Source organism: Podarcis pityusensis, assembly GCF_964106645.2.
Source record: "Podarcis pityusensis genome assembly, chromosome: 15".
Taxonomy (NCBI): Eukaryota; Metazoa; Chordata; class Lepidosauria; order Squamata; family Lacertidae; genus Podarcis; species Podarcis pityusensis.
In genome coordinates this window covers 21,270,840-21,342,928 of record NC_138040.1, presented here as the reverse complement: position 1 = coordinate 21,342,928, position 72,089 = coordinate 21,270,840, and the positions used below count along the sequence as shown (strand labels likewise).

At 42.7% G+C, this 72,089-nt stretch overlaps 1 protein-coding gene across 3 annotated transcripts; it reads left to right on the top strand.

Moving 5' to 3' along the window:
* Window positions 1-35,384: 35,384 nt before the first annotated feature.
* Window positions 35,385-41,258, top strand: LOC308464223 (uncharacterized protein). 3 transcript variants are annotated; one of them, XM_080983343.1, is made up of 2 exons: window positions 35,385-35,474; window positions 40,042-41,258. In XM_080983343.1, the coding sequence occupies exon 2, from the start codon at window positions 40,097-40,099 to the stop codon at window positions 41,075-41,077; it is 981 nt and encodes a 326-aa protein (XP_080839469.1). In that variant the 5' UTR covers window positions 35,385-35,474; window positions 40,042-40,096; the 3' UTR covers window positions 41,078-41,258. The 3 variants fall into 3 exon arrangements, with proteins under 3 accessions (XP_080839469.1, XP_080839468.1, XP_080839467.1); XM_080983342.1 differs by lacking the exon at window positions 35,385-35,474 and adding an exon at window positions 35,547-35,616; XM_080983341.1 differs by lacking the exon at window positions 35,385-35,474 and adding an exon at window positions 36,197-36,287.
* Window positions 41,259-72,089: the final 30,831 nt, after the last annotated feature.

The following is a 72,089-nucleotide window of genomic DNA, read 5'->3' as shown; positions in this document are numbered from 1 at the left end:
CAATGATAAATCTGCACACACTGGACATGAGTTGAGGGACCCTTTCATTCTCTCAAGTCTTGAGTAATCCTGATTTGACATCTTGGGAAGTACCTGTATACATGAACCAGCAATTAGTGTGTGCATTTTCCAAGCAGGAATATAATTTGCTCCTCCTGAATCTTTTCCTTTTGGCATCCCCTAAAAAACATGACACGGGGGTATATTAAAATCCAGGGCCACGGATTGAGCCAAGAGGAATGGAACTGATTTAACAAAATTGCCAAGGGAATGTTTATTCAATCCAATTTGCTAGGAAAGTAATTTGATGACCTTGCTGTTCGTTCGAGAGCCGATTGGCCTGCTTTGGAAGTTGCCAGCTCAAAGCAATATGTCATATGAGCCACAAGACTGTTGCAAACATCAGCGTTGAGCTGGCTTTGTCACCAGAAATCCATTTTTGGGATTGGCTGTTCTGGCAGCAATAGATCTCCCTGCCAATTGAAAAGCTGGACATAAATTCAGCCACGGAAGCAGGCAACCCTGTCAGAGTGGTGTAATCTGCAGAAGTAGGACATATTTATTTGTAAACAAAAGCTTCTTATAGGATTCTGAAAGATGGATGCAAAATCTACTAAGCTGCACTACACTTGAGCTTTTCAAGATCCAGGGATTCTACCCCTAAGGCAAAGAAACTCAAACGACACAGCCTGGCTGACAATCTTGAGTCCCATATAGGTCATTGTATTTCACTCACCTAAGCTGACAAGGAGTGGTGCCATCAGAATAGGACATGAATCCAGGGCCCTGCTCAGCAGGCTGAGCAGAAGCCCCTCTCCCACACCCTGCCAATACAGTGGGGCTGATGTACCACCTTTGGAAGTTAAGATGTAATATTGCCATCTAAAGATAGCCTTTTCCCCACATAAAGACCATTAAACCCAGAGCCCAAAAAGACCTAACTTCATCACAGCTGACAACTCTTCCATTGCCTCTATCAGCATTCACCAATGGGTAGGTCTTGCTCCCTATGGGATTTTTAGCTGCTCCCACTAGTTCTATCAATTTTTAACTAGGGATGAGTATATGTCTTCCATTATATTCTTTTATTGTTGGATGCGTTCACTCAGTCCTGTGCTCTGTGGTGGGGTGGGGGTGAATTTCAATTTGCATTTTAATAAGAAACAACCTAATTTGCACTTCTTCAACTAATGCGCGAACTGAAAGACAACTATCCTTTGAAATTTGCACTTCTCTGCATTTTACAATGCAGTTTCCCCACCAAACAATGTGTTAAAAAAATGCATATTTTACTCAGAAGTGTGCATAAAACAAACACAGCTCATGTCTGATATGCTATGGGAGTGAGATCCACATCTGCAAAACTCTGTGCAAAATTCTGAAATATAATAAAGAAAACATGTCTCTTAATGGAAGAGAATTTCATTTGGTCCACATTTTTAAGTAAGCTGACAAAATTGTGTGTATTTTTTGTCTGCAAGTATCCGTCAGATTTCTCACTTCTCTAAAAATTGCAGAATAGTTCTCATCTTTTTTAAAAAAAATCTCACACATATAAAAAGTGTTAAAATGCACATTTTAGGATAAAATACATTTAGAAATGCTTGCAATGAGATAAAATACAACTTTTGGTGTGTGTGTTTTCCAAATCATAGATTAATGCAGAAACATAACATCATGAACTTCTGGGTGAATACAAATGAAACTGTCTGAACACATGTGAAAGTCATCCTTGTTGCCAGTTCCATTGTGGAACTGAAGAAGATCAGTTAATTCAGAACTTCAAATTCCTTGGAGAAATTCAGCATTTCGGGCAAATCCCTTTAACTGTGTTAGTAAAGAATTAGTAAAGAAAATGACATTAGTAAAGAAAATGACGAAGATATGTCAAAGCTGTAAATACACACATACACACACACACACACTGCATATTTCAATTTTATATTTCTCTTTTAGTTTCATACTTATTATATAAATGAACACACATTGCTCTATAAATGTGAACTTTGGCATTTATTTTAATAGGAAGCCTGGTTGTTCACGAGGAAAGAAATTCATGCAACAATACCAACAGCCCTGTCCTCTGTCTTGTGAAGGGATTGGTCCACAGACATAGAGAAAGTGACCAACCCCTAGCTTATAGAATCACTTAGCCCAAAGATCCCCTCATCATGGCATCAGGGTGGTTACACATGCTCTCACTTTTAATACTGCTTGCACCTGGGAAAGTTTCAGGATGGACACACTGCTATGTTTCCAATCGGTGCATGATCTATAGATTCTTGCCGGAATCCTGTAACTTTCCATACCACAATAGTCATTTCTCTGTGTTTGTGTGTGTCCTGTTTATGCTGCACTGACTATAGCATAAGAGTTGCCCCTCCAGATAGCAATAATGCAGTAACATCGAGGAACCATTGCAGAACAACAAATAAAGCAGAATGACTGTGTGGACAGTCCAGTATAAATCTACCACTCATTCACAATTATTCCATTAATTGCCCATTGTGGAAAATAAATGCAAAAACACAGCAACTCAGTCTGGACTGGCTTATAGGGTTTAAAACTTGATTATTTTGTTCTGTTCACTGTCTAGGATTCCGGCAGAATGATGGGCATATAAACAAACAACCCCCCTCACATTTGTAACCATTGGCTACACTGGATGAGGCTGATAGGATCTGAACCAACAACATCTGAAGGGCTGTCCCTGTCACACAAGTTTTAGGGATAAGCTGCTGACTACCTTTCTCAGGTGCAAGTCTGGGCTAAGCAAAGGATCTCTGCAGGCCTGCAGTATGTTGGCCTGCCAAGTTTATTGCGGCTTCCCACTACTCTGAGCCGTTCATTTATTTCCCGACTTCCAATACACTAAGGACTTTGAGGTTGCGTGTTCAGCTGATTGCTTTCCAAGAGTCAAATGACACTTTCTTAACCATTGCCTGTCATGACAGCTTTTACCTTGAGGTTCTGGTGGTAATTGCCATTAATTGCTACAGGAGATGGAAGAAGCATCAGGGCCACAAATCTCGCTGCATGACGGAGCAAATGCTTCGGCTGCTCGGCGAAGCCTGATATGCTGTGACACGGTAAAGTGCCCCACGGGCTTTTATCCTCTGCTCAACTCAGTCTGCATCCCATCCGTTCCCCAAATTAGATCAGAAAATAACTCTCTCTCCACTGACTGTTTTCTTTCTCCACCGAGCTCGGGTTGATTAACTTGGAACCCTTGAGCGCAGATGCCAAAGTCACGTTGACGGTGCCCACAGATGGACTGCTGGTAGTATTTGGGACACAGACACCAGTAGCTCCTCAGGGGAGCCATGGGACTTACTTGAATGTCAAGGGAGGTAACATCCCTGAGCCAGCTGCATTCTGGTGACCCTGTTTGCTTGTACAAGTTATATTTAAGTCCTCTGTATTGCTTAGATTTGGGGCAGGTGACATCACTGTGCAAGCGGAAAAGAGGCTGGTATTGCTAGACGCTCCCTGCCAAAAAATTATCTGCCTAGATCGAATACATGTGTACAAGTCAGCCCACATTCATTACTAGCTCACAATGTTTTTCTGCCAGATCCATTCCAAACTGGAACTGAGGGATATTATCCACCCTATTTTCTAAATGTTCGAGTTCTGTGCAATGTGAATTTTGGGGAAGCTGCCTGCTCTTATCTGCAAAATTACAGCATCTCATCAGCACTCAGTGTGGATCTCTTGTTTTGGGTCAGCTACTCAGGATGCTCGTGGCATCATACTTATTAAAAGCCTTTCAGACCCAAGGCATATAGTCAGCTTAATCACAGCTCATGGACAGGTGCCACCGTGTAGGCCTGCGTCTTGAATATACCCAGATGTTTGCAAAAAGAAATGCAAGAAGAGAGCTGGTTCCTGGGTCTGGAACTGTACTAATTTATTGGCTTCCACTAACAACTGCCAATTGCCTTGCGAGGGAAGGAAGTAATATCTCAAGGTTATGATGTCGTCAGATGGCCGTATTTTATATCGCACTCTGGCAACAAAGCGGGCAGGGGAAGGAAATGTTTGAAATTACTTCTACTTTCACACAACATATCCTAGAAAGAACGACATGCAGCATGCAAATGAATTAATGCCACCTCGATCATCTGTTCACCACTTTGAATGAACAAAAAGTGCAGAGAAAAGTATTGTTCCATACTCCCCACCTCCCAGAGTGGAAGGCATTTCAAAGGCACCTTGGTTTTTTTCGTTTTTTTCTTTTTTAAAAACAAACCATTGCACCTTGCTTATGGGAAAGGAATGGTAGAAGCTTACAGCATTTTCTGTATTATTGGTTCATCTACAGCATGGCTGGGGAGCCTTAGGCCTTCGGGCTGCATATGACCCTCTCGGCCCCTCTATCAGGCCTTAGGGATTCTTCTCAGGCCACACACCCCTTGGGATTTGTTTCCCCTGTTTTGAAATGCCTCTTGCTTGACTGGATTGAGGATGACGAGAGGTGTGTGACTGTGTGCAGAAATTTGTTGTTGTCGTTTAGTCATTTAGTCGTGTCCGACTCTTCGTGACCCCATGGACCAGAGCATGCCAGGCACTCCTGTCTTCCACTGCCTCCCGCAGTTTGGTCAGACTCATGCTGGTAGCTTCGAGAACACTGTCCAACCATCTCGTCCTCTGTCGTCCCCTTCTCCTTGTGCCCTCCATCTTTCCCAACATCAGGGTCTTTTCCAGGGAGTCTTCTCTTCTCATGAGGTGGCCAAAGTATTGGAGTCTCAGCTTCAGGATCTGTCCTTCCAGTGAGCACTCAGGGCTGATTTCCTTAAGAATGGAGAGGTTTGATCTTCTTGCAGTCCATGGGACTCTCAAGAGTCTCCTCCAACACCATAATTCAAAAGCATCAATTCTTAGGCGATCAGCCTTCTTGATGGTCCAGCTCTCACTTCCGTACATCACTACTGGGAAAACCATAGCTTTAATTATAAGGACCTTTGTTGGCAAGGTGATGTCTCTGCTTTTTAAGATGCTGTCTAGGTTTGTCATTGCTTTTCTCCCAAGGTGCAGAAATTAGCTTATTGTAAAAAGTATAAAAAATTACATTCATTGCTTGGAGGTTCCCCAGCTGGTGGCTCCCACCACTCTTCTGCCTCTAGCCAATCCACGGCATAAGCCTCACATTTCATGTTGCTTCATCAATAGAGGCTGATGAATGAAAGGAGGATTCCATGCCATGTGAATGATTTGTGTGTGCAGAAGTTGGAAATGATAGTCATCCTAGATGCATTGAAATGTATATAACTACACCTGTGGCATCGTGCAAACCCAGACAATTGTCCCATTCCACCCTCTCTCAATTTAGATTCTACACATCAGATATCACATTTGGAGGTTGGCCAACAGCATGGGATCTATTTTTTCCTTCTATTCTCAACTAGGAAGGGATGCCCACTTCTTTATAATTGCATTCTCACATCTAATTATAAACCCCTCCGTTCTGTGATGCCAGCAAAGCACTTGACAATGATTAAGAAACCCTTAGTCTGTAATCTTTTATTTTGGCAATTTTAATGATTGCTTTTCAGTGACCTTTCTTTAATCTGGTCATCAACTGAGATTTTGCTCCAGCAATATCTACATTTCTCACCTGATACCTATTCTTTATTTTCACTCTGGCTAGGACATGTCTTTTGCCAGCTTCCATAAAGAAGGCTTACTTACGACAGACAGGCTCTTGGCCTGCCTCCTGGTGACCCACCAACCAGTGAGAGATTTTGAGGCCATCAGCCAGTCAGGAGATAGAGAGGCAGAGTCTTAAGTTAGAAGCTGACAGTTTAATGGTCAGATAAGGACTTTCTGAACGGACAAGACCCATCTTGTGCTACTCATAATGCTCTTTGGGTGAGTGTTGGTGTACACTATTCTAATCCAAATCTTTATTATGGTCGTAGACCAGCATAAGCTAAAAGCACCTCCATATATAAATGAAACAAGTTAGATAGGCAATAAGGCAACTGCAGAAGTAGAGGATACACATACTCATTCTCTCAATTACAGTAGAGCAGCATAAGATAAAAACACGTAAATCAAACCTTCAGATTTAGACCTGCTGTGTGGCACATACCATCCTCCAACGTATGTCAATCATTGCAGCACAATAGCTGGCAACTGAATATGTTATATCAGGATTTATATCTTGGAGCAGTAAGGTGATATACAATTGCTCTGCGTGTCCTGGAAATTTGTGTATTATTGGCAGGATAAAACTAGCACGTATGTTTGTGTAATACTGGCAGTGGAGAAAATTGTCTCTATGTGCCCAAAGCCACAGGGGCATTTTCTCTCCTCATAAGGTGTTTTCCTGAAATGGCCTTCCTGGATGGCTGAAGGGACAGCCTGGCAATGAGCCAGAGTAAAAGCTCTTTGATGTTTTGATATTTCAAGATTAGTTAAATATGCCATTGGGGAGGTGATGTACCTACTGGTTTCACCGATGATGAAATCTGGGGACCTGGCTAGATCTGACTGATGTTCTATATCAATCATACACTGTTTTATTGTTTCTTTGGCCTGTTTATGCCAAGTAAAAACTGTGGGGTAAGACCTAGAGTTAGCATTTGTCTACCACTGCTCATTTTCATGTCATTTGAAAGTCGTCCTTTATAATTGGGGGAGGAGGACACAAGGTCACATGGGTAAAAGGATAGTCTAAGCCAGAAGTTAAGTGTGACCATCCATGCCCTAGCCATCAATGTACCATGAGAGGTGTGGTGCACACTATTTTAATTCAACTATGCCTAAAAGAAAGGTTGCAACTAAAGCTGAGGTGAAGGAGCCACCGAGACGATCGACTAGATTAGCTGCTAAATCTGCCCCACCCCCAGCCCGCAACCTCAACCAGAGCCGAAGCCCCAAAAAGCAGCACCCAAGGAAGAAAAAGGAGCAATTGGTAAGAAAGAGGAAAGAAAGGTAACAAAAGGATGGAAAGGACTCAAAGGAAAAGATGGAACCAAGCAAGAAGGTGCTAAAGAAGAAATCCACCCTGAGAATGGAGATACCAAAACTAATGAAGCACCATATCCTGAAGTGTCCGACAACCAGAAAGCCAAGTCGAAGTAGCAAATTTAAAAGGAGCTGGGTCATTTATCCCCAGTTATTCTGTACATGGGTGTGATTTTCTTGAAACCCAGGAGAGAGTCCCATTCCTGCCTCTATCGTTCAGGCTCGTTGGACATCACCCACGTAGGATGACCAACAGCAAGGGGCCCACTTTTTCCTCAATTTTCAGCTGAGAAAGGGTAACTGCATCTTGATAATTACATTCTCGCCTCTAATTAAAAAACCCTCCATGCTGTGATGCCAACCATGCACTTGACAGTGATTAAGATACTCTTATTCTATCACCCGTTTTGTTTTGCTAACTGTAATTATTGCCCTGCCATGAGCTTTTGTTTAATCTGACCATCAGCTAAGATATTACTGGGTCAGGGATAGCCACACTACCACATCACTCTGGTGAACCTCTTGTCAATTTCCATAAACAAGACTCTGTTATACACAACATGAGAGTACGTCAGCTCCCTCAGCCTGAAGCAAGATGAGCACCGCACCTCATAGTCGCCTTTTGACTGAACTTAACTGCCCAGGGGTCCTTTACCTTTACCTTCTACCTACTCCATATTCATATAACTTGTATGTCCTGCTTGCCCATTATGGTGCACAAGGGGACATACATGGGATTCCCAGCTGGTCTTCCCTCCAAGCATTGACCACAGCTGCTTATTTTCAGTATGGGCACTGCGTCATGAGCTTGGTTTTATTTTGCCATCCACCATAGGTTGAGATTTTGTCACATAAAACACTGGCTTCCTTCCCAGGGCGCTTCCAAATGGCCTGTTTACTGAGCCTCCATCCATATTTGTTTGTGGGGAGAGTAAACAATGTTGATGGTTTTAATGAGCATTCAGTCCGATTTCTTTGCAGGGAGGGTAGATGATGGTGCAAGTGTTACACAACACTTTCCAGGTCATTCCCCCTCCACTTTCCTTATGTCACTGAAGTAGCATCAGCTTCCCCATGACTCCACCCAAGAAAAGTATGGTGGTTGTATGTGGAGTAAACTTCCCATTGTCTGACTCAGTTTAATATGGCTGCTGTGATGCAGCAGGAAAAAAAGCAATTCTAGACTGCATCAACAGAAGTATAGTGTCCCGGTTAATGGAATTAATAGTACCACTCTATTCTGCCTTGGTCAGACCACACCTGAAGTATTAGGTCCAGTTCTGGGCCCCATAGTTTAGGAAGGATATTGACAAGCTGGTGCAGAGGAGGACAACCAAGATGATAAACAGTCTGGAAGCCAAGCCTTATGAGGAACAGCTGAGGCAGCTGGGTATGTTTAATCTGGGGAAAATAAGACTGACAGGTGATATGATAGCCATCTTCAGCTACCTGAAGGGCTGTCACATGGAAGATAGAGGAAGTTTGTTTTCTGCTGCTCCGAGCGTAAGACCCAAACCAGTGGATTCAAATTACAAGACAGGAGATTCCAACTAAACATTAGGAAGAACTTTCTGACAATAAGAACAGTTTGAGAGTGGCATGAGCTGCCTGGATATGTTGATGGCCACGTGTCATGGATGCTTTAGTTGAGATTCCTGCATTCCATGAGGTTGGACTAGATGACCCTTGACGTCCTTTCCAACTGTTCAGTTCTGTGATGCTATTAAAGGTTCACCTATGCTCACAAAGACAGCCATTAATTCAGGCCATTTGGTCACAAGAATGCAATGGGAGGGGGGCAGAGTCTGTATGCCTTCCCAGTCTTCACAACTGCATTCATTGTGGAGTCCTATGACAAGCCATCTCTACAGCCACTGACAGTCCTGGACCAGATTATCACATGCAAACTGAGAGATCCTGGCCCTTGAAAAGAAAGCTTGGATATCTGCCCTGTTCCAAAGTGTTCATCAGTCCATTGGGCATGAACTTGGACCAATTCAGACAAACAGGCTCAGCTTTTACCCAACAAAGAAAGGGTTGCTGCAACACTAGCCAGGCATTTGCCTGGAATTAATAAACTATATGAGAAAAGCTCCCACAGAAACTATTCAGAACTTTGCTGCTTGAAAATTAAGATGTTAAGAAATATTTAGCCTGGTCGTATGCACATCTATTCAGGAATAAGTTCCTTCCAGGTAAGTAGGTACAGCACAAGCCAAGCAGCGTTATCACCACTCTTGGAAACTTGAAACCAGGTCTGCTATTCTATCTGTTTTTAATGGTGGCATTGTTTTCATGGATATTTTCAATGCTGAAAGTTGCCTCGAGGGCAAAAGGAAATGAATATATGGATGAAATATGAGCTCGAGTGCAGGGAGCTCAATCCCTGTTCAGCCTACTGAAAATAGGAGGTTTGCTTCCAGAGACAGTTATGTGCTACACCATTTTTACTCACCCTGTTGCTTGAACTGAAGCCTGACACAGAGGCAGGCATTCTTCAGGTAAAGCTCTCCCTGTCATAGATAAAAGTGGCAGAGAAAAGTAATCCCACAGGATTTCAGTATCACTGGCTGCTGTTAAAGGGGAAGAAAGAAAGTGGCAATCATTCTGGTGGGCGATGCAGTTTTTCAAATATCTCTCTTAAAAAAAACCTATCCCTCATTCATTCATTCATTCATTCATTTACGTATGTTTGTATGGCCACCTCATGAGAAGAGAAGACTCCCTGGAAAAGACCCTGATGTTGGGAAAGATGGAGGGCACAAGGAGAAGGGGACGGCAGAGGACAAGATGGTTGGACAGTGTTCTCGAAGAAACCAACATGAGTCTGACCAAGCTGCTCTGGTCCATAGGGTCACGAAGAGTCAGACACGACTAAACGACTAAACAACAAATGTATGTATGTATGTATGTATGTACCCAACCCTCTAAACATACACACACACAAAAAGTTTGCAAGAAAATCAAACAAAAAAGAAGCACAGTATATAAAAGTTTATAAACTTCAAAATTCATAAAATAGGATTCCACACACTCAATACCCATGCAGCTCCCACACCCACTAGCAAACCTGCACTTCAGTCAACTTGCAGGTGTACACATTCAGCAATGGTTTACACTCTGAGAAAACAGTTGCAGATCTGGATTAACCACGACCTCAATGGACAGCTCCAGTCCTTTGCATGGAGCTGAAGGCTGATTCTGTAGTATTTATATCTCAGCTCTTAACTCTGCGCATGGAGCATTCAAGGCAGCTCTCATCAGGTCAAAACAATAATAGAAAAGCTCGAAAGAATAAAACAGCAGGAATTGACAAAACTGTACACAGCACAGTGCAAAAATAGCCCCTTTGAGGTCAAACTGAAACTTGAAGGACTTCTCCAGCCTATAGGAGGAGACCAGCAGGAAACAGGGCTAAGTGGATCTTCTAGCTCCACATTCTGGGTGTCTTTACCTGTTGTGGTTTAGCACCATAATGATCCAGAGCAATTCACAACACATAGCAGAATAAACACAGTGCAGGGTTCCAAAAAATAACTCAGAAACAATTAACTTTAACCAGTAATTATTTACTGAAAGCAAATGAGCATAACAGTGACAAATCCAACTCTTCAGGATTGGCATAGTCTCTTAGGAAAATCCCAGTTACAGTAAAAACTTAGCTTAAACTTACAATGACTAAAACCTTAGCACTTAAACATACCATGTACAGATCACCACACAGGAACTAAGTAGAGAGAAACAAGAAAAAAAGAAAGACAGAAAGTAAAAGCCAGGCTCCTCCTGGTCTGTCCTTATAGTCAGCGTGACCTTGAAAGAAAGAGATAATAGTACCAGTATGAACCAGCTTAACTCAGCTTCTCTGAAGGAATAACCCAAACATCAGGAACTTTCTGCTTGTTTCCAGGCAAAATAGAAACTTACTTGTCAGCTAGAAACTTCCAGCTCACACCCACTTGTACCACACAGAGAAAGTTCCAGAACCTTCTTGAATCAAATAGAATAGAGAATATTTAAACCAATACTTACTGTACTCAGAAATGCAAGCCATGACAGTACCAAGCAGGTCCTGTCCTGTGTTCCAACAAAATGTGTTTGATGGAAATAGGAACATAGGAGGAGGTATTGGCAGATGGGCAGTTTGCAGAGGAGGAAATGGTCCTTTCAGTAACCTGCTCCTATCACCTACCAGCTTGTGTTACTGGAGTGGTGCTGTTGCCACTTTTCCATGGCCTTAATTCCAAGGGGCAGTGTGATAATAGGAGGGCTGGGTGGATGGAATAACAACATCATTGGCTGGCTCAGTATAAGGTAGTTGCTTTCCCAGGTGTCCAGCAGTTGTAAAACAACAACAACCCAACCTTAAGATATTTTAAGTTCTGCAATCCCTCCTGCCACTCATCTCTCCTGCTGAAAACATCGTGTACAATGAGAGTGTGCTTTGTATCATTACCAATGCACTTAACCTTGCGTGCAAATAGGTGGAGGAGGGGGAATTTGGAACAAAAGCATGAAAAAGTCAGCAAGCAAACCCCATTGCTGTCACTGAGGTAACCATGCATTGTTAGAAGCATATTTGCATAGGCTGCTCCTTATCTGAGTCCACCAAAAATCCCAGAGAAACAGTCAGCAATTGAAAAGGGTCTGTTGGGAGGTAGGAAAAAGACTGGCTGTGGTGCTGGCTGCTCAGTGATATCTATTCTCTGGCTGGGGGCAGGCGGGGACCAGTAGCTGATTTAAGGTAGTCTGAAGTTCAAGGTATTCAGCTGGCTCCTTCATGTTGACTTGTTCCCTGATTCCTCCTTGAAAAGAGCAAACCCAGTTTGATGCTCAGTGCAAATAATTGCTTCCAGCAAAAACAATCGCCCTGTGTCTGCTCTGCTCATTGGTTGCTGCTGGCTCTGAGATTGAACAACATGCTAAAATTGAGGCGGATATACAAAGGCAGTTTTGTACATATTTGAAGCATCTCTCTACAGAGAAATTCTTTCAGCATTTAACACATCCCTAGCCTTGGTGCATGAGACCAGGTGGAATAAAACTGAAATATATTCACACCACAGAGCCTAAATCTGCTATTCAGTGTGTGGTGGACAGAACAACATTTCAAATATATACTGTGCATGCTTTATTTATATGAATGATTTATATACTGCTTAACTGCTGTAGTCTCTAAACCGCTGACAAGAAACAATGCAAAGAATAAACATTTGTTGGCACTATTAAATCAATCATCAATTAAAATGCCTGCCAGACCAAAAAAAAAGGGGGGGGTAAGTAAGTCCTAGAGTTCAGCAGAGAGGGGGGGAGGTGTCTGACCTCAGCTGGAAGGAACTTCCATAAAATTATCTCACCAGTAAATTACTTTGATTTGATCAGAGGGGCCAGTTTTACAGAGAAATGGGAGACTTACCAACTATACCACTTGAAATGGCAAATGGAGGGATAACATTTTAAAATCCGTGTGTGTGTGTGTGTTTAAACTTATCCATGTGGTAAACTAGGATAAAATGAAGAAAGTTCAGCACAGCTATTGCCTTAAAGTGCTAGTTCTATCCTTTTACATTTCAGTGAGTCTTTGTTGTTTAGGTTTCAAAACACACACGCACACACACACACGAAAAAAAGAGAGAGAGAGAGAGAGAGAGAGAGAGAGAGAGGTGTTCAGAAATAGTAAGTGGTATCCAGCAAAGTAGTTCCATTAGCACAAGGGTTTTTCGCTGTGAAACAGAACTCCCCATCCCTCTCTTCTTCCTGCATGCCCCACTGCCACTTAGTATGCGCTGGAGTTTTCCCCAACCCTCCAGAGCAGATTTGGAGAGGGTGCCAGAGGGGTGTGGGGTGTCTGCAATAACCAGCCTCCTATAATTAACATGTTTAAGACTAATTAATGCATGAAGGAGTTAAGACCATAGAGTAAGCTGTCCTGCCAGGCTTAGCTCACCTTGGGAGCAACTAGGTAACCAAGGCTATTGTTCAACCTCCAGTCTACCTGAGAAGCTCAACTTGTGAAGAAGTTTGAGCCGACTGCTGCAGTTCAGAACACATGGCTCTTACTAAGTCTCTCTTGAGTTCCTGTACCAATAAGTTTGGAACTTTCACCGCCAATAAGTTTGGAACTTTAGCCATGTTTTACTTCCTGCGCAACTTTTTCTGAATGCTGCCTGGAAAAGTGCATGAATCTGACCTTTGGCGAGTTTGTAAGTAATCCATTTTTAAATTACCAAACATGTGGTCTTTTTCTATACTGGGGAAGAGGGAAACTTTGGCTCTCACAAGGACATATTGGAACTCACAAGAGCATATGTTAAAGGTCTAACAGTCTATATTTCCATGCTTTACTTTGCTGCATTGCCCCACCCAAACTTAGAATTTTCATTTTATACCTATTTATTCCTTGAACCAACAGGGAGAAGAGAGGCAAAGTTCTATCTCAGAAGCAGAAATCCTTACGCTACCAGAACTACTTTATTGGATGTTGTCTCCCACCTGCAGTCTGAAGTGGTACAATCCAAAATTCACACCCACCCACATTATTCTTACTCCCTAGTCAGGTTGCAGACATCTGTACTCTTACATGTGAGTAAGGCCTATTTAATACAAAGGGACTTGCTTCCAAGTAAGCATACACTGGGTTAGGTTCTTCATGTGCTTATGCCTTTATAGGGTGTGCAATGTAAGCAAGGGATTGGAACTGCCTTATGATTCAAGCTCACTATTAATTTGTTCAGAACCCAAACCCACATGGAACCCAAACGTGCAGTTTGGGACCAACTTCTTAATTCATATAATTGTAGAGCTGGAAGGACCTTGAGGGTCATCTAGTCCAACCTCCAACACTATATAAGGATCCAGCTAGTGGTGGGAAATGAAATGCTGCTTCTTTGGGGATGTATGTGGTGCAATTTTTGTGCTGGTTGAGTGTCTGTTAAAGAACTGTATTGGGTGGGAAAGGCACTGTTACTGTTCTGGCATTAAGGAGAGAGACAGCACACCTGATAAGCAGCCTAATATGACGGGATAATGATTATATCGCCTTCTCAATATATATTGATTTCAGCTGGCGTAGAGCTATCAAAAGACTTGACTCTTCATAGCTTTATGGTATGTACATTGTATTGTTAACTTGTGCAATCAGTGACAAGTGTTTTATAATACTACTTGTAGACACCCCAAAGTAGCTGTCACCTGAATCGGTGCTGTTGTGTTTGGGCTTGGCCTATGAGGCTGTTGCTGTTAATAGGGTGCAATTAATGCTGATGAAACACCCCAAGCTGGCACACTGTCAAGAGAGGGTGGAATCAACATTTCCTCCCTCTGCATTTCAGTAGATATTCCTTGAGAGAATCCATATTTTTGTCCCACTTGCTGGCAGTGCAAGTCTAAGCTTTTCTACTTGGAAGTAAGTCCAATGGAATTGCACAGGATTGTGATCTTAGAGGTTCTTATCTCTACAGACTCTAGTGTTTTCAGGTATTCATCCTTGCCACAAAGCATTTTTTGCTTAAAAGGAGCGGTGGTGTCGCTTGCATTGCTGGGAAGTGTAGGAAGTCATTGCAAGTCTTGGAATGCATGAATTTGCAGCATAGTCTAAAGCAGATGCAAAAGCAAAGTTCTAAGCCTTGCTGAAAAACTGCCTTCCTCTTCACCAAATCTGAAACGGTGTTGCTGGCAACAAGATTAAGATTCCATGCTAACTGACACAGCTAATGCCAGATTCAAAGCCCTGTACAGGGAGAAAAGTGGGAGGGGAGCAAGAAAATAAGGTGCCTTTGCTGAACCATCAGGTAGACTGGCACAGAAAAAAGGCCTGGAACAGGCCTGTTGTCATGCCCCATTTGAGGGGTTTATGCAGGCTACAGGCAGAGCTTCCCTGCCAGTGGGGGCTGGCAGAAGCAGGCAAGCAGCGTGGAGGGACACCATCTAAACATTCCCCCTTACCACAGTGGATTGGGGGTTTAGACTGTCCTGTAATGCAAGTTATAGTGCAGTCATTTGCTGCCAACTGATGTTGACTTAACCAGAGTTTCAACAAGATTCACTAGACCAAAGCTCAACTCTGAGACCTTTAAAGTAGGGGTTTGCTCTTGCTCTTGGCCAACTAGCCCAGGCACAGCTGACGTTAGAGGACAAAGGCAGAAGGACCTCTGTTGGATGTGAACCTTGATCTTTCCCTCCTTGTAGAATGTGGAGGGCATTTAAGTAGAAGATCTCCATCTTCCATTGTTCTCTTCCTAATGCATGGTAGTAGGAACTATGTGGTCTACTAGCAGTATGGGTATTGGAAGATTTTCTGAGTGAGGCAAGTTAGGCATGGAAACCCAGGGGAAGGCAAAACACTGTTGGTTGGCTACCTAGGCAGTCAAGTTTTTGAAACAAAGAATCTTAACATTCAAGGTTTGGATTGTGTTAAGATTGACCTTGAGTTTCAAAGCATATATATACTCTATGGTTTTTCTTTTTATACCTTGTGAACAACTTGCTGATGTTAACACTGTAACTACATGAAAATTAGGGGGTCACAAAAGGTTCAACAACTTCAAGCACCTAGCTTGAGCATGGTGGTTCATAGGAAGTTGCCTTACACTGAGTCAGGCTATTGGCCCATCTAGTTCTGTATTGTCTACAATGACTAGCAGTGGCTCTCCAGAGTTCCAGGTAAGATTGTCTTCCAGGCCTACCTGGAGATGCTGGGGATTGAACCCAGGACCTTCTGCATGCAAAGCAGAGGCTCTACTACTGAGCTATCACCCTTCTACTGCAGTTAACTCCAATTAGTTCTAACTGAGCATGTTCACACCATCATGTCTCATGTGTTTTGTTTAAACTTTGGTCCTCACTTGGAAGTGTTGAGACTTCAACTTAGTAGAAACTTCTTTTAGCACACCTTTGCTTGGGATGATCTCAAAGGTTTAGTATCTCACTGTAGCATTCTCTTACAGACTACTGCTTTCAAACCAGTTCCTTGGACTGAACTTGATCCTTGTCCTGTTGAGCTCCTGCTGTAACAACGCCAAGATGGGAAGCAAGGGAAGCAAGCAAAAATATACTGTGACTTTGGACAAACCACTTCTACAGAAAGCTAAAGAACTTCCTGAAGCCAGGGCAGAGGGTCCCAAGACCAAAGAAAAGCTAAAGGCTACTACAGAGCTCCCAGGTGAAAACTCAGATCCAGACCCTCAGATATCTGTTGCACAAGAAAGAGGTGAAAGAGCAGGACATCTTGAAGTTCACATGGAAGCACCTCCTGAACCTGAACCAGAAGAACAAGAAATGAGCCCTGAAGAAGAAAACCAACTTCTCCTTTCACCTGCCACTGGTGAAGTTCCTGAACAGGCTGAAGTAGGAACTGAAGAAGAAATTTCCTCAGTTAGTCTTCTGTAGGTGTTGAGGTATGGGGCATGTCATCTGCTAAAGAAAAACTTGAAGTGACCTCCATGCACAATAAAGGATGACATACTGATAGGGAATTCCTCTAAATATCTCCATAATTCAAAAGGACTGATGACTTAGCCAGTGCCACACAACTGATATTCTAGGACTGTAGTGAAATATCATCTAAGCTTGGCCTGCTATGCTAGTGGCGTTGGAGCGTTCCAGAAAACCTACCATTCAAAAGAAGCTTCTTAAATTAATGATGGTCCTATTTTATTAAATAATGAGACTATGTACAATTGGCATAATAATAGGGCTCTTAAGCTTAGTTGATCCATAGCTGTCTTATCATAAATATCCAATAAAAATATATGATAGTGGATATTGTTCTAATGAATGGCTAAGGAAAATTATCCCCATTAAGATCTTTCTTTCTTTCTAATGCGTGCTAGAATGATTTCATTTTTGTCTGGCAAAAATTTTAACACTTACTGTCAATAAAATGTCATTTTATAATTGCAACCCACCAGTATCCTTTTTTTCCTGTTAGCCTTAGGCTGGCACGTTGCGTGAACTGTGAACAATATTTTATTTATTTGAAAATAAGTGAATGCTGCTCCTGGTCAATGAACAACGTGGCCTTACTCAATATTGGAGTGGAGAAAATATAGAATGGGGTGACAAAGCCAAAACAAGAGCACTTTATACTGCAACATTTTTGTTGCAGGTGCCATGGGTACTCACACATTTCTCTGATACCCAATGGCACAAAGAAATGTGCATACTATACGTTTGTTTCTAAGTATAATAGGCTTGAACCTCCTTAACTGCAGTAGAATAGCAACTTTGTATTTCTGAGTTGTTTACCTTGCCAGCACAAGACAATTTGCTGCCTGAGGTGAAGCAGAAATTTCCATCCACAGTCAAGGTGTTTAGTACTCCAGGGCCTGCATGCACAGAATTGACTTGAAATAAGCAGTTCCTTCAGATCCGTAGGTAGGCGAGACATAAGCTATGCTGCTATGCTGCCTGCCTCTTCTTACATGGCCAAAGATATGATCCTCGAAAGCCAGGACCAGAGCTCAATACTTGCTTTAAGGCACAGCATGCCCAATGGGTTTCTGCATGATTTATCTCTCCCTTTTTGCTGCATTTACCTGTGAGGAATTATTTGTGGAGCTTGATCTATCTATGTTGGAAAGGCTCAGGAGAAATGGGGAAGATAGGAGGAGCTCCCATACTTCTCAGCATTGAGGCAACTGGAAAAGAGATGGGGAAGTTGTTTCTGCTCTGCTTCCTTCAGGGTCAGCAGCAGAAGTCCAGGCTATGTATCTGATACCTCCCATCAAAAGCTACAGGGCAGAGCTGCTGCTGACCAATGTCTTTGCCCCCTCTCCTCTACTGAACTTCCAATGGTTATTGAACATTTTTTTTTTATTCCAACAGGCAACTTAATTGAAGTTTGACTATTTTATTTTATTTTATGTTATTTTATTTATTAGATTTATATACCACCATTCATCATATGATCTCAGGGCAGTTCACAGAATAAAAACTTTATAGTTTGAATGGATTTTTATTGTAGTATTGCTATCTTAAGTGGTATAGTAAGTCAGTCAGTTTTATTGCACATAGCCAAAGGCTGCCCCAATGTACACAGAATCATTCAACAATTAAAAGAAAATTCGCTGGATTAATACAAAAAACTTAAAACATTTATATTATCAATGCATTACCTACTCTAAACAGAGCTATAAAAGTACCTTAATATACATTAAGTGGTATATAAATTGTTTAAATAACAACATTTCTTTTTTCTAAATATTGTCAGGAGAATCAGCAGTATGTTCCCTGTAATATTTATAGACTGTGGTTTTGTGAGTGCCTTGAAAGCTAATATGTATCTTAAGACCTAGGACTTGAGATCTTGGCTGTAATGGGGAGTCGTTCTGTAGTGAGCTACAAGACAGATTCCTGTGAAATTAAGGCTACAATAGTATGATTGGCCCACGTTGGGTGTTTGTGCCATAGAACTTGATGTGACTTTCTTGTGAGTAAAGTTGTATAGGACTGGACAGAACATCAAACACATACATTCCAACATTTCAAACAATGAAAAGAGGGGCGTCCTAAGGAAAAGCGGAACGTTCCAGGATTAAATTAGAAACAGGGACGGCTTCTGTAAACCTGGGACTGTCCCTGGAAAATAGGGACACTTGGATGGTCTGCCAACATGGGAGACTGTTTTATACCCAGTCAGAACATTGATCTATCCAGTGCTTTTTTCCCTGGGGGGATTCAGGGGGACGCATACCCCTAAACATTTTGTGAATCTAAGTTTGACCTCATTGAGGAGCAGTATTTCAATACAAGTAGGAAAATGAGAGTACCCCTAAACATTTTTTTTAGAAATAAAGCACTGGATCTGTCTAAATGTCATTGCTTACACCAGGAATAGGAAACCTGTGGTCCTCAAGGGTCTTCCCTAGTCCTATCTAGGGATTGAACCATGGCTCTTCTGCAAACATATCAAATCATGTGCTCTTTCACTGAGATACATTCCTTCTCAAATAATGCCATAATTTGTGTTGGATGGGGGAGGGGCACGCAAGAAATAAACTGTTCTTAATTAGTCAAAAGGGGCTAATTTATAATCAGTGCAGCAGGAAGAGTTATATTCCCCTATCAGATTAAAACCTGTGCAAGTAAGTAATGGTTCATATCACTGCAAACATGTTAGGAATATCGTGAAAAATGTTTGCAATTGCTCTCTAGAGCACCGTTTCCCAAGCAATTACAAGACCATCTCTAGTTATTTCAGAATGCGGCCGCATATGACACAGACCAGCAAAAGACTTGTCAGTTCTTCAGTTGCCAATTACTTGACGCTACAGTTATTTTGAGGGAGGCCACAAAGTCTCCCTCAAGCACTTCTCTGGTTAAGAGATGTAAGCAATGTTTTTTGGGGGTGATGTCACTTCCTCTCTGCTGAATTCTCCACACTCCCAAATCCATGGAGTATTTCACACATAATCAAATCAAGAAGCAAATTAAGTATCATTGGGAGCACAGGGGGAAACAGCCAACAAAATATCTCAGGGCCTATCTCCGTTTACCATTTCCAATTGCTCATTTACATTTCTCAGATGCACTAAAATTAATTCTTCAGGATGAGTTACACAGGAGAAGTCCTGAGCCTGCAATTATGTTGTAAATAGCAAGCAAGCAGCCAGGCAGACAGGAAAGGAATACCCTTGAAATCAACCCACTTTGTCACTGGTGCCTGGAATGTCAAAAACATCCGGTAGAGAAAGAAAGCCTCTATCCTGTGTTCTCAAGACTGACCTTTCATTTTACTTTCAGGTCGAAGCCTGGGGATTTGCACAGGTCCAAGGAGAAGAATTACTAGACCAAATGTGTTATCAGACTTATTGGAAATATTATGTTGAGGGCCCTTGATAGGTAGGAAGGTGAATGTAAGAAATGCCCTGTTGGGTCAGCCCAAAGGTACATCTAGTTCAGAATCCTGCCTTTAAATTTGAACAGAATCAAATTTCTTCCCCATTCCTAGCCATAAATAACATGGAATTCAATGACCCTATTCAGAGTATGACTTAGTCAGATACCACCCAATAATAATTCTGCAACTGCAGGCCCCTTTGGCTGCACAGCTGCCCCTGGAAAGACTACAACCAGGACATGACAGCCACAGTCTTCTACCACTGTTTATTCCCCAGTGCCTGGTCTCTAAAGTTATTTTGCCTCTGCACCCGGAAGTTCTATTTAGCTATCAGGATAAGCCAACACTCTATCCAAGGGTATGCAGTACCAGCACATCTTTTTGTTGTTGTGGCACTTACTGTAACAACTTCTGACAAATTTTCTAGATGACTTCTTTTAAAATAAATTAAACCGATGTGGAAATGTGAAGAACTGAAGATCAGAAAAATGAGGAATGCAGGGAATTTTAAATCCAATCCATATGCCAAGTACAATTCCATTGATTTCAGTAATCAATACATTAATAGCCCATTAAGCAATATACTTGGCACCCAACAGTATAGTCTTATGTATTGTTACTCAAAAGTGAGTCCCACATCATAAATGGGACTTATCCCAGGTAAGTGTGCATAGGAGTGCATCCTATACACACTTACCTGAGAGTAATTCCAGTAGAACTCAGTAGGATTTGCTTCTGAGTAGACATGCCTAGAATTGTGATTTGTGCATAAACCAGTCTTTGCTAACCTGCTGGTGCCCTCCAAATGCTTTGGACTACAATTCCCAGCAACCACAGTCAGCATGGCCAATGGTCAAGAATGATGAGTGTTGGAGTTCAGCAACATATGGAGTCACACCAGCTTAAGGAAAGCTGAGTGTAAACTGGGGATGGGGAACATATTTGATGTCCAGCTTATTTTTTAGTTGTTTTGTTAACAGTGTTACATAGGTGGTAATTGCTTTATTTCTGATTTGTGATTGTTTTACTGATTATTTGTTAAGTATTCTATACGATCTATGTTGCATTCGTGATCTTCCATTATGTTATTTTTATCTTTTGTTTGTAAGCTGCTTTGGGATTTATTTGAATAAAAAGTGGCGTAGAAATAAACAAACATGTGGTCTTTCAGCTGTTAGACTTCAACTCCTATCTTCCTTGACCAATAACCATGCTGGCTAGGACTGATGGAATTTGGAGTCCAACAAAAATCTGGAGGACCATGGGTTTCCCACCCCAAGTGAAACTTGCCTCCACTGCTGCAAAGCATTGTGTTTGAGATAATATTGCTGTGTGATGTCAAAGTTCTGCCCATGGAGTTTGATCAGGGATTACTTTTTGACACATATGTATCACTATCCTCAAACAATGGCATGCCAACTTGCGCCATGCTTTTGTCATGCCATAAATATTAATATGTCATGCCATGTAAACTGGATGGGTGAGTGGACGCATATTTGAGAATATTAAGAAGAGCCCAGCTCAATCAGGCCAGAAGCGCAGCTAGTCTGCCATTCTATTCTCATAGTGTCCACACTATGTGGGAACCCTGAAAGCAGAACTTGAGCATGACAGCCCAATAGGAGAAATGCAAAACAAGTTAAAGCAGCACTCAACAAAACTGTTTATTTCACTTGTACCTTGTTCTTCTTTCTTTTTAATTAATATTTATGGCATGACATATTGAGGTTGATACATATTAAATCACAACATTTTGAAACAAGCCTGTAGAACTTTCTGTAGATGTTTGGCACTGCAGAAATTAATAAAAAGGCATTCCATTATTAATAAATCCATCCAATTTCTCTCCCCCCTTTAATATGAACATAATTAGTTATCTTCATCATTAAGGCACCTTCCCATGTTTTATCTAATCATTCATTACCCATTGATATTTTCATTTGTCTCCAATATTTAGTGTATGAGATTATTACAGTGGTGACCATATAGAAGAAAAATGCCTTATCTCAATCATGTATTTTATTATCAATATATGTCAAAAGAAATAGTAATGGATCCAAGTGTATGCTATATCGTAAAATAATTTCAACTGCAATCCTTCCTCTGGTAATTTCAAGCTAATGAACATTCCCACTGCAAATGATGAAAACCCTCTTTGCCAACACACCAAGAAAAAGACTCAAACACTAGCAATTTGGAGAATCATAGAGACCCCGAGGGTCATCTAGTCCAACCCCCTGCAATGCAGGAATCTCAACAAAAGCATCCATGACAGATGTCCATCCAACCTCTGCTTAAAAAACTCCAGTGAGGGACAGTCCACAACGTCCCAAGGGAGTCCATTCCACTGTGGAACAGCTCTTACTGCCAGAAAGTTCTTCCTGGAGAAAGGTTATATTTATCAAAATATAACAAAACCTAGTCTTGGCTTGTATACTGTGGCACTGCCAGTTCAGCATTCACCCCAGGGTGCGTGTTAAGAATAAGGGCACCTCCAAAGACTGCTGCAGACCAAAGCTTGACAAAGAGTGCCCTTCACCCAACTCTGCCTCTTTCCTGCCTGGACTAACCACCAAGTGAACCAAATAAACAACGCAACACTAAACAAAGCCTCCCAGCAGAATGAAGTCAGTGAAAAAGAAGAATCTAAGGCCAATTGAAAGCGTCCCACCAAAAATCCCTATTTAACTCCTTGGAACAGGCAACTAGTGGTGCCCATACTGCATAGGGAGGGAGGGTCCAGCAGAGAAAACTGCCAACATTTAGGGGGTAGTATGAGCTTAAAAGGCAAGCTTCCCTCCTCTCTTTGATTGTCAGCTGAAGCCACCTGATGAAAAATCCACCACCCCAGGACAAACCACGTCTTTTTCTTGGGGGAACTCCAGACCCTCCAAGTGTCCCTATCTTCCAGGGACAATGCCGGATTTACAGAAGCCATCCCAGTTTCTGATTTGATCCTGGAATGTCCTGCTTTTCCTTAGGATGTCCATATTTCCATTGGAGAAATGTTGGAGGGTATGGAACTCAGGTGTGGCAAACACACTCCTATACTAATCTGGTGGGACTGTCATTCTGGGATTCAGGAAATGCACAAGGGCAGTGGATCTCCAGGGTTTCAAACAGGAGTCTTGACCTGAAGATCAGTGGCGTAGCAAGGTCAGGTGGAACCCAGTGTGGATTTTTTTTGTCACCCCCCCACACACATTGAAATTCCCCCTATCTCCCTCCACCCCACCCCCATCAAAGAAAGCCGCGCAGGCAGCTATCTGATGTAGATCCTGCCTTCACTCCCTTCCTCCCTCTCCCCTGTCAAAGGAAGCCGTGCCCTGCCCTCCTCCAGCAGCACGGGGGGCAATGGTGTGCTGCCCACCCGCAACTCCCAAGCCTCCCTCGAGCTGTCAAAATGAAGGGGGGAGGGGAAAAGGCCACCGGCAAAGCGACACAGCTCCCCCGCCTTCCCCCGACAGCTTGGGGTAGGCTTGGGAGTCGGGGGTGGGTGGCGCGCCGAATGTCACCCCCCTGTGTGTGTGTCCGTGTGGCCACGCTCGAAGCTGTGCTGCTGCTCACAAGGCAAGGCAGGGTCCCCCCAAGGATGGGGCATCAACAGGACGGGCAGGGAGAGCCTGCAGGATCTCTGGGAAGGGGATGCTTCAGGATGCAACTCAACCCTGCTTGATTCCACAGGCAGCGTGGAGTTGCATTTTGTCACCCCCTTCATTGATGGCATCTGGGGTGGTCCGCCCCCACCGCCCCCCTTCCTCTGCCAGTGCTGAAGATGCCAGCATTGAGCCTGGGACTTCCTCCAGGCAAAGCGTTCTCTGCTATTCACCTACCCACCTTTCCATAAACCTATCTGTTCCGTGCCATGGAAATATATCTCCACATTTCACTGAACCATTCTTTAGCAGCTAGGAGTCCTCATTCTCCTCTGAGATGCTCAGAGCAGCTTAAATATGGTTCCTTGGCATTTTTCTAGCCAGGCAGCTTCAGAGGCTTGGATCTGCTAAGCTCTAGCAGTACAACTGCATCACACGCCTCAAATCATTCCTAAGGCTCCCTGCAACCTGACTGCTAGAGGAAAGCCAAGTTCAAGCTTACCCCAAAGGGAACCGGATGCAACAGTGGGTGCTTTTCAGTCAGTAAAGAGGAAACAAAGCTGTAAATCAGACTCCCCCAACCTCATGCCTACCAGATGTTTTCAACAATAGCTCCCAGCAGTCCTAGCCAGCATGGCAGACCCTCCGAGGGTCCCTATTTTCCATGGACAGCCCCAAATTTACAGAAGCTGTCCCTGTTTTTGATTTGATCCCGGAATGTCCCGCTTTTCCCTAGGACGTACCTCTTTTCATCAAAGAAATGTGAGAGTTATCTGGCCCTTGAACCATCTGAAGGCAGCCCTGTATAGGGAAGTTTTTTAATGTTTAATGTTTTATTATGTTTTTATATATGTTGGAAGCTGCCCAGAGTGGCTGGGGTAACTCAGTCAGATGGGTGGGGTATTATTATTATTATTATTATTATTATTATTATTATTCAAGATGTCACTATTTTCATCAAAGAAATGTTGGAGTGTATGGCATGGTTAAGAATTCTGGGAGTTGTAGTCCATAGCACCTGGAGTGCACCTGGTTAGAGAGGGCTGTTGTAACAGAAAACCTATGCAGAGGCACTAATATTCATAAATCTCTGAGGAAGTCTGTAACTACTTGTGTGTATATAACATCATTCCAAGGTGTGACCAGCTAGCGTGCTCTGATAGCTTTTACTAGGTGAGGGGTGGAGGTTGCTGTTGTTATTGTAGTAGCAGTTTATTTCGTGTTTAAATCTGTTTACCTTTGGGTAATGTGTGCTCTTTTAGCGTTGGGTGTAAAGAGGCTATAAGAGCAGTTTTTAGTACAATGGTTTTAGTAGCTGGACTACATTTTGAGCAATGGAATGGATGAGTTGTGTTTTGCTGCACAGGACTAGAAACTTTAAGCATAAATCTGGGCAGTAACAAACCAAATACTGAATTCTGGCTGTTGCTACAGAGCGGCTGATACCAGTTTTCTCTCTTGCTGTTGGTTACTTTCGTAAATCAGTAACCCATAATTTAGACAAGTAGTGAGTCCTAAGGGAAGACCAGTTTATTCACTTGAATTAAAAGTGTTTAGTGTTGAATTCTGGTCTTGCTTCTAAAATAACGACAGCTGTTGAGTCATGGCCATTGACTTGCAACTGAAGAAGTCAAGAGCCCTTAATCAGATTCTCTGCCTTTCAGTTTTCTTCAGCCTCAGATGAATCTTCTGTAAACACGTAAACATATTGAAATGGACACAGTTAACTGGGTGTGCAAATTCATGCAGCACTGCTAGCCCATGTCCAGCATAGTCCTCTAAAATGGGTTTAATTGGAGATGGGGCTGACTCAGCCCTAAATCCTGTGAACTGTATGGGTTGTATCCAATGCTAGTCCTGCTCAGAGTAGACTCATTAAAATTAATAGACATGGCTTACTTAGAATCACAAAATTGTAGGGTTGGAAGTGTCATCTAATCTAACCCCCAGCAGTGCAGGAATCACAGCTAAAGAATCCCTGACAAGTGGCCATCCGACCTCTGTTTAAAAATTTCCAGTGAAGTTGAGTCCACCACCATCTGAGGTAGTCCATTCTACTGTCACACAGCTCTTACCACCCATTAATTTCAATGGGTCTACTCTGAGTAGACATTAGTTGGATATGATCTGTATTATTTGGGCTCTGTTTGGGTCCCTATAAACTATATTCCAGTTTTTCTGGCTGCATCATACCCATTGGAGGGCTTGAGATTATTGTCCTGGTGACCTCAGCATTAATAATGGGGTATGGTAAGCTCAGGTACCAGTGGACACATTTGCCATTTTGAGAAAATGCCATTGATGCCAGAGGCTTGCAAACTCTCTATCTATCCATCTATTTATCTATCTATACCTATCCCCATATCCATATTGGTTCTCTGATGGCCCACTTATAGCACCTGAATTTCCAGTAAGATACATCCAATTGCAGTGTGTGTGTGTGGCCTTTCTAGGCACTTTTGAGTGAGCCTTGCAAAAAGGTAGGTAATAATTTAAAAATGAGAGATCGATGCATAGCAAGGGGGTGACAGTTACACCAAATTGTATCCCTGTTTTTTTGCTATCTGAAGAGTCATGTAAATTACCTGCTGCTCCTCACTTGGTTTAATGCATAGCTATACTTTGCTTCTGATCTGTTGTTCAAGGCCTCCCTCTGCTATTAATTCTAGGCCCTCTCCCCCCTCCCCCTTCTAAGGCACCAGCTAGTTCCCTGGTTAATTGAGGATAGATTTGCAAGGGCATTAATTTAACGGCAAAGATAAGCACCATACAAGCTAGCAGGGTGTCTCCGGCAAGACCAATGGACCCGCCCAGGCTAATGGGGCTCTGGGGTTTATCAAAGTCTGTGTACTGCAATTTGAATTTAAGTGTGCTAGGCTTTAATGGCGGGAACCTGCCAATAAATATATTTTTATGGTTGCTGCAAATAGACAAATGCTTGACAGATCTGTGCATGGGACCCGTTTCTGCCATTAGCAAAGTACATGAAAAACAGACCTCTGGGAAGGTCTGCTGCCACTTTTTATCAAACAGAGATGGGGAAGCAGATCAATAGAATGGCAAGATCAATCATCAGCTGATCGGTTATGTCCCCCCCCCCCCGCTCCGACTTTCTAATTCTTTTCCAACTTCTGAACCATGATTTCTATTGAAATGAATTTTATATGTTGGAGAGAGTAGGCCTAGGTATGTATTCAAACATGGGGAATATTGTGTTAGTTTTCCTTATTCTGATGCTAGTGCTTCTGTCCAGTTTTCTAACCCTAATTGATGTTTGTTCCTACTGAGTGCTAAAGAGTGAGTTTTCATTGGGAAAGGTTCGGTGTTAAAAAATGGGTACTCTGACACAGAGCGTTAAAGCATAGACCAGTGCCTGGAAAGAGTGGAATGAACGGTAAGCATGAATAAGCCCTAAGAGACATTAGAGAGAGGGGATAAGTGGAAGATGGAGGCAAGCTGAAACAGGGGAAGAAATGTATTCAGCTGTATGCACTGCATTTGAAAAAAGAAGGTGGATAAAGAGCGTTATACTAAAGGCTTTCCAGCAGGAGGATGGGAAAAGCTACAGTGCCTGTATTTCCTCAGTGCTATTCTTCTAGAAAAAGAGGTGGCAGAACTCACCATGAACACCTCCCTCATTCTCTTAGAATGGCAATGGTGCCCACCTGAGAGGTGCCGGAACTGAATTCCGATGAGCTCTGGCTAGGAAAAAAAGCCCTGTGTTTATTCATTTATTCATGAGAGAGAGAAAGAGAAATCTGCCTTTTAGCCTTAAAAGGCTCCCACAAACAAGACAATCCCTGTCCCAGGCCTACAGGCTAAACAGACCCAGCACAAAAGGAATAGGGATTGAAAGGGACTCCGGGAGCAAACTTGGGTAAGAGTTCTTTTTAATAAGCAGGTTAGGTGGAGATTTACAAGGAGAGAAGGAGCCAAAAGTTGCTGTTTACTCAGCAGGATTTGCACCAGATTTCAGGGGGCCCTTGGTTAGGTGCTGATGATGCTCCCCATACCCAAGCACACAACCAACCGTGGCAGGTAACGATGGATATTTGCCATCAGTTCATTTCATGGTTCTACAATCAGTGGCATCGCAGTTTAGGTAAAGTAAAATGGCAACCAGCCACCATGGGTGGAAGCTGAGCTTAGCCATTTAAAAGAACCACTGGCTGTCACTCACCACTGAAAAGCATCTGAGGGCTCAGCAGGGAGGGTTGTAAATGGGACCCTCAGCCTGTGCCTAACCTGGCCAATTGCTGGTACTGAGCCCATCTCTCAATGAAGTGGCCCTGCCTATTCCTATTCCTGCTTCTGCTTGCCAATGAGCAGCTAAAGATGCAGGAGCCTCACCTGAAGAAAAGTTGGCAACCCTGGAACAAAATATTTAAAAGATGTAGAGCTGCTCCTGCACATCTTGTTTAAAGTGTAATTCATCCCTTACTTAGATGTTAATCCCATGAAATGCTTCACTCACCTCTATTGGGCTGCCGGTTGACTACCTCACAAAATAGGTGTGAAAAATGGAAGCATGCCAAACTAACTGGGTCACATCCTGCCATCTGGTGTGCCCAAGCATGGTACAATTCTTAAGGGATGTTGTTTTTAACAAAAGAGAACATGTTTGATGAAGCCTGCACAGCATCTCGCTGCGTATGTTCCATACATTGAAAAGGCAAATCAGCAAACAACACAGTGTGACACTGGACTATATCTGTCACAGTATATACACAGTGACAGATGGCAACTTGATCATTTATTTACATTTCCTCATAGCATGAATGCAGCAGTGACTATTTAATAGCAATGGTGTCAGTGAAGTGTTTCTAAAACAAAATGTAAAGGAGGCAATGCTTCTCCATTAAACTGAAGAACTGATTTGCCCAGCGATGAAATGTTCCTTCAGTGGAATTGCTGTCCTGGACCTATTGTGGGGACATGTTTCTGTTTAAGCGCCTAGACCTTTATACAGTTAACCTATGCACCATTTGACATCTTATTTTAAGAGTATAACATGAACACAGGAGCAAGTTCCATAGTTTAACTATGTGCTGTGTAAAGGAAGAATTTGTTTTATCTGCCCTAAATAATCTGTCCTAAATAATTTCACCCAGCTTCATTGGATGAAAGGAGATAATGGATGGTCATGAATGTAAGTTGTGTACACACTATATGGCTGAAGAATATTCTTTCCCTCAAAGAATTTTGGGCACTGTCATTTACTCGTCACAGATTTACAATTCCCAGCAACCCTTAATAAACTATAGTGCCCAGAAATCATTGTGGTGGGGGGATATGTGTTGTGTGTTCTTTAAAGGTATAGTGTATACACAGCCAATGCCTGGGGCAGGGAAGCATCTCGTGAATCCAGAACTAGCAGTATTTTCTGGGAAGATTTGTGTGTCTTTAACAGCTTCACTATAAACATTCTTCACAATGGATTTATTTATGCACAAGCTAAGTGGGCTACACTCTAGGACAGGGGCTGGCAAAGTTTTCCTTGCCTGGGCGGGTTCACTCCAGCGGAGTGAGTGTGTGCACCCACGATTTCCGGTGTCTGCGTCTGCGCAGATGTGATTTTCGGTGCCATGGAAGTGAGTCCCCGCACTGCGCTGCACCGGTTTAGCGCAGTGCATGGGGGCTCGTCGAGGGAGAGGCTCGTGGGCCACTTAAACAACCCCCGTGGGCCACTTGTGGAACCCCTGTTCTAGGACCTCAGGTTACAAGGTGCCCCTAAATACTCTCACACACCCTGCCCTTAATGTTAAATTTTGCAGAATTGCTTCAAAAAAATGGAATAGGGGAAACAGACACTAAAACAGATATTATTGTTGTCCTATGGAGTGTGTGTGTGTGTGTGTGTGTGTGTGTGTGTGTTGCCCTATCATGTTTGTAAGTCTGTCCAGGATCAGGTTTCTATAAAATGTGAAACAGTACCAGTGGCAAATGAGGTTTGATTTGGGTCAAGAGTAGCCCACGCCAAACTTACTGTGAATCATACGCATTTTAAAAAACATGACTTGGCTTGCAAAATTCGGGTGCGGATTTTGAAGGCTGACTGTATTTCAGTTAACATATTTCTTGTTTGTTTTTTCCTTCTATTTTATTTTGTTCAATTGAAATATTCTCAGTAAAAAGTGCTAATTAAATGCTAACAGAATGAAGTTTGTGCCCCATCCTTGCCTTACACTCACCAAATTATAAAGTAGCTCTAAAGCATACTGTAAATGTAGCAGAAAAACAGGTGCCTTTTTTTAGTAGGGAAGAAAGTTTTAAGAAAGTGGATGACAGGTTTTGGAACAGCACTAGTTTAAACCATTATGGCTGCAGCCTCCTGGGGCTTATGCCCAGAATGCACAGAACTTCATGGTACTTATTTATGAGGAAATATCTATAAGGACAGATTGCTTGTGCTCCTGTGGCAAAGGGATATACAATCTCTGTGCTTAAAACTAAGTAGCTGTTTTGCCTGTGATAAAATTGCTATGAAGTATAAAAATATAACAAAGAAATGCTTGTAAAATATGCAGCCTTTTCCCAGTTTAATCTTTAATATACCAAAGGGCAAATCTTCTGAAACTCGTTGAGAAATATGTTCATGTCTGGAAGCCTGACAAGATGTTGACTGTCTGTCCACCTCTCTCCTCATCCCAGGAAGTAACAGGAGTTCGTAGCTCCATTTAAAAAACTAAAGAGAAAAAGCTGGCACTATTTGCCCATTTGGATAGGCTGTGCAACTTTCAGTATGTCAAAGTTATCTTGTTAGGAGCATATTTGTCACACTATTGATCCACCTAGCCCAATATCTTTACAGAGTGACTCACCACATTTTAAATGCTGCAAATTTCATCCTAGGCATGAAAAAGAAACCTGTTTAAATGAATTTTACATAGCTGGCATCATTTTTAATTGAGGTGCTGGTTCTGATGTACAACAGTATCAGTCCTTGGGGGACTCTAGTTTCTATACCCTTCTATCGGAAGAACTGTCCATTTATTCCTGTTCTCCACTTACTGTTGCTTAACCAATTCCTCATCCATAAGCGGCCCTCTTATTCCATGACAGCTAAGTTCACTTTCGTGAAGTGCTTTGTCAAAATCTTTTTTGAAAGTCCGTTATGTCATCTGGGTCACCTGCATCAAGATTCTTGTTGTCAAGGGGCTCTAATAGGTTTGTGAGACAGATCTTACCTTTCCAGAAGCCATGCTGATTCTACTTCAGCAAGCCTTATTCTCCTAAATGCTTGGCTATTTTACTTTAACAATACTTTCCATCAGTTTTCCACCAATTACAGAGGTTGATCTTAGGAACAAGTACATACATCTGTTAGAAGATCAGCAATTTCACAGCTGAGGCCTTTGAGATCCCTCAGGAGGATGCCATCCAAACCTGGTGATTTGTCAGTTTTTGTTTTGTCAATAAAAGCCTAGCTAACACTCATCCCATACCATTAAAAGTTTCACCAGTGTCCTGCTGATTAAGAGACTGTTTACAGAATGCAAGTGGGTCAGTCTTCTTCTTTTAACCCTGATCACAAACTTAACCCTAAGTATTGACATCTATGGATTTTTGGAAGGTACGCTGATCTAGAATATGACTTTGTAACGCTTGTGAATTGACTGTCCCAGAAAGAACTAAGATACAAGATCGGTTCTCCAGTGAGGAAACCAGGGATCTGACCTAAACATTCATGACATTCTTTGCAGGGATTTTCATGAGGCTTCGGATCTTCCCCAGGAGCCTCTGTTCTTTCTGAAAGGAGTAACTTTTTTTTTCACCTTTATTGACTCAAGGTGTCTAAAAAAGTTGAAAGCAATCTTGCTCCCTTCTGAATGAAGCAGATAAGGCTCTAGATATGTAAAGTTATGATCTCTTTAATAAAAGATGTCTGACTGGTGCTGGCAGGAGATAAATTATGTGAGGTCATAATCTCATCTTGAACTAACTTCTGCTCCCATCTCCAAACTTCAGCTCTGCCCTAAAACTCTGTTATCTTGACTGGTGAAATAACAGACCAAACATACTCTGTAACTGAAGAACTGTATTCTGGGGTAGCTGCAATGATTGGTTTTTATTGCAAGGCCTTGATCTTGGGAGCTTTGTGAATGCTAAAATTGTGGAGTTTGTAATAAAAAGTTGTCAGAGCATCTCTGCTGCCCTCTTAAAAGGAGCAGCAGGCTGCCCTCCCTGGCCTCTGTCTGAACAGGAACGGAAGGCTGCAATCCTGCACAGAATTAAGCATGTCTGAGTCCCTTTGCTTGAAGCCACAGTGCCAAAGCCTAGCTCTCAATTTTATACCTCTCCCCCCATAAATAAGCAGTGGGTTAAGTTAAGAATTACGATGGTCATGTAAGGGCACTGGTGCTGAAATTCCCAGATCTGGCTGCTCAGGTAGACTGCTCCTGCCCAAAGCTTTACGCAACCCACACATCTCCAGCCCCTTTACAACTGGTGGCTGCTGTCTGAATCTTCCCTTCCCCCTACATATTACAAAAAGATTCTATGGCAGAAAAACACATATTTTGCCTATACTTTGCATACTCATGTTTGCAAAGCGGTTCCCCCTAAAATAAAGCATTTCTTTTCACTAATATATTCTTATGACAGTGGTTTTCAACCAGTGTGCCTTGGCACCCTGGGGTGCCTTGAATGATGGTCAGGGGTGCCACAGGCAACACTGGCCTCTGTCCCTCTTTCCTTCGCTCCCTCCTCTGATGCCCTCTCATGTTTCTGCCTCCCCAAGGCTTGCACAGCTTTTTATTGCAGCAGTCCTGGCTATAAGCTCCACAGGCGAATGGTGCCTCTGGGAGGCAACTCTCTTTGGGGCAAAGGGGCAGCTCAGAGACCCAGGACGGCAGCAGCAGCTGCCCAGAGGACTCCCAAGGAGAGGGGAAAGGAGAGGAGGCTGAGGGAACACCCCACAAGGGAGGGTGTTCGACAAAAGGGTGGGAGGTTGCCAACTCTGCAGTCAAGGGGTGACATAACTGGGCTACTGGGCCCCACAGGGGTGTTGCAGAAAGAATGTAGATGGTTAAGGGAGTCATGGATTCAAAAAGGCTGAAAACCTCTGTGTTATGAGCTGGGGGGGGGGTCAGTCTGGATGATACCCAAACCTGTGATCCTGGATGGGTGAGGGTTAGACTCTATAGGAGAGAAATAATCTAAACTACAGTAGTCCCTTTATTTAGGCAATGACTTTGGCTGGCTGAAGAACAGTAGCCAGAGTTGTGGATGAGTTGGGGGTGGGGAAAACAGGCTGGAAGATGGAGACACATGGACATGTCTTGCTCTGTGCTGAACTTTGGGGCTTTCTTGGAATCCTAATGGGGAAACAAGATCTATAGGGGTGCTTATGCTTTGAGCCCCTCCATCTTATGCTCATGTTAAATATATGTGTAAATAAAACTTTATATTCCACAATCTCTTTTGACCTTCATTCATAGCTGTCAACGTTTCCCTTTTTTAAAGGGAAATTCCCTTATTCTGAATAGGATTCCTTGCAAGAAAAGGGAAAAGTTGACAGCTATGCTTTCATTCCAAGCAAAACGAACCCTGGGTAAGTGTTTGGAACCCCTTGAGTCTCACACTACTCAGAGATTGAGGTGGGGTGTAACATTAGATATCTTTATCTACAGTGTGACCCCAACATATATGTATATGTACATTTATATGTACATTAATTTGCCAGAGAGCTGCACCACAAAACTCAGATGAGCAAATTTTGAAAGATGGCTTTGTTTTGGTTTGTGAGTATCACAAATGAGGGAGGTTTACCTTTAAATTTGAGCTGAATCAAAGGGCTCCTCCATCTCAACCCTACACTATAAGAACAGGACTTCCAAGCATTAAATACTTTCACCTGTGCTAGCAGTCAATCACAATATTTCTCCTTAAAAGAACAGTACACCATCAACACACTTCACTTTGCTACATAAAGGTAAAGGTAAAGGACCCCTGACAGTTAAGTCCAGTCACGAACGACTCTGGGGTTGCGGTGCTCATCTCATTTTACTGGCTGAGGGAGCCGACGTTTGTCGGCAGACAGTTTTTCCGGGTCATGTGGCCAGCATGACTAAGCCGCTTCTGGCAAAACCAGAACAGCACACGGAAACACCATTTACCTTCCCACTGGAGGAGTACCTATTTATCTACTTGCATTTTGACATGCTTTCGAACTGCTAAGTTGGCAGGAGCTGGGATCAAGCAACAGGAGCTCAACCCATCGTGGGGATTCGAACCGCCGACCTTCTGATCGGCAAGCCCAAGGCTCAGTGGTTTAGACCACAGCGCCACCCGCGTCCCATTTGCTACATGCTGTACAGCAAATAAATTAACAAAGACCCAGCTTGGGAGCTTGTCAGAAACAGATCTTGAAGGAAGGAGAGGAGGAGGAATTCACTAGCAGAAATCCATGATGAATCACTACAAAACAGGGTCTTTGTCTGTCCCACTCATCTATCCTATTTTACAGTCATCCAAGTTGGTGGCCATTACTGTCTCCTGTAAGAGCAAGTGCCATAGTTTAACTGTGTGCTGTGTGAAGAAAGACTTTCTTTTATCTCTCCCAATCTTCCAACGTTCAGCATCAATGGATGTCCACAAGCTCTAGTAGTATGAAACTGAGCTTTGCCCTTTTTTCTCTCTCTTTCTGCTACCTCTTTCCCAGTCCTTTCCTCCATGGCAGCTGCATGAAGCTAGGTCCAGACTGCAAGTGGCCTTAAGGGTGTCATTTCCCTGCTCCCCACTGCTCCCCTAAATCTAGCTCCCAAATGTGATGCCATCATTTCAAAGGTGAAAATGAATTACGGTAACAAATATGGAGAATCGGGTTAAAAAAAAGAAATAAATAAACTGGGATTCTACCTGTCAAATTGTCACAGTTCATGTACATGCCCCATACACAGCATGAACATGTCGGAAGTGGCCGACATGTTCAGTGGGATTCTACCTGTCAAATTGTCACAGTTCATGTACATGCCCCATACACAGCATGAACATGTCGGAAGTGGCCCAAACAGGTATTCTACATTTTAAATGCACTGACTGAACAATATGTTAACCAAGGAGGCAGGGGGAAGGTCTTACCTGTCCAATACACTATAAATTCTTAACGGTAAATATGGTGTTTGCTTGTACCAGGAGTCTGAATAGTGATCACTTCCTCTAATAGAGGAGTCAGCTGATGATGGATGAGAGGACTGTAGCCAAAATTGGATCACTGTGGAGAAAGTGGGATGTATCAGCAGGCTCAACAAACCCAACCTTTGCAGATACATACATATATATATATATATATATATATATATATATATATGTTTTCGTTTACCTGATGTAATTGTGCATTTTTAACTATTGATTTTTTATTGCATTGTTTATTTCTGTTGTTTTAGATTATACATCCTTTGGGATAGAATTCTTATTTTGATTTGCACAGTGCCATACGCATTGACGGTGCTTTATAAATAAGTGTTAATAAAATAACAAGCCAAAAATATGGCGGGAGGGGGGATCCCCAGGAATTAAGTAAAACCAGAACAAATTACAGTGGTACCTCGGGTTACAGACGCTTCAGGTTACAGTCTCCTCTAACCCAGAAATAGTACCTCAGGTTAAGAACTTTGCTTCAGGGTGAGAACTGAAATCGTGCTCTGGCGGTGCAGTGGCAGCAGGAGGCCCCATTAGCTAAAGTGGTACCTCAGGTTAAGAACAGTTTCAGGTTAAGAACGGACCTCCGGAACGAATTAAGTTCTTAACCCGAGGTACCACTGTAATGAGGAATGAGTGCATTCACCACAGAATGCTGAGTACCTCTTTGTGGGTGCGAGCAGAAAAACACAGGGATGAATGGAATGGAATATCCTTGAAGAGAACATGGCCAGCCACACCTTGAACCAGGCCACCCTGCGCTGTAACATTTTGTTGTAGTTCCCGCATGTTAAGCAGGATTGGGGAAACTTTTCCCGCCCAAGGGCTGCCTTCCACCTCAGGCTGCCTTCTATGGCCACAGGCCAGTGGTGGGCAGGGCAAGAGGAAAATGTGACTGGAGCAGAAGAGAGGAGTCTTACTTCTGAACAGTAGGCTACATTCCAAACATGCAGAAAGCCAGAGGTTTCTACTCACACCCCTCTCTGTCAAGGCAAGCGAAAGGCATTATCACAAAACAAGGGCCTATTCCAGTCAGGCAAAAGCATTCAAGAAATATGCCAAGCAGGACTGGTAAGGGGCATTGCTTTGGGAACATCCTGAGGGCCAAATAAAGAGGCATGGGGCCACATTCAGTTCCTGGGCATGAAATTCTCCATCCCTGTCCTAAAATCCAAATACTGCCTTGCATGCAGCCTGAGCCCCTCTACATCTACTCAGAAGGAAATGCTCTGTATTCACTTGGACTTTCAAGTAAATGTACACCAGATTTCAGTTTAATCTATAATGAAATTCCCTCTCTATTCTCTGTGTAGTTTTTAATTTTAAAAACTGAGTACGGTAACTCTGCCCCTCTATCGTTATAGAAATGAATCATCTTTTCAAGACTGCATTTGATGTCCAGCTGGTTAGATAGTCTGCATATGTGGAAAAAAATATATTAGCTTTACCTTTTCACCTCACTTGCAACTCATAATATACTAACTGCCACCATGTCTCTTATTGCTGGTATTGATCTTTCCCAAGCAAGAATCAAAAGTGGCCACAAGTTACATGTGCAACATTGGCATAATCATAAAAGAAAACAGCAAGCTAGCTAATTAAATAGAAAGGAACAATTACAAAGTGGGGCTATATGTTCAGATTGCCAAAGTTCAGGGAGGAAGTTTTTGTGTGTGACACAAAGCCCTATTTAAACCTGCCTGTGTGGGATTAATTGAGGGTAGGTGTGGTCCAGCAAGGAGGTAAGTGATTTGAATACTTGCATTGAGCTGCTTCGGGGTATTATTCATATTATTATTATATTTCTATACTGCAAAAACACTTGGGTTTAGATAATGCTTAGGTATTGTTGTCATTTTTAGAATGCTATACTGCTTTTCAAGGAAATTTCAAAGCAGTGTGCCCTGTTTAAAAAAAATACAATAATAAGAGCAAAAATAAAATAAAATGAAACTTCAGAGGTAAAAAAATATGTAATAAGCATTTGAAAGTTTGTGGGTTTGTTTGTTTGTTTTAAGAAGTAGTGGCTCAGCTCATGTGTCTACCTGGGAGTAAGTCCCTTTGAATTTGATGGAGCTTGCGTGTGAGTAGACATGCAAAAGTTTGCATTGTGAATGTGTCTTTGGAAGGGCAGTCTAGTGGGGGCTTCACATGCCTCTCACTGTAAAACCTTTGAAAGGTTTGGAGATATAGCAAATAAAGAAACATGCTTTTCATTAAAAGATGCAATTTGTCTGATCTTAAATGTGAGGTGTGGTGAATGGAGGGCATATTCCATTATTATTTGAACTTCAGAAACTAGTGGGGCAGTCACTTAAGCATTGTCCCCACCAAAAGAGAGGATAGATTTGCAGATCTGCAAATATAGAAATGGCAGGGCTGTATCCAACTAACTTCTATCCATTGAAAAGGATGAACCCAATTCATGTCCATTGGTTTATTGGGTTTCATCTGAGCCGAACATGGTTGGATGCAACCTGATTATTATAATTTAAACAGAAATATGTAGAGGGAAGGACTGTGACCAGGTGATCTGGGTGCTTAACCATTAAGGGGCAACTTCACAGCCCCTCCTCCCGCTCCTCTCCCTTCTTATGGTTCTTTATCTTAAAATTGGACTTTCCTTCATAAAGCAGGGCACGTGGGTCACCCTAGAGGCTGATGGTTTAGTCCTGTGAAAAACAACCACAGTTTTTAGTCTTGCTTCCAAATGACTAATTGGAGTTCTTGGGAATATAAATCACTATGGTTAATAGCTGGACCTGCCCATCAAAATGAAAGATCTCCTCTCTCCTTGAACTCTAGTCAGAATGGTTTTATTTCTCAGCAGGAAAACACACATACGGCCATATCTTAGGGCAGCCATAGCCACAGAGCCACTTGGAAGATTAGGGGGTCTGACTCGAGGTGCCTTGTTAATGGTGTGATCCAGTTTAGATGCATGAGACTCATTCTTGAATCACCTCATAATTCAGCTTACGCACAGATCCAATACGCATCCCTAGCATATACCTGAACTAAATAATGGAACATATGAGGCAGTGTATATATTTGTGATATTACAACACTATTTATATAACACTTAGCATACTAAAGAGAATAGATGTTAAACATAAACAAAACAGGATGGAAGATACAGCTTGATAAATTAGGATCTGAATTTGCTAAAACAGTAAGTGGGGTTTGGATGTGGCTGAAATCTCATGCAAAGTGAATATTTTGCCCCCTCCAACACTCCAACAAAGGTTTTGTTGTGGTGAGCTCAATGGGATTGTGTCTGACTATGGCACCCTATGGCTGGCTTTGTCTTCCAGTGAGTGAGGGTAGATTAAGACTACAGTGTAAGGGAAGCTTGATAGGAAACTAATCTTATTCCTAGGCAGACTACTGGTACCAACAAATCCTTTCTAGAGGCTACAGTAATATCCTACTACTGGCACATGACACATAAGCTGCTTCCTTAAAATTGCTATATCTTTGATACAAGGGCTGGTGTCATTGAGCAATAGGTTTCTGAGACAAAAGTAAGTCTTGAATTCTGAACTGAATTTCCCATTGTTGAGCACAAAGTCAAGTTCAAGTCTCCCTTTCCTCACCATATGAACATGACTGGAACCTTACCCACTTTTTGGAAAATTGGGCTCAGACCATAAATATCAATTTCAGAGTGGCTTAAACCACAAAGCAAAGGGCAGTAAGCATACTTAGGGAGCCATCCAAACCTGAGATCCACTGGGCTGAGTAGTGGATCTCTGGCTGAGCCTGGGTACAGTGGGGACTAAGCTGGCTGATGTCCCTTATCATGGCTCAGCCAGTGATACACTGGTGTAAGTTTTCCATCTTGGCTCAGCCAAAGCCAACTGAGCCAAGACCAGGGTAAGTCCTGAAAAGGGCAGGGGGAGACTTGCCCCTATTCCACTCCCCGTTCATGCTTAGTCACATGACTAGCAACCCAGTGGAGGTTAAACTGGTAAAAAGAGTGGTGTAAGTCAAACCCTGATTAAAGGCTTGATCAAGCTCAGTTAGCCAGCAGTAGCCCTGCTCTTGAAAAGAGTTTGGAATGGGGTAAATTTCACTGGCCTTATCTACTACTGGTTTCCTGTAGTTTGGATTGCTCTTTTCTGTGTGAAGTTCTGTCATTATTGGGAGAAAGACCCGCTGAATTCCAAGTGAATGTGTGGTATGGAAGAGATTTTGGACAGAGCCCAAATCAAGAACTGAAGCAAGGCCACCTGGGACTTTTCTGATTCAGTGTTGTGTCTCTCAGAAGAGCCCAAAACTGAAAATGAGATTTCCAAAGTGTTTCAAATTGCCTTCTTCTTGTCTGTTATTTGAGCTTTGTTAGTTCTGCTTGTGGTGCTTTCTCAGAAAATGCTAGTTATTCAAGCCCTTCTGCCTCTTTTGCCATGTGCTCACTCAAATTGTCTTTGCACTTAGTTTATGTGGCTTTTGGTGCTAATTGAGCAGAATATAAACCTGAAGTTGTTGGGGGGGGTTGTTTTTTGTTTATTTTTATTGTTCATTCATTGTAACTCCCTAGTTCCTGCCCCCATCATTCTGGAAGTTGGCAGGTTACTTTCCTGGGGCATTTCCACAAAACCACAGGGAGGGAAGCAATTTTGTTTTTGTTCTCCTGCTCTCCCATCAACTTTAAATGTATCTAGCAGAAAGCCCTAGATCAATTGGTTTGCAATTTTGCAACCTTTTTACCTAGGGGGTACCTCTTTCATGTTTGTTGTTTGCAGACAAGTTGCCCATAAGACAACTGGGTAGGGAATATTAAGTAAGGTCTTTTCACACACATTGTAAAGGCTGTCCTTGCAGGAACCAAAGAAACAATCCTCTATTGCTATTCTTCTCAAATTTGGCAGGACTAAACTCCTCAGAAGGGGCTGTCGTGCTTGCAAATTTCATCCAATTCTGCCAAAAAGTTGCAACCATCTTTTGATTCTCCCCTAAAGGTGAATGGGGAAAGGTACAAAACTTCACTTTTTCCAAATTAGGTTTCTGATTCAGACCCCAGAACCTCCAATGAAGGAGAGTCAACCGCCATCCAAGGGATTCTGTTCCACTGTTGAAGAGCTCTTACCATCAAAAAGTCATTCCTAATGCTTAGTCAGAATCATCTTTCTTTCAGTTTGAATCCGTTGCTTGGGTCCTACCCTGTGGAGCAGCAGAAAATAAGATAATCCATAGCCTGGTATCAATCCTTGCAAACTAGCTATAGCTTTTCATAACTTTGTCCAACTTTATTTTTTGATAACTGCATGATCATCAAGCCAACACCTTCCTATTGTTACATCTGCTAGTTCTGCCTTTTTCCGATGTGATGCCCCCCAGTTGTTTTGCTTTACAGCTCCCATCTCCTGTGACCATTTACCATTGCTGGGTGAGGATGATGGGAATCTTAGTCCAAAATATCTGGAGAGCACTATGTAGGGTTGCTAAAAAATTACCAATGTTTTCCTAATCTGTTTTCTTTTTCTTTCTTGTCAGAAGGCCCTGAGGGGTTGTAAGTTGCTCCATAACTTGTTGCAGAAAGATATCAAGCATGGGCAACAGGAATAGCAAGCGGTCCCGAGAAGCGAACCCCATTATTCCAAGGTATACACTCACATCTCCTTCATTCAGTGCTTGTGCACGAAGACCCTGGCATGCTTCCATGGGCACTAGAAAGAGCTTTTATCCCAACAGGACTAAGCAAGAAAGGACTAAGCAATCTGCAGGTGCCCCAGGTGCCCCAAAGTTTATACAAAGACTAATGCATGCTCCCATGGGGAATAGAATGAGCTATTGTCCCCAAAGGACTATGGAAGAGATTGGGCAGGATACAGACCACCAAACTTTTTCAAGGTTTACACCAAGACCACAGGATGCTTCCATGGGGACCAAAGAGAGCTGTACTTCCAAGGGGTCTATAGAAGGGACTGAGGACATTGCAAGTGACCCACCTAGTTCAAAGTTTACACCAGGAGTGCAGGATGCTTCCATGCCAACTGGAAAAAGCTGTTCTCCCAATAAGTCTATAGAAGTGACTGTGCAAGTTGAAAGTCGCCCACCTAATTCAAAGATTAACCAAGATACAGCATTGGCTTCCTCTGGTCAGCAAGACATTGGAACTCAGAAACCAGCCAAAGAGTCTGCTGTGCAAACAGCTGATGCTAGCCATCAGGCCACCATGACTATGGCAGATACCTGGAGCTTAGATGACCTGGAGCTAGAAATCCAAGCCATGCTGCATATCCAGGTGCTGAGAGGGCTGCGCAACCAGAGGAAGAAGGTAAGGGCTGCTAAAGAAAGGAGAAGGTGGTCAAGGTGGTCAAAGAGACGAGGTGTCTTCCGCATCACTGGGAGATACCGTCTCTCACCAATAATGGAGGAAGCCTCACTGTCTGAAGTGAAGAGAAATGGAGATGATGAGAAGAAAATGGAAAACCCGAAGAGCCAACCATTCGTGAATGATGCTCCACCTGTCCTGGATGCCCCTCATGAAGATATGGATGCTCTACGTACTCAAGGCAACAGTCAATGAACTCCAATCTACTGTAACAAGCACAGAAAAGATGGACTTCCATGCTATGACAGACAATACACACAATGGTTCCAAACATTTAAAGAAACCTTCAGAAAGACTGATTGCTGGATAATGATGGTCAAGATGGAGGCTAGTGATAGGACAACTATATACAGTGAATGAGATCCGGGCTCTTGCACAACAAGTGTGTGAGCTGTTTTTTTTTGGGGGGGGGGAGAATATAGTTAATAAGAAATCTGGACATATCTGATTGCTCTAATGGACTTATTTAGGGGTGAGTAGGTGACACCCTTACTGGGATTGCCTTATTCTCGCTATATATGACACCTTGCTTTATGTGGATTTTAAACTTGCTGGCCCATGGATGATCTCCTTTTTCTTTCCTGATGCTATGATTGTTGACACCAGGATCTTAAAGTGATCAAGCCAATCTACCTGCAGAACCTCTGGCCCAACCTAGAATGCAAAGAGTCTGAAGTCAAGCTTCCAGATGAGTCAACTGCTAACACTTGCAGAATGCAACCTATACCAGAAAACCTACTTAAACCTGAGGTAGCTGGGAGAACTGAACTTCCATGTAGGGGCAACAATCCATGCAGCAGAATATGCAGCACCCTGAGGACCTACTCACTGTGCAGACCACTGAAAACAACTTTTTCTAGACTAAGAAGAATGACTAAGGCCTCCCAGGTTTCAAAGGCAGTAGAAAACCAGGATGCAGAAAAAGGACTCTTCAAAAGAGATGCCAAATGTCTTCTTACAAACAGGACTGCAATTCCTTCTGCCACTCAGTCTGCATTTATTCTGGAGGCAACTTGCTGATTTTGATGAAGTACAACATCTTCTTTTCATTCTGCTTGACTGTATCAGAGCTCATTCACTTTCTCATCTAATGCTAGATCTTCAGTTCTAAAACACAGTGCATGTGTGTGTGTGCTTTCAGGCACCCAGGACTGCTGCTAAGCATCAGAGACTTTCATTTTGATATAGTTCATAACTCATTTTGCTTGCAGCTCCTAACTGAGCACATTTCTGACCCTTCTTTCAGGTTTTCACATTCTTGTTGTAACCTCTCTTCCTTCAGCAGAACTGGATTACTTGTCTTCCTGATGCTCATTGAAGAGGGAACAGGAGACTTCTGCAGCACAAGGAGCATGTGTGAAATATCCTTCTTCTTGGAGACTAACTATGGCAGGCCTTTCATTTCAGTCCCGAAAAACTGCAGCCTCAGAGGGGATAATGCTACCAGTGTATGCACAGAGCCCCAAAGTTCACCAGACAAATCAGCTGCTTCTGATAGTTAACTACAACACAAATTTCTTAACTAGACTTGGCCTTTGATGTATTACAGCCTTCTCTAACCTGGAGCCCTCCAAATATATTGGACCACAAATCCCATCATCCCTCACCATTAGCTTTTCTGCCTGGGGCTGATGGGAGTTGTAGCACAAACATCTGGAAGACACCACGTTTGAGAACACTGACCTATGCTATAATCTATTCAACACTCTGTAGAGCAGGCATGGGGAAGCTGTGGCCCTCTGGATGTTGGACAACAAATCCCATCACCCCTAACATTGCCCACACTGGCTGGGGCTGATGGGAGTTGAGGTCAAATATCTGGAGGATCAAAGGTCCCCCATCTCTGCTGCAGTGCCAGCTCAAAAGTCATGCAAGAGCTATGCCCAGGTGATTTACCTGCATTATGAGTTTGCAATTTGGTGTGCGGGGAGGAGGGACACCTACAGAAATCTTGTGGAGTAGGTGCTTTAATACAGTTGCTGGGAAATGACTTAGACACTACTGAATTGAACTTTGTTGTTCTGACTTGGTAGACGAAACTGGACCATCTTTGTTTTTTTAATCCTAGCCATTTGGAAGAAGTAGCACCTCAGACAGCATGGGATGGAACAAACTGATCCCATGACTCCTAACTGACGTGTCCTCAAAAGCAAAGGCAGAGCAGGTTTCTTGCTATATAGAGAGAGAGGGGATGAAATTTATGATGGATAATACCTAGCATCTCTAGATGGGTTTATATAAACGGTTGTAATCTTGCTTGGCTGGATGTTTTTACAGTGTGTGCTTGTATTGTTCTTTTTAAATGTCAGGTGTATGTAATCACTGACAGGTTGGAAACTGATGTCTTGTTTTTGAAAAAATCTCTCAATAAAATCAATTTTACAAACATTTTGCTTTGTGGACATTTCCCCCCCTACAGCATCAGCAAGTAATACCACTGTGAGCATAGCTTCCAAAAGTTCTTCAGCAGGGAGGGGTGTTTGGGAATCGCTAAAAGGAACGATGCTCTGAGCCATTACAACTGCTCTAGCTTTTTCATATACAGTGGTACCTCGGGTTATGCACTTAATTTGTTCGGAGGTCCGTTCTTAACCTGAAACTGTTCTTAACCTGAAGCACCACTTTAGCTAATGGGGCCTCCTGCTGCCGCCGTGCCACCGGAGCACGATTTCTGTTCTCATCCTGAAGCAAAGTTCTTAACCTGAAGCACTATTTCTGGGTTAGCGGAGTCTGTAACCTGAAGCATATGTAAACCCGAGGTACCACTGTAATGAATCCGAGGCAAAAACCTCTTGCCAAATGGCCATTCTGACTCCATGCTGCTGTATTACTTTTAATCTCCCCTCCCATGCAAGTCAGGGGTGGGCAGCAGCGTCAGCCCAAACCACTTTGCTGCTTGATGGCAGTCCAATCTCCATCCATCTATGAAAGCTGACTAGATTGACAGTTGAATCTTATTTCAACACTGGTGACAGGGAACCACCTTCCACCTATGTTCATCCAGGATGTTGGACTTCTCAATAGACACATGGAAGATAGTGCTGTCAGTCTGCTATGTATGCACAATGCTTTGGATTTTTGATGGAGATACTGCAGAATTGCTAAATATTCCTGCCTGCACCTTATGACCCAGAGAAGCAAATGAGTGTATATGTTGGAGTGGGAGAATTTAAACTAAGGGCTCATCCAGATTGCCTTTTGTGCTGTGTTTCTAGGCACAGGTTTGGACTTTACAGCTCTAGGTCTAAGCAGGGTTGTGTGCATGTGTGTGTGTGTGTGTGTATGACCGGGCGCTTCCCCCACAAAAACCCACATTTTACTGCTGAATCATTTGCAAACAGCAATCAGATTTTCCATGGTAGCCATATGCTCCAATTCAGTGACAAAATGCAGGTTTTCCCAGGGAAAGTGCTGGGACAAAAACGAACAAAAATCCATTCCAGACCTGTGCCTGGAAAGCACAGCACAAAAGGAAGTCCGGATGAGCTCTATCTGGTGCTGAAACATTCTTGGCTGCAGGATTTGTTGGAAGGTCAAAGCACACACAGTTTTTCAAAGGAGATTTTGAGTGTTTACTAAAATAAAAAGTCACCAGGGAACAGAGTAATAATATGGAACTGATTATCAAGGGATAGTGGGGAAGTCATTTTGTGTAACTCCACCTCCCTATTTAAAGGAAGTCTGTGGGGTTTGAAGGATAGTGTTGTCCATGCAGTTGTGTTCTCTTACTTGCAGTTTGGTAAGTGCTCTCTTTCCCTCTCTTAAATCAGTGAGATTATTAGCAGAACTTTATTTTAATCTTCATTTTACCAAAGAGGGAGACTGGAATATGGAGTTAGAAATTAAATATATCTTAGCAGCATGATTGCATAGAGGAAAGCTCGCACCTAAATTGGTTGCAACCCCTGTTATAGATTTCACATAAGAAGGACAAGATGAACTCCAGTATGACAGTGGGGAACTAGTCCTGGGACAACTCTCTCACTCTTCCCTTTTTGATACAAACTCAGGAGTTTGACATTTGCCAGACATTTCCTAGTTTAGATTCAGGTAGGTAGCCGTGTTGGTCTGACACAGTTGAAATTTTTTTTAAATGCAACCAACTAAGTTTGCATGCACACAAAAGCTTATACCCAAACAAATTTAGTTGGTCTCTAAGGTGCTACTGGACAATTTTTTAATTTCCTAGTTTAGGGAGCTTTGGCTGTAAAAGGCAGGGATGGTTCTGGTGTCTGGGATCCTTGGGCATAACTCTCCCTCAAAGAACCCCCCATCCCAGTGAATCCACCACATTCTTGGTAACTGTTGCTGCTCCTGTGTTTCACCATTGTTACCTAGGGCTGAGGAAAATGTCTGATTCAGTTTGTCCTTACGGAACAACTTTAGCTGTTTCCAGCACAATATGTGAGATGAAATATAGCCATCCTTCAGAATTTTCACACATCCAAATTTTGCAATGGAGTTCTCTAGCCAGGTAATTTGCACAAAATATGTACATGCTAGAGTGAAATATGCATTTAGCTGTGAAATAACATGCAAAATGTGTTATATTAGGAGCAATCACATACACACTGTATATTGGGAGTAATTGCAAATAAAAATGTATATAGGAGAAATTCACACAATGCTGTTGAATTTTCATGAGGACTTTAAAATAGAAAATCATAAACTGATGTGGCAACATAGAGGAATGAACTCATTTTTTCCCCAAATGAGAAATGGATGAAAACTGAAATAGATGTATTTACCCATCTTTACTGTTGCATAATGGCAGCCCTGGCTCACACCAGAACCTTCCCACCCACCCCAGGCCCCCAACTGTCACTTTTCAACAGTTGCTTATGTAAAAATCAAAAGCTGATGTGGAAATGTAGAGAAGTGAACTTAAGACTGAAATAATGAGAAAGTGTTCCCTATTGCCACTGCCCACTTGCTTGCGAGACAGACTCAATGAGCAAGCCGGCCTTGGCAAATATTTTTCCTCCTTGTCATCACTGCAATTGTTTGCTTGCTCATTCCTTCTGGGGCAGTGCAGGAGGCAGGTGAACATGCAGGTGTTGTTGCTGTGGTGAAGTGGAAGAGCAGGTTCAAGGGAGGCTACTCTTCTTTCTCCTGGAAGATATCCCATGCTTGGGAAAAGAACTTGGGTTACCTTTTCCCCCTTGGCTTGGCAAAGAAGGCAGGACTGTTTCATTCAGTCCTGAAGGCAGCCTTAATCCATAATTTTGTTCCAAGGGACATGGGCTCTCCTTATGGTGTAACTCTCAGCACTCCAGAAGAGCATTACTGGGGGTTTTTCAGATGCAATATAGTGCAATATAGAAAAAGGAGGAAGACTACTCTGACTGGTGAACCCTATTTTCAGAGTATCAATCCTTTGTCTAATGAAACATCACCAACCATACATAAGAAAGATGTACTGATAGGTTTGCAGAAAGAGAAGAAAAATATTTAGGGGGATAAAGTCCTAAAAGGGGGATCCCCTCCAAAAAAAGAAAAGGAAAAAATACCCAGCCCAACATGGACCAAACATGCTTGGTGTCTATGAAATGATAGCCAACTGTTGAAATGAGAGGAAATGGAAATATGGGGAAAGTAGTATCCCCCCAAACGGGTTTGGCTGGCTGGAACCTTTAAAAAAAAAAAAATATTCATTTTGCAATACAAAAATATAAAAACACATAACACAATTTTTCACAGATACATTTTTTGGACTTCCCTCAGCTCTTCTGCAAATCCTCTGTTTTAATCCTTCTTCCGCATTTCTTAATCCAATATTGCCTTTTATTAAAAACCTCCTCCCTCTTATTCCCTTTTTTACAATATTTCTAATAAGGCTGGCTGGAACCTTGCATAGAGGAGCACTCCACACTACAACATTTTGTTGCAAGTTGCACTTGTTCTAATTCTCAAGCATGGGTATGCTGGAATAGGTAGAGAAGGAAAACTAAACCTTCCACAATGACTGCTAACATAGGGCTGCCGGCTAGAAGGATAAGAAAATTAAGCAAGTCAGCCTTGCCTCCTCCTGTGCCTTTAACAGCAATATTAGGTATAGAAATCTGCAGGTGTAAGTTTTTATGCAGTGTAATGATGAACATTATCACCTGTTGTGCTGCTTGCTGCCTATCAGCCTGTTCTTAAAGGAGCAGCTACAGAGGCTGGCCAGAAGTGTTGGCATACCAAGTGTGAACTACTAACAGTCAGGTACCTTTTAAAAACAACATTTAGAGCAGCTCAGTGGTATATGATTATTATTCAGGTGCAAAGCACAACCAAACTACAATATACCTGTGCATTTTCCTCCTTTGTGTTTAGAAGCTTTCTTACTCAAAGTCACATTCCATGACATTTTGAAGCCTATATAGAATCATTAGAATTGGAATATTGGAAATTTGACAGCATTAATTCAGAAGAGAGTTATAGTCAAGTTTCATTATGCATAAGATGCATTATGAACAACAAAGCTTCATTTGGAGTGAGGGTAATAATAATAATAATAATAATAATAATAATAATAGACCTAAAGTCCCTGTTAAGGGCATAACTGCCCTTATCATAACATTGACAATGTTACAGGACTTCTCAGCAAAGGGGTCTCCATGTTCTAGAATTATTCTCTTCCTAGTTGACTAATTGGTGAACACCCTATGGAGAGCAGCCATGCAGTCTACAGGGCAACTGGAAGAGAAATGAATGTGTATGGGGCAGAGCAGGGGGAGAAATTCAATCCAGTTTGCATTCAGAAGTGAACTTGTCTAATCCATACTTTCCAAAACATAACACAAAGTGAAATCCAGCCATTCTTCAAAATTCACATACCTCTAAATTTTGCAATGCAGTTCTCCATCCAAGTGATGTTTACTAAAAAGTCACATGCTGAAGTCTGCATATAAATGCATATATTAGGGGAAATTGTGCACAATTGCTGAAACTATCAGGTGCAGAAGTTCAAACTTACATCTTAGGAGAACTTTGCACTAAGATGCTGCTGAATTTTCATTAGTTGTTGTGTGTTTTTTAAAAGCAAACACAGAATGGTGTGGCAATGTTGGGAGCTGAATTTAAGATTGGACAGGGAGCAGAGAAAATGAGAGAAACTGATACTGACAGATTCACACATCGCTAGTCTAGGGTTCAAGGGGAGCCTGGACTGCTTAATTTTATTCTCACATAATTATCAGTCACTTTTGTAATCACTGAACATAGAATTTTGCATGACTTGAATATTTGAACTGCCCAAATGTACTTTCTGGACTTTCCATTTCCCCCCATGTATTTTTTCTATTTTATGTCTGGCTGCCCATTTGTTTTTATTTTTACCCTGCAAACTGTGGCACTTGGGAGACAGCAAGTCTGGGATGTGAATGCTCACTTGGTGTCTTTGGATGGAGAGGGTAACTTCAGGTCTTGCTTAATGTCTTGGTGGCAGATGAACTTTGCATTTCAGTGAATGAGCCAGGATGAAGCATGTAAATAACCCTGAATGCTCCAAGCAGCCATTCTGGGTGTAATTCATCTGTACACTTGTGTATTATTAATATTATTATGAGTGGGGCTGATACTTAATTGTGAGACCTTTTGAGTGGTTCTGCTTTAAGTCTGTAGATCAGTTGGCATAGACCATGCGTAAACAAAGGCACTTTATCAGGGTTGCTCCATAAGCTTTTCACACGTGCTGCTTCTCTCTGCCACTGCATTAGCGGTGTTGCATCTCCTAGTATTGCATCTCCTTTATATGACCCCCACTTAAGTCTATTGTGAGTCTGCAGAGTAAATTAAGTTATTTTTGCCCTGCTGGTGGTGAAGGGCTCTCTATTAGTTGGTTGCTAGAAGGCCACTTACTCTTTTTCTTTTTTTCCTTTGAGGCAGAAGACCTTTTTGTGCCTATCGTCTTCCCTGTAGAGTTAGTCAAAAGGATATGAGAAGCTGTTCCAGAACACAGCAGAGTGACATCTTCATGCCAACATGGGTCACAGGCACAGCAAGTGGTCAGTCCATTCAAAAGAGAGAGAGCCTCGCATTCCAAAAGAGAAGTACACAGCAACAACAATTCCTAGTTCACTTGATGCACCAAGATCACATGATACTTTCATGTGTATCCGTGACAATGATTCTTCCATGGCAAGTACAGAAGAGACAAGGCAACTGACGGGTGCCAACATGGTTCCACAGGCAACGCAAGAAGAGGTGTTACCTGTTCAGCAGGAGGCTAAAGCCCAACCAGTTTCTGAGAGCCCTCAAAAGTACTTGAACCTGAAACAGCCCCAGCTTACTGTAATGTTGGAGAAGGGGATTGGGGCATTTCAGCCAACCATAACAGGAGTGCATGAGGCAGAGCTTGCTACACAGAGGCCACCACATCTGGGAACTTATTTTCTTGTGACAGAGGAGATGCCATCTAAAGAAAGGGCCCTGGAAGACCAAGAGACATTGGTCTTGACACCAAGTGGACAGTCTATGGAGCAAATATCAGAAGGTCCTCGTGAAAATGTCAGAAAGGTGGCAACGGCCATGAAAACTATCTGGACTGTAGATCATGAGGATGCAGAAGTTCAAACCACAACAGAGCTGGAGGAGCATCCCCACTGCTGTACACAAGGAAAACACCATGAAGAAGAAGATAATGAAGAAGACAATGATGAAGATGCTGCTGCTGACAGCAGTAGACTGTTTACCTCCTACTTACATGCTACAAAATGGACACGGTGAGGAACAAGGGGACCACCTTAAAAAGGAAACCACTGAAGGACACTGGGTTGGAATCATAGAGGAATCCTCATTAAATTAACCATGGAAGGAGCCTTAATGAAGCCCATATAATTCCCTAGTATGTCTAGGCTGCTGCAGAGATGAAGGAGCCACAGATATGAAACAGTGCAGAAATGCCAATCAACTTCAGTCTGCCATAATACCCACCCCTTTGCCATGCAAGAAGAGTGTACATCTCCTCTGGAAATTCATTATCCAGAATTATTGGAGAGAGTTGAAGGGGAAATGCTGTCAGTGAACTGAGGAGGGGTTGGCTTAATAGGCCTGCTGTTAACTAGTTGACTACAGCAGACTCTAGATATCTGCATATGTTGGTCTAGTTAGCCTATAAAATCAGACTTCTTTATTCTATTTTTACACAGATGAGGTGCTTTTTTTTAAGTACACTAATTGATCACATACTTGGTTTCATTTTTATGGGAAAAATCACCTTTGCTTATTACTTCAGAACACACTTCTTAAATGTATTGGCACGAAAGATATAATCTCACTAGGCGGGGTGTTGAACATCTATTTTAGTGGTGTAACCTTGAACTTGGCCTTTTAAAATATCTCTCAATAAACACTATTTTTGAAAAGCTTCCTGTTTTTTCTACATTATGTTTCAAATGGGTTCGGGATAAGTGTAGCTTCAAAAAGCTCTTAAAGCCACATGGGTCAGGAAACTAAAGAGAGTTGCCCTGAGTAAAGACACCTCTTTTTGTAGAAGAAAAGCACTGATAGCCAGGTACATTTTGGTTACATTTAAATACTGATTTCCAAAAATGGTTGTTTTTATATAGCTTTGAACACAGGGGCATCCTCAGTGAGAGCTAGCCACCTCTTTGATGTAGGACAGGGATGGGGAATACGTTCCCCTCCAGATGTTACGGGGCTCCAGTTCCATCAGCTGCAGCCCCAATAGCCTCAAATGGTTGGGGGTGATGGCAGCAACATCTGGAGAAGCACAGGTTCCCCATTCCTAATGTAAGGTAACTGCTTCAGAGACTTATAAAACTGACATGCAACTAGATCTATCAGGCTGATGTGATAGGCAGCGGGACTTAAAATGTCCATGTCTTCTGTCTTCTTCCAATGGAGTTCATCCTAATGAATCTGTCCTTTTTGTTTAAGCTAGTCACCTGTCAAAGTAATCTAGACAACATCACATCTACAGTGCTTGGAAACAGAATCAATAGTTTCCTTCGGTTAAAAGTGAAATTCTATTGCTCTCAAGTGGAGAGTTGCATCCCCTCTCATTCCACTACTCATCTACATTGGCTTCCAATGACATGGATTTAATGACTGCATTTGAGGTGTTGGGCTTGGAAAGGCATCTTGATGGGGAACATGCTCTAGTCCCAGAGCATTTTTCGGCTGAGACACCAGAAGATGGTCCGAGTGATGTTGTGTGTCTGGTCCTATAATTGTAGTAAGTTCTTATTATGCTGGTCTTGCCTTTCTTCTTAGTGGGGGGCTTTAAAACAGCAGTGAAGAATCTGGAGCAGTCCATAGGTTGTTAGACTCCCAACCCCCATCAGCCCCAGCCAATAAGGTCAGTGGTCATGAATGATGTGAGTTGTTATCAAACAACACCTGGAAGATGACAGGTTCCCTATCCCTTACTTAAAAGATACACCTGAAACTTCCAGATTATCCAGTCTGGCACTCTTAAATTCAGAAGATCAGGTCAAGGTTTTTTCAGTGAGAAAAGTTTAAGTCCCAGCAATATTTTGGAAACCTAGAACTCCTCTGACAGTGCTTCCTAGGGAGTTCCATAGAACTCGGAATGTCTGTGAAAGCAAAGGACCAAGCTACAATGTCCATTGCTTTCCATCAGTTTGGGTCATGCTAGTATTTTAGCAGCCATGCACATGCAATAGAATCTTTCATTCAGGTCCCTACGATATCAGAAACAATTCAGAGCAAGGCTTTCAATTTGGCTGCCCTTGATCTGTGGGAAGAGCTGCCCTGCTGAGATTTGTCAGGCATTCCCTATTTGTACTTTCTGGAAACAACTGAAGGCATTTTTGTTTTTGACAGGCTTTCCCTGCTAGGCAGCAGTGTGTGTGTGTGTGTGTGTGTGTGTGTGTGTGTGTGTGTTTGTCTTAGGTATTTATCTGTATTGTTTTTAACCCTTTTTGGCTTTTTTTATTGTAGGATTGTGAATCACTCTGAGAACTTAACATGAAAGGGAATTCAATAATAATAATAATAATAATAATAATAATAATAATGTGGTCTAGCTCACCCTTTACAAAACAGTTGACTAGCTCCCTAGGAACATTGTTGGGAAAATGAGGCACTGCTGAAAATAATGAGCAGCATCAGCATCTAAAGATTTCCCCTGATAGTAATGAATATGGCCGACTGTTCCAGCTTCCCGGGCTGCCTTGCCAAAATCTGCATTGTCTTGACCAATGGAGAGAAGGCTGGCCCAGTGGATTGTTTGTGTAGACAAATAAACACTTGGCAGGAGATCAGGCAATCCTGAATATTACTCGCACATTTTGCAGACTTGCATGACACATAGCAATGGGCAAAGGCAAGGGCTGGTCCAAATGATGAGTTTGAGAAAGTGCTCATTTGATTATGGCAATGCTAACTAGGCAGGGCTCCATTTCATTCTGAAATGGCAAATGCCTGATGTTTCTAGTCTAAGTGATTCCAGACTGCATTTGTTTGTTGTGTTTTTGTTTTGCTTTGCAGGTGTATTCTGCAATGTGTCATTTAAATAAGGATAGTGCATTAGTGGTGGATTCATACCAAACCATCCACACCTCATTCCCCTTTGTTACTTGCTCCGTGATGCTTCCCTAGTATTACCGAAACATCGCCATCTGGCACTAAGGTGCAGCAAAGGCACGATGAGAAACAGACAGGAACATTTGTGGAGTGAAAAGTTGCAGGCATTCAGCAGGAAGCTACAGGACATGTGCTGACTAGAACCCAAGCTATATGTCCATCCTGAAACTTTTGCAGGTGCAAGCAGTATTGCAGGTGGAATCACATAAAACCAACCCAACACCACCATGAGCACAAATCATCATGGATGCACAATAAAATGGATGCCTGGAGGGGTCCTGACATGATACAGATGATAAGTGATTAGCATTTCCCATTGGGGAAGTGGTCTCTGGGAAAGGGTTGTTAACACTTTTTCTCCTTTGTATTTTTCCTGATTGACATGTGCACCACACAAAGCTGCTATTTGCACCAGAGGTAGAAAGCGTATCTGTTTGTTCCACCCATGGACCTATTAGCAGCATTGGGGAAGATTTAATTCGGGGATAAATCTTAGGGTGGTAATATTGGACAATACCTCTTGGAGGATATTTCCCAATATTCAAAGTGGCCTCTGGGTGCTTCTATATAGTTAAAAAACAAACTGCAAGAGACACTAATCCCCTGCATCACTTCTAATGGTTTTAGGCAACTTTCAGCAGCTCTTAAAGAAATAGGGACCCCTTTTTGGTCCAGAGAGAGCAAACCTACACCTTTATGATTTTATTCAGCACAACTGAACTTTGAGTTAATGAACTGATATTCTAGCCTTCCACAGTACTGAATTTATTCAGGCTATCCAGCTTGGAAAAGCCTATCACCCTCCAGTCCCACGGGCAGAACGTAAGAGGTTTCCACTCGCACTCAATTGTACTGCTCCATTCAATTATTGACCTCTTGTTCCCCATTATTGGCACATTTTTAGAATTATTCCAATATGCCAGAGAGCTTCAAAACCAATTAACCTCAGTATATAATTCATCACAGTGCTGCTGCATAAATCAAATGGCTGTGTCAAGCAATTGGGGCCCAATGAGCCACACTCTACCTGGGAATCTCAGTATATAATATCAGGAAGGAACACTCATCAGGTGGAACTAATGTGTTGGAAGTTGGGGAAGATCTGGAGTATGACCACCTAGCTGTGTTTAAGAAGAGACTGCAGTAGGTGCTGTTAATAATACAAGTGGGTTGCAGAAGCTCGGGGTTGTTTCAGACTGGTTCACTTGTCTGAATATTGGTTTATTGTTGCTAGGTCTCTTGAAGGTTATGATCCTAAATAGTTCTTTCTTCTCAGTAATATGTGTGGGATGGGGTGATACTGTCAAACAGAGGTTTTCCTACTGTTGCCTTTGTGTCTCTATTATGCTGGTGAAGAGGGTTTCATTATATACTTTGCTCGCTATGATAATAGCTTTCTGTTCTACAGACTAAAAGCTGCATTGTATTTGGGTAGATGGGAAATAATAATAATAATAATAAATAATAATAATAATAATAATAATAATAATAATTTATTATTTATACCCCTCCCGTCTGGCTGGGTTTCCCCAGCCACTCTGGGTGGCTTCCAACAGAATATTAAAATACAATAGTCCATTAAACATTAAAAGCTTCCCTAAATAGGGCTGCCTTCAGATGTCTTGCATTATCCCCTGATAATGCAACTGAAGTGAATCTATAGATAATGGGTAGGAACTCTTAAACGAGGGCTGCAAATATCCCTAAGCCTTAAACAGCTTAAACAGACATAAATGCAATGAATACCTTGTGTTCCAAGAAGGATGCAGTGGGTCTCCAACTAGTATACAATAATTAAAGACAAACTGTCTCTGCTGGCTGAGCTCCTGCTGTCCATCAAATGTGCAGGTTGGTGGGGGTCTTGCTGATGGTAACCCCACCAGCAGGGGTGGGTGGAAATGCCCAAAACATTATGAGGGTGGGGCTGATCCAGCCCAAGATCTGTCTATCCTTAGCAGGTATCACTGCCATCACACAATGGAATTAGATCCGACTGCTGGGCAAGTCTGGAGCTAGTGCGGGATCAGGCTAGTTGTCCTCTCCCTGCCATCTTCCACATCTCTGAGCAGCCAGACTATGAAAGTGCTGATGGCCCCAGTGCTTTGCAAAGCCATGCTGGCAGGGAGTGGGCGTTTGGATTAAGAACACAAGAAGAGCCTGCTGGATGATGCCAGTGGCCCATCTAGTTCAGCATCCTGCCATCACAGTAGCTAATCAGATGCCTATGGGAAACCTACAAGCATGACCCAATCACAAGAGCACTCTCTCCTCCTGTGGTTTCCAGCAACTGGTATTCAGAAGCATGGCTGCCTCGAACCACGGAGGCAGAGCATAGCCATTGTGGCTGCTAGCCATTGATAGGCTTGTCCTCCATCAAGTACTCCAATCCTCTTTTAAAACCATTAAAGACATGCACCCTAACTTGAGCATTAGAAGGGTTTGCTGGAAGAATTGAGTTCTTTCTTGCTGTTCACAAAAACTTTCCATCAGGCCACCTGAAGGTGAGTCACACCTGGCACCGACCATCAGGTAAAAAGCCATTTTGATAACTGCAGAAATGAAAATTAGCTTGCCAAATAGACGGGCGAAACCTTGCTATGAAGTCAGTGGCTAAAAAAATCTGTGGGTGACAAAATATGTGTTCAGGTCCTTGCTGCTAGTGGATCTAACTATCCGGGAGGTCCTTGACCTCTTCATACAGGAAAGAAGTAGTTCTTATGCCTACAATGGTTCTCCATAAGCCAATGCAGGTGAAATACCTTAGAGCTGATTCAGACACTCATCAAAATAAAAAGGTTTGTATAAGTATTGGCTCAAGTTCTGTTGTTGGAAATGAGTGGTGTTTTGTGTGTATATGAGCACCAGACATCTGAATCTCTTCTGTGGTGCTTGAAGTAGGGAACGGTAATTGATTCTTCACCCAGCACATCCTGATGCTATTGAATTGGCCTCTGCTGCTTCTTCTAAAAATGGATTGCTTGGTACAAGGCAGGCTTGAAGTTTCTTGAGTAATAATTTCAGGAAATGGGTCCCCTTAGTTAACCTAAACAAACCTGTTGTGTTGTCCAACTCAAAATGTAGTTGTGTTCTTTTTTAAAGCATGCTTTGTCCAGTCTGTTTTAGGATGAGGATGCTTGTTTATGTAACTGTCACTTAAACACCAATTGACCATGGCCAAGGGATCTAATCACATACTGAGGATGTACCTGTGCAAATGGTACCCTAACTTTGCTTTTGGATGATACAATGCTGCAGCAAAATACAGGGAGGAGAGGTGCCCTTCTGTAGGAGTGTGTGTGTATATGTACATGCACCCCTTCCTCAGTTTTCCAAATGTGGTCTAGGTCCTTTTCCAGGCTGTGTGTTGTATGTGCACTTTTAACCCTATGTTTCAGCAGAATATGACCTGTGCAAGTAACCACCAATGACACAGGTCACAAATGGGATTACTACAGTCTGTTTTGGGTAATGTATGGAGGAATGGAGTGTCTGATTTAGCATGATGCTCTGCAAAATCTTCTGAAGAGAGCTGGGCAAAATCTGTAAAATTCTGAAATGCTGACTGGTTAAATGCCAAGTCTATATTCCTGCCTACAGGTTGCCAAAGTGGGAGGCATCCTTGGAAAGAGCAGGTTGCATGCCCCTGATGGGAAACTGAAAGGCCAGAAGGTTGGAGGGGCAGGAACAGAGATGAAAGACACCAATGGGGGAAATGGTGTAAGCAATCTTGGTGTAGAGATCCTGCAGGAGGAAGGCAATGTCCATGGCTCCTAGGTCCTGACTGGGGATGGAAAGCCAGAGCATGAAGATGTTTTGCAAAGCAGTGAAGTCAAAGCCAGCTCTTCAGTTGGTGTTGATTCTAGAACAGAGCAGCCAGGAGAAATGACATCCCATTTCGGATACAGGGAGCCCACAGTCCCAGTACTGAACAGGGATCCTGAGGGTCCTAAGCTTCTGCTAGCAACCTCTGAAGATGCATCTTAAAAAGGAAGTATAGCACTCCCTGAGCATTAAAGGTTTGCATTTAGATGTGAATTTAGGTAACTGTAGACCTGCAGGCATTAGTCCATGCAAAACCATGAAATCTGCTTATTGAGTAGGTAACTAACACGCAAGAGGCTTGTGTAGTCCATCAAACAAATTTTGGGCTTATTCTAATGTTATATATGACTTGATTGGGATTGGTTTTAAACCCTTAGCTATAGTACCAAATAACTTAATGAATCACCGACACAGTGCTCTTCAGATGTTGGGACTTGAATTCCCATAACCAGGGATGATGGGAGCTAAACTCCAACAATATTTGCAAGGCAACACCCTGGCTACTGCTGTCCTGATGAAGATATAAAGAAATAAATCTCCATCTCAGAACTCATGACAATTTTTGTATGATGACACTCTGAAAGCTAAATTGTAGCTTAGCTAATTATTGCATACGGAATTCTATCCATGATCATACACGAACTTTTGGTTCGACAGTCTAAGCTTGGACTGATGTAGCTGTGAAAGTTTCCACACCTTTATCCTAACTCACTGGTCACGGAATCTAATCACTTAGCAATATGTTGTAATACTACTGCCTGTATATGGTTAACAACCATTGCATTGGTTAAAAGGTCTGTCCTGGTTACAAGTGTGGTTTGGAACTTTTCAAGGTTATTGCTGTGTCCTTTTGTTGACTTGTAACTCTGCATGAATATATTAGTAGTGTGTACAATACCTAATGCAACTGAGTCCTGCACAACTCTAAAGCAGCACACAAATGCTGAAAGAAGGCCTTTGAACAGTTCAAATCTATTCTGCAAAAGCGAATGGATAAGATGACTGCCTAGCATTTGTACCTGTCAATAAATAACTTTTTAAATGATTACTGCAACCTACCATTGTATTGATCTGCTTTACTCTCTGTTAAATTAAAGGGAAAAACAATTCATACTTCAGAGCTTTGGCCTTGCCTGGGGATTATTGGGGGAAGTTGCAGGGGGTGTATATAAGCTGCATTTCGAAAGCAAAATAAAATCAAAGAAATAGTTCAATACAGATAAGCCTAAGTAACTTAGATATTCTTGGGGCCCCAGTACTAATGTTAAAGAAGCAGAAAGACTTGGAACACTCAATATCCTGCAGAGGATTTAAATTGTCCTTTTGTACTAGTATGTGGGGAAAAAGAAAATTTGGGGGATTACCTTATTCTACTATCACAGTCCCTTCCTAAAATTATGCTAAGACTGTTCTTTTTCTTTTCTAGAGTCAAAAAGTTCTAGCTGGCTTGCTAGGCCTGCCCTCATCCACAGGGCTACATATTCCAGAGGGGGAACCTTTAAGAAGACAATTGTGTGCAACTCTCCTCTACATGTGTTACTGAACATCCTGCTGAATCAGGCCAAATGGCCCATCTAGTCCAGAATCTAGTTTTCACTATCCAGATTTCTGTGGGAAACCCACAAGCAGGACTAGAGCACAAGAGCTCTCTCACCTCCTGAGATTTCCAGTAACTGGTATTCAGAAGCATTCCTGCCTCTGATTGCAGTTCCACAGCCTCCCAGCATGCTCTGCCATCTACCCCAATGCACATTATGTCACCAGGTTTCAACCCTGCATTGCAGCATTGCGTATAGACGCAATAATCCTCAGCACTTCTATAGTGCTATAGAATGCTTAATGTGTATGCCTGTAAGGTCAGTAAGCTATGATACTACTGAACGTCTAGGTTCAGAGGCATTATTTCCTTTCTTACTGATGGAGTCAAAGCAGCATTACCCCCCCAAGAAAGAGGAAGATAGTGGTAAATGCAGGAAACTGATGGTCTTCAAAATTGTTTGCAATAACTTCTTTTAAAAAAACCAATGAGGATTGAACAGCCATGGAACATGGACCTCTTGTTGACTGGGCTGGAAAACCAGGGGGGTGAGGATGGAATATTCTGCAAAAGAACATGCAATGTGTTGCCGTAGGTCCTATGTATATACCTCTGAATACAAGTTGCTGGGGATGGCTGCTGCCTTGTTGTCCAGCTGTCTGCTGTTGGACAGAAGATGCCTAGGTAGATGGACCATTTGCTGACTCAATCAGAGTTGATATGGACAGGGGGCGGCCTGGTTTATAGCTCTCGGCCACTAACTGCATCAGCTCCCAAAATTCATTGTTATAATGTTGGGCTCCTATATAGGTAAAATTCATAAAGCAGGGGAGTTCTTTTAAAATAGTGAAACTCCAGGGATGGAGGATTCCACACAATTCTGAAAACTGGAAGAAAGCTGGGAGATCAAGCTGTTGGCTTGACACCCCCACAGCTTAACACTTGCTGCAGACAATGGCAAATCTTTAAAAAAAATGGTCCAGGAAAGGAAGAAGCATCTGTTCTAGAGGCAAAACAGTTGTGTTTGTTATTACTAAGCAAAGGAGCTGCCAACAGCAAAACACTGGGACTAGGTAATGGGGCAGTAATGTTCAACAGAACTCTTTAAGAACATTGCCAGTGCTACCATAACCATGGAGATTGCTTAGAAAGCATAGCAGCATCAATTAGGTTGGAGACATCCTGCAATAGGAAAAGGTGAAATTGATGCCATTGCCTGCCTTTATTAGAGTCACACACACCACTTATTAGGTGAGTCTCTTTTTCACAGAAACTTTAATACAGCCACGTCTACAGGGCTTGTACAAGGCAGAGAGCATCACGGTGAGCAGCTGGAGAGTGTTTAGCAAAATAAAAGATGGTGGCATTGATGCTACTTTTCAGACTATCTTGGTTTCTGTCTATTCCTCCCCTGATTGGTGTCTGCTTGTTAACAGATAAAAGAAAAATGCCCCGCTGCAGCCATAATTCTCCAGAACCCTTTTCCTGGCAGAGAAATTGACCAAGGCAATCTCTCCCCAGCTGGTTCCCTCCAGATGTTGTTGAACTCAAACTCCCATCATCCTTGATCATGGCCTTGCAGGCTGGGGCTGATGGGAGTTGTAGGCTGGAGGGCACCAGCCTGGGGAAGGCTGCACTAAGGGTCATAGCCCTGTCCCTACCACTTCCTACCAAAAAGCAAAGTGAGGACCCAGAAAAAATAGTATACAGCAGCAAGTCTGTAAATCTTCTACTCTTTGCCTTTCCCTACAAGTACCTGAAATGGTTTGAGAACTGTTAATGTTTAGGGTGTGCATGTGGCCAATTAGCATTTGGGCTAATGATGGGCTAATGAAATAGTTGCAGCAATTCCTTTTATTGCATTTACAAATGAAATGACACCTTTTGGGAATCAACAGTGTGATGGCTTTCCTCCCTTTCTTTGCCCTGCTATGGGTTTGTCAAGCCAAATGTTTCTTAGCGCTATTGGTAGGCAAAGTGCACTTACGACAGGCAGGCAGATGCAAGCCTGAATCATGGCTGCTTTGAAGCCAATCAATTCTTTTGCCTTACATAGCCATTTGGTATGCATTCAGACTTGCCATCTTTCCAGTTCAATGAGAATGGGAAGTTTAGAGAACAGAGACGTGTTGGATGGATCTTCAGAGAAATCTAGGTGAATTAGATTCAGATTTGCAGAATGTTTTTTTGGGTGTCTGTCAAATATGTACCTGTCACAGAATAAGGATATTCTTATGTTTATACAAATAATTTCATGGGGTACTCTATAATTTCCCCCATTCTTCATGAAGCACTGTTACTACAACAGTATTTTTCATGGTATAATCAACACAAAAGTGTGAAGGGGAAATCTTTATCACCATACACAGTTTTTTTAAAAAAATAAAAAATATGAATTTATAATCGGCTGCCTATTTAATCAGGGGTGTCTCTTTAGCTCACCAAACTGTCAAACAAAGAGTTGCAGAAGCCCTACTTTTAGCTATCAAACTCAACTAGTCTTTGATGGGTGTAACTTCACAAGGAATAATATTTGAAAGTGCAGCGTACTTTTCTTGGGAGGAATCCAGACCCAAATAGCAGTGCTGAGGTTAGATCGGAAGCCTTTTATGGTCTTAGCTGGGCGTGTTTGGGAAAAGCTGCCGCTCTTGTGATTGATGGGGAAAAGCTAGAAACAGGCTGGTGTCAAGTGAGCAGCATCCATCAAGCTGTGTTGACATCCACTGGGGTTTGCAGCATCCATTAAAGAAACTGGGTATCTTAACGGAGAGATCCCTTGGAAGTAACCCCATCTCTCTGATGGTGGTGAGTTTGGGAGACAGCTCGTAGTGCCAGCGAATCTACCGCCAAGACAAAGCACTTCTCCTCTGAGTGAAGCGGCACTATCAATAAATTCTGGCTGTCTGATCTCATGAGCGAGACAAATTTCATCTCCCCTGCCCACCCATTCAATTTATTATACTTCCAAATGCTTGGGTGTAGTGTGTTGTAGATCACTGAAGTGTTAGTCTCCAGGAAGACAGCAAGCAAAGCACATTCTCAGCAGGAGAGGGACTGGCCTTTGACTCATTTGAGGAAGCACCTGGAGGATGACAGCCCAAGCTGATGTAAAAAGAGAGCTGAAATGGAGCCTGCAAATGAGAAGGTGGGTTGGTGTTCACCATCATTGGCTGACTGGAGACCTGCCTATTCCAAGTCTTTGGTTGTGATTTGAAGCATCTTCCCCTGGCACTCTTCTGGAGTAGGGTAAATTGCACCCTCAGCAGAGACCCAGTTACCCCAAGGATTATTGGCGGAGTGTGGACTTATTCCACTTCTCTTTTCCCCCTTTTTAAAATTAAGATTTTTATTAGATTTTTTAACTTAAACCAATTGATTTCAAATTTCAAAATTGTTATACGTTTCTGTTACAATTTGACATCCCACCATCCCTTCCTTTATGTTTTATACCCATCCCTTTTATTTATGCATAATACTATACGTGGGTGGCACTGTGATCTAAACCACAGAGCCTAGGGCTTGCCGATCAGAAGGTTGGTGGTTCGAATCCCTGCCATGGGTGAGCTCCTGTTGCTCGGTCCCTGCTCCTGCCAACCTAGCAGTTTGAAAGCACGTCAAAGTGCAAGTAGATAAATAGGAACCGCTCCAGCAGGAAGGTAAACGGCGTTTCCATGCACTGCTCTGGTTTGCCAGAAGCAGCTTAGTCATGCTGGCCACGTGACCTGGAAGCTGTACACCGGCTCCCTCAGCCAATAAAGCGAGAACCCCAGAGTCGTCTGCGACTGGACCTAATGGTCAGGGGTCCCTTTACTACACTTTTCACCTAAAAGATATTCCTCTGTTACATCACACATTTCATCGAATACATATTCCTCTATTTAATATATTATTGTTTCTTCCCAAGGCTCAAATTTCAAATCCTGCCCGCAATTTCATTTGGTTGTTATATATTTTTCAAATAATCCAAAAAAGGCTTCCACTCTGTCATAAATTGTCCATCGTGTTGATCTCTTATTCTCACCATTAGCTTTGCCAGTTCTGCATAGTCCATTAATTTTAGGAGACATTCTTCTTTCATTGGACTTTTATCTTCTTTCCAGTTCTGTGCGTATAAGATTCTGGCTCCTGTTGTTGCACACATAAACAATTTAATCATCTTCTCTTAGACCACTGACCCAATTATCCCTAGGAGAAAAGCTTCAGGCTTTTGGGGAATAACCAGTTTAAAAAAGCTGCTGTCAAGCTGGTGGCTAACTCAGAAGTCCCAATTTCTTCCTCTTCTCCATAGGAGGAGAGATCTCCCCATTGACTTGCACAGAGGGAGAGGTGGTGTAAAACAGCATAAATCAACAGGAAAGAATGGCGGACATGTCACATCCAGTAAGGATCCTGCTATCTCAAGGGTTTTTGGTGAGGGCTTCTGCCTTCCCATAGATAATTAGGGATACCACAGAGAAGGCATAGGTCAGGGGTCAGCAAACTTTTTCAGCAAGGGGCCGGTCCACTGTCCCTCAGACCTTGTGGGGGGATGGACTATATTTGAAGAAGATAAAATGAACGAATTCCTATGCCCCACAAATAATCCAGAGATGCATTTTAAATAAAAGGACACATTCTACTCATGTAAAAACACGCTGATTCCCGGACCATCTGCGGGCCGAATTTAGAAGGCGATTGGGCCGGATCCAGCCCCCAGGCCTTACTTTGCCTACCCATGGCATACGTCAATGTCAACAAACAAACAAACAAACCAGTGGTTGATCCCTCCTCCTAATTACTGTGATTGGAGTGTCCTGTCCCCAAATAATTTATGGTGTTTAAAAGCTAGACCGATATATCAAAATGAAAGAACTACCACTACCTTTCCTCTAGAGCTCTGGGCATTTTCCCAGTCAGTTTGATTTCATTTATTGGGGTGGGAAGCAGGGACGTGGTTATAGGGGTATTGGATAGTTCCATCAGAGTTGGGAGCAGAAATTGCTGCAAGTCTCATGTTCATCAGAGGTCAATAACAGAAATCATGAAAGCAAATATGAGAGGTGCTTACTATCCTTTTTCAGTCTGCAAATGTTATGTAAATAAGTTCATATTAGATAGTTCCCTTCCATTGAAATGCACTGAGTTTGTGTGACTTGTTACATAATTAATTTTCTTAGTTTCATCCACAGCATATTGTGAGACAAACAATGTAGGTTTCAGCAGAAGATGAACTGTGGCGGAATGGAAGCAGCGCTGAATGAGAGGAACACAGAACAGGATGCAAATTACTGTGTCCTTACTTCACTTCATGGTTGTGCAGTTTAGGGACAGCTGAGGCTGCAGCATCACTTTGAAGCTTAGAGAATTCCTGATCTGACTTGGTGTGGCCTTTTTAACAGTATGATCTGATTCAGAAATGTGAGAACCTTCCTCAAATCACCCTGACTCCCCTCATAATTCAGGGGTACACACAGAGCCAATGCAATAAGTAAATCAAAGTCAACCCTAACTAGATTGTCCATAAGGCTTAATGCAATTCATCCATCTTCCAGTCTAGATTCACACAGTGCACAGGTAATGGAACTCCCTCCCACAGGAGGCTGTGATGGCCACCAACTTGGATGGCTTTAAAACAGGATTGGAGATTCAAGGAGAAGAAAGTTATCAATGACTACTTATTATGCTACGCTCTGACTCCACAGTATAGTATAGTAAAAGCTATGGTTTTCCCAGTAGTGATGTACGGAAGTGAAAGCTGGACCATAAAGAAGGCTGATTGCCGAAGAATTGATGCTTTTGAATTATGGTGCTGGAGGAGACTCTTGCGAGTCCCATGGACTGCAAGAAGATCAAACCTATCCATTCTGAAGGAAATCAGCCTGAGTGCTCACTGGAAGGACAGATCATGAAGCTGAGGCTCCAATACTTTGGACACCTCATGAGAAGAAAAGACTCCCTGGAAAAGACCCTGATGCTGGGAAAGATGGAGGGCACAAGGAGAAGGGGATGATAGAGGATGAGATGGTTGGATAGTGTTCACGAAGCTACCAGCATGAGTTTGACCAAACTGTGGGAGGCAGTGGAAGACAGGAGTGCCTGGCGTGCTCTGGTCCATGGGGTCACGAAGAGTCGGACATGACTAAACGACTAAACAACAACAACTGACTCCACAACTGGAGGCAGTAATACTAGTTGCTAGAAACAGCAGGAGGGGAGAATGCACGTGGGCTCAGCTCCTGCTTGCGAGTTTCCCATTGGGGCATCTGGTTGGCCATTGTGAGAACAGGATGCTGGACTAGATGGGCCGTTGGCCTGATTCAGCAGGCTCTTCTCATGTTCTTATTACCCATATCCACTGGAAGGTTCTCGTTCTGCAAGAGGCTGGGTGTTATGGGAATGCGCAATTGTTAAGGTTAAGCCGATGGCCTGCTTACCATTCCCATTGCGTGCCCCTGTTAGAACTACATCACTCACCAACTTCAAAGCGAGAAGCTGTTAACACTGGCACTAATTAGTGGTGTGCTCCTCAAAATTCACCTTTCCCTCTCCTGATGAATATGGAGGAGACAATGTGCTCTTTGCCACAATGATAGCATAGCAGGAACATCATGCCAATTGTTTTTTATTCAATAAAGGAGACCGTTTGAAAAACAAAATAATTCCCCTTCAATTCTCTTACCATGAATGAGGTGGACCAGATGCCTCTTCACAGAAGCCCCCTTAATTAAGGCCTGTGCATGATTGTATTTTACCAATAAAGTATTCAAAAGCAAAATCCCTCCGACAAGCACTTCTCTCTGCTCCACCCTCTCTTGGGTTTGACCGCATTTTAAAAAATAGCTTTCATGTTCACCATTAGCTGATAGCACAACTGCAGGGAGGACTAGATCATCGCCCCCCCCCCCGCCATGTACTTGCAACAGATTTTTTCCTTCTGTTGGGAACACAGCCAGAATTACGCATTAGGTGAGAAACACAGGCTTGCTACAAATCTAGATTTAAGTGGGTGGGTGAATGATGTGATTATGATAACTTTGGTTGGTGATGTGCAAAGTTTGCACTGTCACATACCTGCAGCTACTTACAAATCCTATGCTAAAGCTCAGGTGAAAGTTCTTTGTTATTTATGAGACATGCATGATCTGCAGTTGAGACTTCCCTCCCTGGGTGTGGCTCCCTCCATAGTTAAAGGGGAGTTAGTTTGGGCCTTAGTCTGTGTAGCAAGTCCTAGCTGATTTGTTGATCTGCTGATCTCTTGTTTCCCAGTGGGAATTTATGCTGACACCTTCTGCTTCCTGGTATCAGGGTAAGCCCATGGCAAAGTCTCCTCACACAGTGAGTACCCTTCCTAAACCCACAGGGCACTACAATAAGTTTATAGGATTGTGCATGTGCATGAAAAAAGTGTGTTCTAGAAATATGGAATGCACAATATAGCAAGATGGTGTGTGTCACGATATCATGCATCACTACTTTGCCATCACACCATGAAAGACTCCAAACCAAGGTTATGGGTGAACAGGTAATTTTTACCCAACGCTAACCTAGACATTATTGGAATGGTGGAAAAGGCAGCCTCACTGAAGCATCGATCATGCTCCTGTGCTAACAACAACAATAACAACAACAGAACATCACACATTAAATCATCCCAATACAGGGCAATACAGGGCTGTCTTCAGATGTCTACAGAAGATTGTATCATTACTTATCTCCTTGACATCTGATGAGAGGGCATTCCACAGGGTGGGCACCACTACTGAAAGGCACTCTGTCTGGTTCCCTGTAACTTCACTTGCCACAGTGAGGGAACCGCCAAGAGGCCCTCAGAGCTGGGCTGCTGTTTTATGTCTGGGCTGTTGTTTTATGCTCCACAACCCCTCACCCCTACGCCTTGTGGTTGGATGCTTGTACTGGCTTTTAATTTGCTTCTGAAGAAGGGGTATAGCTTAACGGTAGTACATCTGCAGAAGGTCCCAGGTACAATCTCCAGACAGGGCTGGAAATGTTCCCTCCTTGACACCCTAGAGAGCCCCTGCCAGTCAGTCTGGAGAATACTGAGCTAGATGGACCAATGTTTTGACACAGTATAAGGCCGCTTCCAGAGTTCCTAGGGAAAAAAATACTGGAGGTTTATGCTTCTCCTCCATTGTACTATCTGTTTCCATCAAATCTGGGCATTTGGCCCTTTTAAGCAGATTGTAAAGATGAGCCTCCTTAGAAAGGCCCTTTGATACTTTATGCATCTTTGATTTTATTGAGTTTTATTGGCTGCTGTATTGTTTCTTATTTACTGTTTCCTCTGTTAATTTTACTGATGTTTTGAGATTGTATTCTGTGGTTTTAATTGCTCTACTCTGCCTTGAGAATCATTATATTGGAAGGTGCATTATAAATCTTGTGAATAAATAAATGAATGAATGAATTTGGGAATGTGCAAGTAGTGAGAGGGAAGGGTGCAATCAGACATCCAGACTAGCTCTTGATAGCTTTAAATGCAGCCCCCTTTCCACCAGAGCAAGCTTTTATCCAAAAATCCCTTCTTGCTTAGCAACTAGCTGCATAAATAATTCCTCTTTCTCTTTACTATTTCTCATCACTATTTCCTACTGATATAGTATATAGACAGATACACCACACCATAGAGGGTGATCCACAGACAGGGAACCACTACCAAGATGGTCCTGTCTATATAGCAGCTTTCACCAGGAAGATCATTTCTTCCTTCTGCCCTACTATCATAGCTACTGCAAGTCTTATCCTCTAGGTGCTTTGCTTCTTTTTTATCTGCCCACCATAACTGCTCCCTATTTCTCTATCACTTCACAAAGCTCCCAAATGTCAAAGCTGTCATTGTCTCATAAAATCAAAAGTTCTATCCAGAAACCTTGCTGTTTATAATGCCTCAGCTTGCCTTCACAGTACAGTTTGCATTTTGCAAAATCCAGAAGGTCTGATTTAATGAGGAATAATAGACTCCTTCAGTTTGGAGGCCATCCAGAATAGGCACTTGACAGTTCAGAAATGCAGCTCTGCTATTTCTGTTCAGCATATATATATGCATGTTCATCAGAATGAATTAAGGTATACTGAATGCTCGGGTTCCGAATGTGATCCGTGCGGGTGGCACATTCACAACCCGCAGCATTCGCAACCCACAGCGCCACGTCTGCGCATGCATGGGTCATGATTTGGTCTTCTGTGCATGCGCAAAGCACGATCTAGCATGCATGCGCAAGCACCGAAACCCGGAAGTAACCCATTCTGGTACTTCCGGATTCGGTGCGCTGCACAACCCGAAAACATGCAACCTGAAGCGTCTGTAACCCGAGGTATGACTGTATGTAGAATATGTATTGTCCTCCTCTATTGATTTCTATAATCAGCAACCTTTCTATCAACACTGAGCTGAATGTGATGCTAATGACCAATACCAAGATGAAGGTCTACCAGACTTGAGCGTTGAGGACACTGCTTTATGAAAGTGAGTCGTGGGCAACTTACACCTGCCAGGAGCATTGCCTCAGTGCCTTCCATAAGCACCACATCAGGAAGATTTTGGGCATCACATGACAGGACAGAGTCTCAAACAAACATGTGCTCTCCTGAGCCCACATTCCCAGCATGTTTGAACATCTATGCTGGCTTGGTCATGAACACAGAATGGGAGATGGCAGGATCCCAAAGGACATGCTTTATAGGGAGCTGGTTTCAGGTATTAGGTTTGTTGCCCGACCAACTCTGTGTTACAAAGATGTCTGCAAATGTGACATGAAGACTGGCAACATTAATCCCACTGTATGGGATTGCAGATGACTCCAGTGCCTGGAAGCAGATAGACAGGTTGTGTATCCACAGCACTGACCAGAGGAGGAATGACCACTGGGATGAGCACAGAGAGAAGAAATGCCATGCTGCATCTGTAGCAGCAAAACCTGACACCTTCCTCTGCAATAAAGCATCTCTCTCTCTTGTATTCGTCACTACAGCCACAGCAGGCACTGTAACTCTCCAACAGTTTGACTGTATCCCCAAAGGCACACTCTTCCATTGTCTCCCGAGGCAGACGGATGCCAATGAATGAATTGCTTTCTGCTATGTTTACTCATTCTGACTGTCCCATCCAACCCAAAAAACACCCAGTGCTAGAAAGGCTACATTATTGAGCCTAAAGAACAATTAGGGCTGATCTGAAATGCCCGCCCACTTTTGCCACTCCATTCATGCAGGGTAAAAGTCAACAATTTTTGGACAAATGCTCAACAGCTTTCGGGGTGTCCTGGGTTTTTATTTTTTGAAATATGGCAACCCTAATGTAGGGTCTTGTCTCTACTGGAAGCATTCCTTCCCTGAGTGGTAGACAGTAGCCATTTTCCATATGTCCCTTAGGAACAATGTTATATGATGGCATAGCATTGATTCCTAGGAACAAAATCCTCTGGAAAGCCACAGGTTCCCCACCCTGCACTAAAGCTTTCTTACTTTATGACTGAGAAGCAGAAAACCCTTTGGTCCTAGGCCAAGAAAATAAGAAAAGATGTCGCCAAGGAGAGGATTTCACTGTAGTGTCCATAAAGGAAAGCATCTCCAACACTGGGTCAAAGCAAAGACACGGAGCAGTTGACTTAATACCATTATGGAAAAGGCCACTAAATATCTGCAGCAGAAAACTCAACTTTAGCAAGGAGAAGAATTACCATAGTGGAGAGCATAATTGAGTTGCGCTTAGTTATATCACAATGGTGTCATACCAGTGATGATAAATCATTAACAATGAGATTACAAAACGCCATTGGTGAATGCTGTCAGGGGTGTGAGGCGCTAAGGATGCATTAAATTTTGATGGCTCTGTTTTTACATTATGCCTGTGCAAGTCAGCAGATCTATATTAGCGCTAATTTTCCAAAGGAAAAGGCTAATCATATTTCTACACATGCTTCAGCAAATTGCTGGACTATTTTTCTCCCTCCTTTTCCCCCTTTTTTTTCTTTTGCCTTGTAGTATACAAAATCTGCAGTGTTCCACATTATGTTATACTCTGGAACCCATCCCCAGGGGCATCAACACAAGAGCAAAGGTTAACAGCTGAGAGTGATGGGGATGAATTGCTTCTGTGGACAAAAACAATGGAGAATTGCCCTGGAGATGAAAAGATGAAAGGCTGAGACGCTAGAAAGAGTTTGGGTGGGTGTGGCAGGATTTTATTCCTGGCTCTTCAAGTAGGTTAGCCTAAGAACATAAGCAGAACTTGCTGAATTAGGACATCTAGTCCAGCATCCTATTCTCACAGTGACCAACCAGATGCCACGGGAAGCCCACAAACAGGACCTAAGCAAGAAGCCTGTACATCACACAGGGCTCTACTGGAGTCACCTACGAGCAGGTACAACATGCTACAGGCACTTTCTGATTTCAAAATAAAATACTTCCTTTTTATAGACAGCCCCAGAAAGCTTTCTAGAAGGAAATTTAGCCCTTGGGTTGAGAAACATTCCCCCAGCCCTGCTTTAAAGTGTGTGCATGTGTGCATTTCTTTCTTTGTGTGTGTTCCAATATTATTATTATTTGTCTTAATAAGATGCATTGGGAAAAGGAGGGCAAAATAGCTCTTGTAGAATACCTGACCATCCTTAAGGATTCTCCTTTTTCTCTCTGGCCTCCTGTGGTTGTAAATTTTCCATGAGGTTCGTTAAGGTCTGCTGATGTGTCTTACGCTATTAAACAAACACCTGCCAGGACCTTCTGGCCCCATTTCTGCTGCTGACTGATTTACTGCTCGTCTTTCCAGGCATTAATGATGAAGTACCTGTCTTTGCCCTACTGCTCTGGGGAGATGAAGGAATGGAGGGCGGGGAGAAATACGAGTCCATTTTCAAAGAGCTCATTAAAGGAAATAGTAGGCCTCCACCCCTCCTGAGATGTTGGCTAAGCTCAGTTTTAAAAGTTGGAATGATGAAGCGGGCAGTTTTCAAAGGCAGGAACAGAATTAAGCAACTTGGCATTCACGGCCTTCCTAAAGGGAGAAGGAGCAACCTCAGTGGCGCTTTTTCTACCTTGCAAATGCTTCCCAAAGATTTCTGTTTGCTGGGGGGAAATCTCAGACAGGTTTCTACTTAGAGAGAAAGCTCCCCAGGTCCAGAAGCTTGGTGGTAGTGGGCACATAGTAGAGGAGGGCAACCAAGATGATCAAAGATCTGGAAACCAAGCCTTATGAGGAAAGGTTGAAGGCGGCAGCAATGCCTCTGAATATCACTTTTGGAAACCATAGGGAGAGTCTTCTTGTGCTTGGGTCCTGCTTGGTGGTTTCCCACAGGCATTTGGGTGGCCACTGTGAGGACAAGTTTGAAGGAGGGTGGTTGATGGTGAGGATGGTTGAAGGAGCTGGGTATGTTTAGCCTGGAAAAGAGGCGACTGAGAAGGAGATATGATAGCCATCATCAAATATCTCAAAGGGCCGTCACATGGAAGCTTGTTTTCTCCTGCTCTAGAGGGTAGGACTCAAACCAGTGGCTTCATGTTACAAGAAAGGAGATTCCGACTAAACATCAGGAAAAACTTTCTGACAGTAAGAGCTGTTTGACAGTGGAACAGTCTCTCTCGGGAGGTTTTTAAGCAGAGGTTGGATGACCATCTGTCATGGTTGCTTTAGCTGAGATTCCTGCCATGCAGGGGTTTGGACTAGATGACCCTTGGGGTTCCTTCCAGCTCTACAGTTCTATGATTCTATGTTCTTTTGCATGCAAAAGTTCCCGGGTTCAATCTCTGGCATCTCCAAGAAAGGTGGGGGAAATTGTGGAGAGCCACTGCCAGTCACTTTCAATAATACTGAGATAAATGGACCAATGGTCTGATTTGGTATAAGGCAGCTTCCTATATTCTTGTCTGGAAAAACCTTTGCCACTAAGGCAACATCCAAATAGGTAGGACTAGACCTACCTAGACTGGCTGGTGGATGGTGGTGTTCAGTGCCAATAGAATTGTGATCTGCCGTTGGTCAGAGACGTCTAGTTACTCTAGAGCAAACTTTCACAACCTGCTGCCCTTCAGGTATCATTGGACTTCAAGTCCTTGACCAAACATAGACTTAATGTCATTTGCATATCAGTTGAGTGAAAGGTGGTGTCCCTGCCCACCTGCCATACATAGCCCAGAGGGGTGGGGGCAGCAGAAATAAGGATATGGCAGCTAACTCTTGCAGAATGACCACATCTAACAGCTACTAATGGAGGCAGTTCTGGGAAGGGAGGGACCAGATGGAAATTAGTCCCAGTCCATTCGATGGAGGGGACCTTGCTGTCTCACCTCTTCCTCTGCTGGCCCACAGCCAAGTGTAATGCAGTGCTTAAATTGCAGGTGTTGATTGGCTGGATCTGAATTTGTCCTTTAATTGCTGTAAAATCAATAAAAGTCTACACATTAAAAAGCCTGCTTTGAAATCAATGCTGTGGAAGTCTTTAATTGTCCAATTAAGTTTTAGGAGCGTGCAAAAGCCTCCTGAGAAATTTTGTGCACCGTATCTAAACTCTTTTGGCTTCTCTTGATGTTCCTTGGAATATTAGCAAAGCGTTGCAAAGGGCCACTTGCCAGATATGCAGTGGAACCACATGCAGTGGTGTTTTGGAGAGAGAAGATGGGGAAGCTGTGGAGGAAGCAGACGAGGCCACACCCTCAAAGGCCCAGCAACAGGAATCACATCACTGCAACTGGTCCCATGCCACTTCAACTTGCCACTGGTCTCCTGCCATGTGCAACAGGCTCCCTCTGAGGTCTTCTCCCACAGATGCCCTTGTTGAGCCTCATCCCACAGATGCCCACATAATGTGTATTAGCACCCTATGGGATTGAAGCCACACCAAGAGGTATTCCTGGCAGAGCTACAAAGACCCGCTGCCGCCAAAGTTTTTTGAGCCTGGAAACTGAGCAGGGATTACGGATTATGATTTTAAACTGTAAGCAGCTTTGATTTCTTTATTTGTTGAGTTTTGTCTTCAACATCTCAAAATTTCAAGGCGACTTCAAACAATACAATTTAAAAAATAATAATAATTGCATATGCTAGAACGTAATGAAAAGTGATCATACACCAATTTCCAACAGTTAAGCTCCACCCAAGTATGTCAGTAAAATAGTAGGAGATGCTGGGTTGTATCATTTCAATAATGCAAGGCCTTCCACTTTTGCAATAGAATATGCCCCCCTTGCCTCCTCAATCTGCTCCAAGAGGTTGGGGAGATACCTCAGAGCAGGTATTTTTGGGGTGGGGGGATCACAGTGAGACGCTTACAATTATCTTATCACAATTGCCTCTTAATA

Excerpts from the sequence above, each read along its gene's own strand:
- LOC308464223 (XM_080983343.1), top strand. The coding sequence starts at position 40,097 with ATGGGCAACAGGAATAGCAAGCGGTCCCGAGAAGCGAACCCCATTATT.